This window comes from Rhinoderma darwinii, chromosome 5 (assembly GCF_050947455.1).
Source record: "Rhinoderma darwinii isolate aRhiDar2 chromosome 5, aRhiDar2.hap1, whole genome shotgun sequence".
In the NCBI taxonomy this organism is placed as follows: Eukaryota; Metazoa; Chordata; class Amphibia; order Anura; family Rhinodermatidae; genus Rhinoderma; species Rhinoderma darwinii.
This window is the reverse complement of record NC_134691.1, coordinates 138,463,780-138,535,868: the sequence shown is the minus strand read 5'-3', so window position 1 is coordinate 138,535,868 and position 72,089 is coordinate 138,463,780.

The following is a 72,089-nucleotide window of genomic DNA, read 5'->3' as shown; positions in this document are numbered from 1 at the left end:
TGCCACTGACCACAAAATTTTCCTCAAAAACGCCACAAACCAAAACACTTGGGTGTAGTGCATTTTATCATGCACTGTAGACTTTATTGTAACACTAAAACATCACAACCATAATTTAAAAAAAATGTGTAAATTAAAAACAAGCATTGAGTTTCGCATTGAATGTTAGAGAAATGGATTCTAAAAAGTTTTTTTTCTAAATGTTTCAAAAAATTATTAATAAAGGGTTAAATGTTATTTCTTTTTCTCTCTATGTTATTTCCATGAAGGAGCTATCTTTTTATATATGTGTGAAAAGTATTCTCTTTTCTAGAGAAGAATATCTCCGTAGACATAGGTTGTACGACTCCATACTAAAAGATCTGTGTACCTGAGCCCCTAGTCCGGTCACACATGCATACTTACAGATGTAGCCATCTTTATCTTGACTCTGATAACTTGCTGCAGCAATGATATCACACAACAAAAGCCATTGAAATGTCATTAAAAAAGTCAAGAGAAGAGATCTAGCCATTGTTTATTTAATGCATTAGAAGTCAAGGTAAAGACGGTTTGGTCTATATGTTTAAAGAGGCTCTGTCACCAGATTTTGCAGCCCCTATCTGCTATTGCAGCAGATAGGCGCTGCAATGTAGATTAGGGTATGTTCACACGGCGGGGGTCCGTAACGGCTGAAATTACGGGGATGTTTCAGCCTGAAAACATCCCCGTAATTTCAGCCGTACCGGCATGTGCAGGCGCTTGAACGCCGCGTCAATTACGGCCGTAATTAGCGCTGCTATTCATTGGAGTCAATGAATAGCGGCTCCAATTACGGCCAAAGAAGTGACAGGTCACTTCTTTGACGCGGGCGTCTATTTACGCGCCGTCATTTGACAGCGGCGCGTAAATATACGCCTCGTGTGAACAGACAAACGTCTGCCCATTGCTTTCAATGGGCAGATGTTTGTCAGCGCTATTGAGGCGCTATTTTCGGGCGTAATTCGGGGCAAAAACGCCCGATTTACGTCCGTAAATAGGCCGTGTGAACATACCCTTACAGTAACGTTTTTATTTTTAAAAAAATGAGCATTTTTGGCCAAGTTATGACCATTTTTGTATTTATGCAAATGAGGCTTGCAAAAGTACAACTGGGCGTGTTTAAAGTAAAAGTACAACTGGGCATGTATTATGTGCGTACATCGGGGCGTTTTTACTACTTTTACTAGCTGGGCGTTCTGACGAGAAGTATCATCCACTTCTCTTCAGAACGCCCAGCTTCTGGCAGTGCAGGCAAACAGCGTGTTCGAGAAATCACGCTGTGACGTCACTCACTGCCTGCCCCAGGTCCTGCATCGTGTCGGCCACAGTTGATTCTGCAGCAGCATCGGCGTTTGCAGGTAAGTCGATGTAGCTACTTACCTGCAAACGCTGATGCTGCTGCAGAATCAACTGTAGCCTCTGGTGCCGATGTGGCCGACACGATGCAGGACCTGTGAGTGACGTCACAGATCTGCACTGCCAGAAGCTGGGCGTTCTGAAGAGAAGTGGATGGTACTTCTCGTCAGAACGCCCACCTAGTAAAAGTAGTAAAAACGCCCCGATGTACGCACATAATACACGCCCACTTGGACTTTTACTTTAAACACGCCCAGTTGTACTTTTGCAAGCCTCATTTGCATAAATACAAAAATGGTCATAACTTGGCCAAAAATGCTCGTTTTTTAAAAATAAAAACGTTACTGTAATCTACATTGCAGCGCCTATCTGCTGCAATAGCAGATAGGGGTTGCAAAATCTGGTGACAGAGCCTCTTTAAGTTGAGGAATAATGGAATGACCATATTGGATGTGGATAGAGAGTGTGAGTGGTGTTTGCGGCATGTGTCCAGTAAGCTCAACGTAATGTAGGCGCAGACGTAATGAAGCGAGCGCATGACAAGGTGGTTTGGGTAATGCTATAAGTTGGAGGCTAAGTTTAAGGGGTTTGAGGGGTTAAGCAAAATCGGATTGGCCATAGGGGTGTATCCTTAAGTGGAGGGAGGAGTATGGTGTATGGGATAGAGGCAACCCTCTTTCCCGCTGGACGACAGAAGAAAGTTTACATCTACATGTAAAATCGACATTTTGCAATGGATTCACTGTGGCCAAATCCATAACGTAAAAATATGCCACGTGTGAATTTAAACTTAGGTTATGTTCACACATGGCAGATTTGTTGCAGAAATTTCTGCAACTGCTTTATTCACCAGTAGTTTGCAGAATCCCATGCACATTCTACAGAAACCATCTTATCCAGATGAACGGAACTATATACTGTATATATAATGCCTTGCAGTATTCACCCTTTTTGGTGTTTTACCTGTTTTGTTGCATTACAACCTTGAATTAAATTGGATTTTTGGGGGGTTTGTACCATTTATTTTATTTACACAACATGCCTACCACTTTAAAGGTGTAAAATATTTTTTACTGTGACACAAACCATGATTAAGATAAAAAACAGAGAACTCCAATGTGCATAAGTATTCACCCCTGATAGTGAATATTTCATGGTGCCACCTTTTCCTGTAATTACAGATGTAAGTCTCTTGGGTTATATCTCTATTAGCTTAGCGCATCTAGACACTGGGATGGAATGGGAAGTGTTGGGTTTGAGCCACACAGAGCGTTTCACATGATGTCCAAAAAGTAAAATTTGAATCTCAACTGACTAGACCACCTTCTTCCATGTGTTTGGGAAATTAAAACGTGTTTTCTTATCTTTTTCTTTAAGCCCCTTCCCTACATTTGTCATATGTATAAGTCATGGAAAGCCAGTACTTCCCACATATTGCCATATCCATACGACAAATGGATGGCACGGGCTCAGAAGCTGGGTCTGTTCCATCTTCCCCGGGTGTCAGCTGTATGTTACAGATGACACCCTGCTGTAATGGCGGGTACCGAAGTTAGCTCCGATCCTCGCCATTAACCACGTAAATACAGCGATCAAAATCGTTTGCTGCATTTAAGGTGTTTGTAGCCAATCGCCCCCCCCCCCAGCAACAAAATTGCCGGGGTGCCGAAGGCTACAATGGCAACCGGAGGCCTAACACTGCCTGGAGGTGGACTGAAGCATACAATTGTCCAAAATGTCTTGGTATGCTGAAACATTAAGAATTCCCTTCATTCGCTAAACCCAGACTCGTCCTTCAGACTGCCAGATAGAGAAGGGTGATTCATCACTCCACAGAACACGTTTCCACTTCTCCAGAGTCCAGTGGTGGTGTGCTTTATACCACTCTATCCGACACTTGGTATTGTGCTTAGTGAAGACCTGCACGCAGCAACCCTTGAGACGAAGCCCCCGGCACACAGTTTTTGTGAAGATGTTAATGCCAGAGGAGGTTTGTAACTCTGTAGTTATTGAGTCAGCAGAGCGTTTACGACTTTTATGCACCATGTGCCTCAGCACTCGGCGACCCCGCTCTGTAACGTTACGTGGTTTTCTACTTCGTGATTGAGTTGCTGTACTTCTCCTTTGCAATGATACAACTCATAGTTGATTGTGGAATATATAAGAGGGAAGAAATTTCACAAACTGACTTGTTGCAATGATGGCATCCTATTACAGTACCACGCTGGAATTCAGTGAGCTCTTTAGAACGACCTATTTTTTTTACAAATGTTTGTAAAGGCAGACTACATGGCTAGGTTTTATACACCTGTGGCAATGGTACAGAATGAAACACCTAAATTCAATGACTAAGAGGTGTGTCCTAATACTTTTATTCATATAGTGTATATCTATATCTATCTATATTTATCTATCTATCATCTATCTATCTATCTATCTATCTATCTATCTATCTATCTATCTATCTATCTATCTATCTATCTATCTATCTATCTCTATCTATCTATATATATATATATTACTCTTTATATATCTCGATAGATAATAGAGAGATAGATAGATAGATAGATAGATAGATAGATAGATAGATAGATAGATAGATAGATAGATAGATAGATATAGATATACACTATATGAACAAAAGTATATCTTGCACTATGTATAGTGTTGTGCTTATTTTATGTTGATTTAACTCACTTTCCTTACCTTGCGGGTCTGGCAAGGGATGTTTGACTTGCGGACTCTATATAAATAAAAGGCACCGAGGGATTCACAGCCCGGCCGCTGTTTTCAGACGAAACTTTGTGTTGGGGCGGATCTTAGTGTATAAAATAGCAAGGAGCCCGTCAAACAGTCTTCAGTGTGAGGACTAAGGCCCATGAAGTCTATGCAGGAGGAAGTGAAGAGCTGTGACAAGCTGCAGGTCCTAAAGAGCGAGTAGTGGGTGGGGTGACAACCATACTGTACAGAGAGCTAGTTAGGTAATTAGAGTGGAAAAGTAAAGGAAAAGTTGAAGCCAGTCAGAATGTGCCTGCAGTGGTCAGCAAAGGGCAAGAAGGCAAGCAAACACCATCTCAAGGGGCACTGGGCCCTAAGTGAAGCAGCCAGCAGCCGGCATTTTGCAGCCTACGAGGCCTGAATTGCCAGACCAACCCCTGTTCCAGAAAGGGGAGCCCATGGCCCTGTCTGCGACAAGTATGCAGTAAGCCATCATCTGCCTGCCTGAACCACGTGTTTAAAGAACTATGCCTCCCAGTGTCTACTGAGAAGAATTGTTGTAATTGTTTGCTGTGGCCGTGTGTATGATGTTTACAACAGTCTAAAAGTAAAAACATATTTTGCCATTACTCTTGTATTCGCATCATCTATTCTGCGAAATCTTACAGTTTTTGTACTTTTGGGTACAGTGAGGCGCTCTTTATACAGCTATAAAAGGGTAGCAGAGCCGCTGACTTAGGCGCTGCGCTAACATTAGAATGACAGGCAGGCGGGGCTCTGATGTGCCTGTGCCTCTGACAACACATGCAGGGATGCATGCTGGGATTTTTAGTGTCCCTTTTCTAATGTTCTGTCCACACAAGCCTGCAGGAGAGAGAACTACTATGGGAGCATGGGTGGAGAGGTTATATAAATGATCTAATTTACTTAGGTACTTAGGATCTATTATACTGATGGTGACCAACCACTTAAATGTTTGAGCTTCATAAGCCTTTTAAAAGGTAACTCCAGTTACAAACAAATTGTGTTTGACAACATAAACCTATTTATTAAGTGAATTTGTTAACAATATCAGTGGTTGTTTAGCTCTCAGGAGAGATCTTTAGGTGTATTGGTGCATGAGCGGACCTACGCATTTATTTTTCTTCTATCTACATCCACCTTACCCACTGGGGGAATAAGACTCCCTGTTTTATGTCATTTATCCAATAAAATTGGAACTAGATTCCATTTTAACATATCCGTGAACAACTCTTCATTTTTTCTGCGCTGGATCTCAACTACTTCTCTGCTACAACGGACCTAGAGATATCACCTGCTTAGGAGTGGTAACTCGGATGTTTCTTGTGTGTATAATATGCCCTGGGGAGTAGATGTTTATCTCTCTATCTAGCATGTAACATTCACCAGCCGCAAGAATCTGCATAACAGAGAATTGGCCCTCAATGATAGTTTGTTCTTTCTAAGGAAGAATGCCAGAAAATAAATGTCCTTCTAGAATAATCTTGAGTGCAAATTGTGCTTCTCTATGAGAACTATATCAGGAATTAAAGTGAGGGCCCTTCCCATGCCCATAGTCACATTTAGACGGTCCTCGGCAATGAGACGTTCCTCGGGTGTCTCCTTGCAGAAAGCGCCTGCTGTGCATTTAGGACCTGGGCACCACTTGTCATGACCTGCTCTGGAATCTTTATATGAAACACCTGCAGAGGAAATAATTTAGTTATCTCACAATTTTTTCCTGTAGAGGTTCAAAAATGGGTAAAGACAACCGCTGCCTGGTACCTGAGCGCATGCTGAAGGAGTGGCCTGCAAGAAGACATGGCAGGATCCCCTGATTAGTGGAGTTCATGTAAGTGAAACCATGGCGGTGTGTTAAGCACCAGGATTTTCCTCTTTTGCTCAGAATATAATTTTAAAGGAGTCTTGTTATCCTTACACAGTCATCTTAGCAATAAACTACTCAACTACTACTAATAATTAACTTCTCTTGTGAGGCAGCTCCTGGTAGGGACTGGACTCTTACTTGCCTCTAACTGTTAAATAGATATATAGGAAATCTGCTTGAATAATTTCCCTACAGACAACAATAGATGCACTGCAAATCAAGAACTTGAGATACATTATTAACTTACAGGTTTATAGAGGTATTAATATATAGTTTCCATTTGAGAAATTACCCAAATAGCAGAATTGATCACTGTAAAGTATCTAGTATGGGAGTAATTAAACTCACCCTCGAAGACTTTTCCTCAGACACTCTGTTCATATACAACAGTTCCCCTGTGTTCCCCCGGATGAAGCTCTTGGGCAAAACGTACGTTGGGGGTCTGGTGGGAGGCTGTGGTTGGGATATATATTTCTTATCTTGTTCTCATGCTATATTATCCTTAGTTCTGATATGTACTTGTGTTAGCTATGCAATTGTCATTCAGCTGTATATCGGTTATCAGTAGGGGTGTTGAGCATCTGAACCTATGGAAAAAAGTTATTTTCCGAAATACTTGTCTATGTTACTTATATATTACCTCAGTTCTACCACCTTCTCCTATGGTTTTTCCCTTCTCCATTTTTATTGAATTCACTATTTTCGTATACAGTCTTGTCCTGTGTATTTATTGGTTCTAGATATTATGTAATGATGGTAAAAATCGCTCCTTATATGCGCAATGTCATTAGCTTGGGCCTGCACGCCCTCTTTTCTCGGTCATCCATCTCATGCTACAGAATTTTATTTTCATCTACGGTATGTTTTTCTGTTTACTAAAAAGAGATTTGCAAAAAAAAATTACATTTCTGAAGGGCTATCCTGATTATTAAAATGTCTTGAAATTTACTTTAATTATCTTCATTTTTTATTCTATTTGTCAACTTGTAATATAACCATTGATCTTTGTGGATATGTTATTTAATTCTTGTAAGGAATTATGCATGGCTAGCTCATTTATTACACAGTTGCTTCTTTAAAATGTAACAGAGTATATCAAATAAATTTACTGTAGAGTTTAGGTAAAGTGATTTTTTATATAGTTTTTTTTAGTTCTTTTTATGTTTAAAGGGAGTCTGTCACCAGAATCTCCATATTAAACTAGTAACAGTGTATTGTAGAGGAGACTAACCTGTTTCTAGTATTTATTTTCATTTTCTTACTGCCTCCTTTGTAGAGAAATCAGTTTTTTTAGCTTTATGCTAATGAGCATTTAGGTGCAATGAGGGCGTTACCATTGCACCTAAATGCTCTTACGTCGCTCCCCAGTTCAACCCCCTTACCTCCCTTCTTACATTGATTGACAGGGGCCAGGCAGCATAATCGTCACGTTCATGCCTGGCCTCGTACTATCTGTAACGCGCGCGTCCCTGCTCTTTACTAGGCGCATGCGCAGTATGATCTATCTGCTCGATGTTCTAATCGGCACTACTGCGCATGTGCAGCATCCCTGTTCTTTATTTGGCGCATGTGCAGTAGTGCCGATTAGAACGTTAAGCAGAAAGATCGTACTGCGCATGCGCCGAGTAAAGAGAAGAGACACGCTCGCCCATTGTGAACTATGGGTAATGATTGGTGGTTCATATATTTATCAAGATCATTTTGCATCATCTTGTTCTATTGTATACTGCATTGCCAGTTGTGGGAAATTATATCTTGATATGAAGTGCAAATACTATCATGGTTGGCTACTTTAAAATGATAAAAGTCCCTTTGATTTGTGTGGGAAATTTCTGCGACTTTAAAAGTTGCCCATGTATGTTAGAATGCTGTAAGCAAGTTTCACAATGAAAGAGCACACCTTAGGGTATTGTTCTACTTTCAGCAAATGAAGCATTACCTTTTTTTTCTAAATGAATGACCGAAAGGGCAAATTTCAGCCCAATAATTGCAGTAATTCTTTGAGTTTCAATATTTAGAGCAGAAAAACATTGATCTTGAGCTTAAAATTACCATTTGTTTTATGTTTTTCTCACGAACTGTAGAAGACAGAGGTTCCATGCTAATACTCTAATATTTCTAGGATGTACTGTACTAAAGCACATTTCTAACTTTTGATCTTCTGAGAAAAAGCTAAAGCTTTTTTTTCAAACTATGTACAGTATATTTTTCCTTTTTATTTTATACAAATAGATCAAACCTACATTTTAACTTCTAAGGGGTTTTTCCACTAAGCACATTTATCAGCCATGTTCTTAGTGGGAAACCACTGTAATAAAGCAGTAAAATTCAGGCATTAATATCTACAAAAAGGTCAATGGACTTTCCTTCTTTTGAACCTCAAAAATAATATTAATTTGAAAACAGCAAGAGGCTGATCCAGTATTGAAATCTATGGGGACGAAGCTGCCCTAAGCTGAAGAGGAGCTGGAAGCGAGAAGAAGTGAGTATTACCAGCCATTATCTATTGGATAACAATGACCTGTTTAGGAAAAAAATGCGCTGGTGTATGACTGCCCATATCGGCCCCCCTCCCCCTAAATTCGCTATTATTCCCTTGCAAAAGAGGTTTGAGTAGGTCTTTGTTGTCGGACAGTATCCCAAACCACAATGAAATGGTTTTGACATTGTATAGATACGTCTGGTGAAGAAAAATATGCCATCCATATAGGAAATACCTTATTAGTTACATTTTATTTCTAATTTTTATACTGTAAAAAGGTTATAAACATGTGCAAAAAGTATGATGATTTGGATTTACATGGTTAGCATAGGGTTTTCCAGAAAAGTTAAATACACACTTTGTAGTTGTCAATCTGTTTTCTGCTAACCCTGTAACTCAGCTACATATATAGAACATATTATACAAATATGTGTGAATCATACAGGAACTGGTTTTCTGATCACCCTGTAATTTCCCCCAAGGAGATCTATACCTCATTCCGTCTAAGGTTACTAATTAGACATCATGGTACTTTTATATGTCAGGGCATTGGTGTATTTAACCTAATAAGGTTAACATCTTTCATTTGAATAAATTGCATACACAGATGAATTACCATTATTTGGGATAAATTAGACCTCTAATGCTTGACTAATTGACAATACTTGAGTGACCTGCATTAGAACTATATAATTATATTGTTCTCCTTGTAAGGGTTGTGCCAAATGACAAGTGGCAGCACATAGCTAGATGAACACCCACATTGACATAAAAAATCATAATAATTAGAATATTTAAAATATTCAAGGGTTTGTTCACACAGGGACTCTTTCTTTGTTGTACTCTGAATCCCTGTGTAATGCCCTGCCCCTTCAGACCCTGTACTAGGCAAAACACAGTGTATAGTTTTTGCCTGGAATGTTGCATTACTGCCAATATAGACTATATGGCCAAAAATATTTGGACACACCTAATTATTGAGCTCAAGTCTTTCAGCCACACCCATTGCAAACAGTTGCATAAAATCAAGTACACAGCCATGCAATCCCCATAGGAAAACATCGGTAGCAGTATGGGTTGTACAGAAGAGCTCAGCGACTTTAAATGTGACACTGTCCTAGGATGTCATCTTTGCCAGAAGGCAGTTCATAACATCTCTGAGCTAGATTTGTCCAGGTCAACTGTAAGTACTATCATTGTGAAGTGAGAAGCATCTAGGAGTAACCACAAAGGGGAAAAGCATGCAAACTTATAGAACAAGGCCATCAAGTGCTGAAGCAAGTGGCGTATAAACATCACCTATCCTGTCCTATATTGCATCCGTCACTACAGAGTTCCAAATTGCCTCTGGAAGTGACATCAGTATGTAAGGAGGTTGAGCTAGGTACCCCCACCCCCAGGAGTGGGAATGAGTTGGCAAATGAGTGGTGCTGTGCTCAAACCCTGGAAAAGTTTGTAGTGAGGCCTAGTAGGGGAATAGAGAGACGAACGCTACAGCAAGGACTGGTTGCTCTGTAGGCCTGAGATAAGGCCTAGTAATAGTAGTCCTGGGAGAGACTGGCCTACTAAAGCAGTCATTAGGAAGGGTAGCAGTGGGTAACCCATGGGAGTTAGCGTCCTAGTGGAAAGGCTACCTTAATCCTGTGTTTACTGGAAGTATAGGAGGAGATCTGGGGTAGTGTCTGGAAGTGCCTGTCGGGCATTAATGGGATAGAACATTGGACGGCGGTGTCCTAGAGATATTTAAAGATGATCTGTCACTAGTTTATTAATGACCTACCTCCTAACTAATCTAATAAGCGCTATGATGCTGATAACTTCAGTGTAAATTGTGTTTCACAAAGTTTATTATTTTTATAGTTATGTGCTTTTTTCTAAATATGTTAATTTGGCTATACTTGCCAAATAGGAGGTGACTCTTTCTTTTCTCTCTGGGCGGTGTAATATTTTCTGTATGATACTGTCCAATCAGCGTCATACAGTTCTCCTCTTCCCAGCCAAGCAACACTGCGTGATCTCAGCTTTAATTGCGAGATCACGCTGTGTTGTTGAGCTGGGAATATGAGAACTGTATGACACTGATTGGACAGCGTCATACAGAAAATATTACACCACCCAGAGAGAAAAGAAAGAGTCCCCTCCCATTTGGCAAGTATAGCCAAATGAGCATATTTTGTAAAAAGCACATAACGTTGCAAATAATAAACGTTTTGAAACACAATTTACACTGTAGTTATCAGCATCATAGCGCCCATTAGATTAGTTAGGAGATAGGGCATCAATAAACTAGTGACAGATCCTCTTTAATTCTTTAGAGGCAGGAAGCCCTGACTAACCTTGTAAACAAAGGGTTAGTGCCATTGGGAGACACAGGGCCTTAGAAGTTAGAGCCGGAAGGTTAAGACAGAGCACCTAGAGGATACAAGGGGGAATAGAGACAAAATATCTGACGAAAATGCGGGAAGTCTTTGAAGGAGACTGTGCAACTTTTATTTTTGTAACCATTAAGCTTGCTGTGTCTTATAAAGAAAAGGCAACCATATGATTGTGTGCCACTTTTATTACAGTTATGCTTAGTTAATACAACTTGTTCGAAATGGATTTGGTCTGTGATTGTGTTTTATTAAAGGAGAACTACTCAATCCCAATTGTATAAAAAGGGAAAAGATGGAGGATTGGCAATGCCTAATTTTAAAGTGTAGCTAAACGCTTGACAAACTTCTGACATGTCATAGTGACATGTCAGAAGTTTGGATTGGTGGGGGTCCGAGCACTGAGACTCCCACTAATGGCTAGAATGAAGCGCTTGTGTGGGTGCTAAGCCACTTCTTGTCTGTTCGGCATAATGATCACATTATGTAGAAGATAGGCCGCTTATAATGTGGTGACAGAGCCTCTTTAAACTTTATACTATATAAGTTCCCAAATGCAATTCCTAATTAGGGTTCATGATTGTCCGTTTTGGAGAAGCAGTTTGGGAAATTATAAGGGCTACTTTGAGGATATATGCGAACTAGTAGAGGCAATAGAAGGGTGTATGGACTCCACCATTCTAGATATGGTTGTAAAATGTTGGAAATGGGTTGAAAAAAAATTATGGGAAATAAATGGGCCAGTGTAGTGCAGGTGTATTTGGCAAAATCATCAAGATAGGGAAGTTATAAACGGGTGACAGAGCCTCTTTACGAGGGTATATCAATTATTTAGAGAGGGAGTTTTACTCTCCTTTCAAAATTTGCAGAAGGAATTGGGCTTACCAAACTCAATGTGGCTAGAATATACACAATTAAATAATGCTGTAAAAAAGATAGGGGAAGGTAACTCCTTTTCTCTTTCACAAGATAAAGGATAAAAGTGGGTGTGAAGATAAATGAAGCACATAGGAATTAGTACACTGCAACAGTTCACAAAGTATCACTTAGTAGTAATCATAGAAAGGCACACTGTTTAATTCTTACAGGTTATACTTCACAAAGATGGTTAAATAGAATAAACTGAATAAAAAAAAATCCAGGTGTATGAAATGTAATTTAGAAGGTGCTGGATTGTTACACATGCATTGGAATGTCCTAGGGTAGCTGAAATTTGCGAGTTAATCTTGAAATCAATAGAAATTAGATATGCTTGTAAACTACACCTTATCTGACTGAATTCTGTATTGGGGGGTTTAGAGGGCTCTGTTGGATTGCATAAACATATGAAAATAAGAATTAAGTTGTTACTTGTGGCCCGGTTGACCGTAGTAAAGAACTGGCTTTCCCAAAAAATTTCTCGGAAAAACAGTGGCAGAACACTGTGTCACAATTTTTTCTGCATGAGAAATGGTATTACATCCAACTACAAAAACCTCAGCTATGGGAAGTACGGCAGCCTTGGAATAATTGGATCAATGGGGAAGGATGAGGTGATGATTATGATAATAATATTTATTCTTGTGTGTGTGTTTTTTTCTTCCCCTTGCTTGTTTTTTATCCTCCTGGTCTGGTAGGGGAGGGAGGCAGAGTTGGGGGATATTTCTGTGTTTATAAAATAAAAATACTAATAAAAAAAGGGAACAAATCCCGTAACGCCACATTACATGTACAAGAACTGTGCATTGAGAACTTTATGTAGTTGGATTCCATGGTCGAGCAGCTGCACACACTCCTAAGACCACCATGCGTATAGCCAAGCATCAGCTGGGGTATTGTAAGTACACCTGAAGCAGTGGAAATGTGTCGTTTTAAGGGATAAATCACACTTCACTATTTTGCAGTCTGATGAATGTATCTGGGTTTAGTGGATGGTGAAAGAACTCTACCTACCGGGCAGTGCCTACTATAAAAATTTGGGATAATGGTCTGGAACTGGTTTTTAGGGTTTGAAGAGTAATGTTAATACTATAGCATAATACTACGGCATACAAAGACATTTTAGACAATTGTATTCCTCTAACTTTGTGTAAATATTTTGGGGAAGGCCCTTTCCTTTTCCAGCATGACTCTGCACTTGTGTACAAAGCTAGATATATCCATAAAAACATGGTTTGACGAGTTTGGAGAAACTCAAATGGCCCAAACAGAGCCCTGACCTCAACCCCTTCGAACAGCTTTGGAATGTACTAGAAAGCTAATTGTGAGCCAGACCTTCTCATCCAACATCAGCGTCTGACCTCACAAATGCTCTTTTGGCTGATGTCTAATGGTCAGGTGTCTCCATACTTTTGGCCATATAGTGTGGAATTTAATAACGTTTTTACATATTTTTATTTCCATTACACATGTATGCTTGTTCTTTGATACTGTATTGAGTCTACTTGATGTTACGTAGCAGCTTGACATTATTTTGTTCAATGACTCCTGGTCTGACACACAGTGAAATGCTTAATTTATCCATTTTGTCCACAGCTGACATGTTGCTCTAACAGCCAGGAACAGTGATCACGCTGTTCCTGGTTGTTTAACCAGTTAAATGCCACAGTAGTGACAGCGGCATTTAAACCTTTAGGTGGGGGGCGTCCCGCTTCAATAGCCCAATGCCCCACCCCCCGCAACGCGATCGAGGTTTGTCATGGCAGCCTGGAGGCCACACATGTCTGTCTTCTGCCTGCCTTTGCTAAGCCATGCTTAAGACAGGGCTGAGCAAAAGCCTGTAAAAATGACAATATTTTGTCAATACAAGTGTATTGTACCAGCGATCAAACGATCGCTGGTTCAAGTCCTATAGGGGAGCTAATAGAATGTCTAAGAAAAAGTTAAATATACATTTCAGGAGTCTAAAAATATATATATATATATATATATATATATATATATATGTATATATATTTATATATATATATATATATATATATATATATATATATATATATATATATATATATATATACACAGTGAAGAAAATAAGTATTTGATCCCTTGCTGATTTTGTAAGTTTGCCCACTGTCAAAGACATGAACAGTCTAGAATTTTTAGGCTAGGTTAATTTTACCAGTGAGAGATAGATTATATTTAAAAAAAAAAAAGAAAATCACATTGTCAAAATTATATATATTTATTTGCATTGTGCACAGAGAAATAAGTATTTGATCCCTTTGGCAAACAAGACTTAATACTTGGTGGCAAAACCCTTGTTGGCAAGCACAGCAGTCAGACGTTTTTTGTAGTTGATGATGAGGTTTGCACACATGTTAGATGGAATTTTGGCCCACTCCTCTTTGCAGATCATCTGTAAATCATTAAGATTTCGAGGCTGTCGCTGGGCAACTCGGATCTTCAGCTCCCTCCATAAGTTTTCGATGGGATTAAGGTCTGGAGACTGGCTAGGCCACTCCATGACCTTAATGTGCTTCTTTTTGAGGCACTCCTTTGTTGCCTTGGCTGTATGTTTTCGGGTCATTGTCGTGCTGGAAGACCCAGCCACGAGCCATTTTTAATGTCCTGGTGGAGGGAAGGAGGTTGTCACTCAGGATTTGACGGTACATTGCTCCATCCATTCTCCCATTGATGCGGTGAAGTAGTCCTGTACCCTTAGCAGAGAAACACCCCCAAACCATAATGTTTCCACCTCCATGCTTGACAGTGGGGACGATGTTCTTTGGATCATAGGCAGCATTTCTCTTCCTCCAAACACGGCGAGTAGAGTTAATGCCAAAGAGCTCAATTTTAGTCTCATCTGACCACAGCACCTTCTCCCAATCACTCTCAGAATCATCCAGATGTTCATTTGCAAACTTCAGATGGGCCTGTACATGTGCCTTCTTGAGCAGGGGGACCTTGCGGGCACTGCAGGATTTTAATCCATTACGGCGTAATGTGTTACCAATGGTTTTCTTGGTGACTGTGGTCCCAGCTGCCTTGAGATCATTAACAAGTTCCCCCCGTGTAGTTTTCGGCTGAGCTCTCACCTTCCTCAGGATCAAAGATACCCCACGAGGTGAGATTTAGCATGGAGCCCCAGATCGATGTCGATTGACAGTCATTTTGTATGTCTTCCATTTTCTTACTATTGCACCAACAGTTGTCTCCTTCTCATCCAGCGTCTTACTTATGGTTTTGTAGCCCATTCCAGCCTTGTGCAGGTCTATGATCTTGTCCCTGACATCCTTAGAAAGCTCTTTGGTCTTGCCCATGTTGTAGAGGTTAGAGTCAGACTGATGAATTGAGTCTGTGGACAGGAGTCTTTTATACAGGTGACCATATAAGACAGCTGTCTTTAATGCAGGCACCAAGTTGATTTGGAGCGTGTAACTGGTCTGGAGGAGGCTGAACTCTTAATGGTTGGTAGGGGATCAAATACTTATTTCTCTGTGCACAATGCAAATAAATATATATAATTTTGACTATGTGATTTTCTTTTTTTTTTTAATATAATCTATCTCTCACTGGTAAAATTAATCTAGCCTAAAAATTCTATACAGTTCATGATTTTGACAGTGGGCAAACTTACAAAATCAGCCAGGGATCAAATACTTATTTCCTTAACTGTATATATATATATATATATATTAAAAATTAAAAGAAAACATTTTTCCCCAAGCACAATGTAAAAAAAAAAAATTGGTATTGCCGTAGTGATCAAAAAAATCGTGTGTACCAAAAAAATGGTAACAATAAAAATTACAGCTCGTCTCGCAAAAAATAACGCAGTTCAAGCTACCAAAAAATAAAAAAGTTATGGCTCTCAGAATGTTGTGAAACAGAACAATTATTTTTAACAAATTGTTTTTACTTTGTAAAAGTAGGAAAATATAAAAAAAACTATATAAATTTTTGTATCACTGTAATCGTATCGAGCCGCAGAATAAAGTTAAATTGTAATTTTTACCGCACGGTAAAAACTTTAAAAACGAAACCCAAAAAACTATGGAGGAATGGAGGTTTTTTCCAATTGCACCCCACAATGAATGTTTTTTCCAGTTTCCCAGTACATTATATGGTACTATAAATGGTGCCAATAGAAACTACAACTCCCCCAGCAAAAAAACAAGCCCTAACACCACTCTATTGACGTAAGAAATAAAAAAGTTATGTTTAAACTAAAACGTAACAATGAAAATTGTCTGGGTCTTTAAAGGGTTAAGGTAATTTATTCAATCAATAATATTTACACCAACAATTAATCCTTTAATTCTCCTGTGCATAGTGTCAAATGTCAAATAAGCACAGGCCGGACTAACCCTGACACAGTGGAGGGTAGGCCAGACATGACGGGGATAGGAGGGAGGATCATAGGCACAGCGTGAAGGGGAGGGTTAGCAGGGGGGGGTGGGTCCAGAAGAAGGGAGGGATCCGGGGGAGGTTATTAGGCGTGCTGCTTATTTCCCAATATTTTGGACGGGAGCAGCACACTGTAAGGACATCCCTGCCCGCCGCCTTTTTTGTTATTGGAGCATTTGGTCATGGAATTAGGAGGATCTGTGTGATGGATCACTTGGGGTGTTTTTTTGCTTTTTTTTTTGTCATGGCAGCTTGCTGGGAAGTCCTTGGAGTTAGACAAATAATTATGGGGAGTGGATGCATCGTGGGTATGGATCCCCCCGGGTTTTAAAGATGAAAGGACACTGTCTGGCGGTTGGATAGTGTGGATTCCTTTGGGTGTTATCCCTTGGGAGAAGTGGCAGTTAACTTACGGCATCTGCCAGGAATATTGGTGCCTCTGAGCCGGGTTTTTACGGCTGAGGGTAAAATGGTGGGGCAGATAGCCGGTAACATAAAAAATTTAATGATAGCTCCAAGGACTTCTCCTAGTCTGTGTGTCAATGTTTGTTTGTCAGTGGTGTCTGACGTGTTTGGGTTATAATTTATTGTTCGTGTGAATCGTGTATTATTGATTTATTATTATTTTTGTTAATAAATAATTTGAGTATTATTTATTTATGGTTAATTGAGTTAACTAACTTTTTTCCATTTATTTCTTAATAAAATGGCTGCTGTGACCACTTTATCCAAACCTTCGGTGTCGAGTCTTCTTGAGAGAAAGGTGTGGGTTATGACTGGGTAACAGATAGTAGGTAAGTGTAATTTGCATACACATACATCACTCGACTTACCCCAAGTCATGTGTAGGTACATAGTGTAGCGTATAACGTCGCTATAGCGTTGAGAACAAAGACCCTATTTTAGTTTAACATGCATTTCCCTTCCTTAGGCTTAGACGCAGCATCCGCACATGTGGGATAGTTATCCAGGTGCAGAACTGTTTTCTTCAAGGTAAAGAGCATATAGGGCCAGATACAGCCAAAAAATGGTGGTCGGGGATAATTATTGTATGTTTGGTGTAACATTTTGTGTGACATGAACCCATTAATACCTTAGCACTTGATGCCCATGCAATATACGTGTCATGTCCGTGGCTGCGGGCCGTCAGGTTCACTCTCCCCCTGACGGCCGCAGCCATGGGTCTGCGAGCACTGGCCCCAGTCTCCTCCTCAGGAGATGCCGGTGCTCACTTCCACTCACCTCGGCCGGGTCCCAGCTCTTAAAGGGGCAGCGCGCGAACCGGACTTTAATGTTTTAATCAGCCCATGAGTGTCCTGGACTATAAGAGGGGTCCAGCCCTTTGCTTCGATGCCTGAGCATTGCTTGTCATATCCTAGTTTGTCTAAGCAAATGGTCACCTAGTGTTTTCCAGTTCCAGTGTTCCCTGTTCCTGTATCCCATATCCTGTATCCCGTGCTATCCTGTTCTAGTGCCGTGCTGTACTGTAGTCATGCTGTGCTGTATCTACGCCTTTCCTGCTGCTCAACGCCTGACGTCAACCCGCTGCCTAGTCCCAGCCGAGCCTGCCTTGCTACTGTCCGAGCTGCCACAGGTACCTTATACGAACTCTGGACTGTGACCTGCGCCCTGTTGGCCAGCTGCCATATCGCCAAGGCGGTACGGCCCAGTGGGCCCACGAACCCATCATGACAATACGTTTGTGTCACAGAGGATGTCTAATAATAGTGTGCATGTTCGGAGAGATGTGCACTATTATTTATTGCTTTTTTTACTTTTATTTATTTATTTTTTTGACATATTACTATATTTAGCCTAAACACTTACTTTTCTTAAAGTCCCTTCAGAATGGAATTCAGGTACCTTTTTTTTTTTTTTTTTTTTTTTAGCTCGATACAACATTGTTTTGTTTAACCGATTATAACTTTTTACTTTTCTTCAAAGTTTTATCACATGAACCATTTGGAGCATAAATCATAAACCAAATTTTCCCTCTGGAGATCATTTAATATTAAAACCTGTATTATTGAAGATGAGTTATGTTTAATTTCCTTTCATGAATTTTCAGCAGGTTTTCATAACTAACTTTTTCTTTGTATGGGACTTTTTTTTATGTTTTTTAGCGGTATGACTTCTCTAGGCCTTTTTTTACACTTGTACTAGAAAGTATATTATCCGATGCAATAATATTTTGCATATTCCAATATGGTAACAGTTTTCAGTATGTTATGAAAATGTAGATAATCTTAATTTTATGGAGTAGATCTCCCCAGGCAGTTCTTTCTAATATTCCTTCATATTTTACTTGTACTGGGGTAAAGAAGCTGAAATAGGGCATTTTAATAGACTGAAGTTGTTCTACAAGAACAGTAAGATGAACACTCAGCAGTCAAATACAAAGTCCACCGCAATCATGGAATTGCTCCATGAGATGGCACTTTGTGTAACCCGGTAAGGTATTTTACCTGCTCCTCACACACATATGAATTCTAGAGCATTGAGGCATGATAAACTGTATTGCCTAATCATTTGCACCTGAACTGGTGTACCTGATTCCAATTTTATGTCTTTAGGGTAATGGTAAATGTAGGGGTGTATATACTTTTTCCACAAAATGTATGTTTAACCCCTAACCAACATTTGACGTAAATGACGTTGGTTGGGGGATTACAGAGTATTACAGCTGACACCCGGTATCAGTGATAAATTTGATACCAGCTGTTTAAACACTTAGATGGCTTTTTCAATAACGACCGAAGCATCTAAGCCGTTAACCAGGGGGCGCGGTACCCTCTGTCACCCCATCGCCCTTACCCTTTTTTTTAGTGACCTTACCTCCCCCCAAAAAATTGAATAAAAAGTGATCAAACATCAGCCAGCGCTTTGCTCGGGACTCCAGCTCTGCTCCTGAAATTTGGTCAGTGACTTCAGGGGTTACCTATCGCTGGAGTTCCTGAGCAGAGCATCAGCTGATGCTCTGCCGGGGGACTCCAGCACTGCTGCCAACGTCACTGTCCATATATGAACAGAGACGTTGGCAGCAGTACTGAAGTCCCCGAGCAGAGCATCAGCTGATGCTCTGTCTGGGGACTCCAGTACTGCTGCCGATGTCACTGCTGCCGATGTCACTGCTGCCGATGTCACTTTTCATATATGGACAGTGACGTTGGCAGCAGTGCTGGAGTCCCCAGGCAGAGCATCAGTGATGCTCTGCTGGGGACTTCAACGATTGGAAACCCCTGAAGTCACTGACCATATATGAAAAGTGATATCAGCAGCAGCACTGGAGTCCCAGAGCAGAGCTTCAGCTGATGCTCTGCCTGGGGACTCCAGTACTGCTGCCGATGTCACTGTTCATATATGGACAGTGACAGTGATGATGGCAGCAGTGCTGGAGTCCCTGGGCAGAGCATCAGTTGATGCTCTGCTCCAGAACTCCAGCGATAGAAAACCCCTGAAGTCACTCACTAATTGTCGGGAGCAGTGCTGGAGTCCCGCGCAAAGTGCTAGCTGATGCTCTGCTCGGGGACTCCAGCAATAGACAATGTGACAGCCCCATGCGGTCATGCCATTGATAACACGCTGACACGAACAGCACGGAAAGCAAGCCCTCAGTCACGTGGGGCCGTGTCGGCGCGTCATCAATATTAGAAAATCTACAGGACTTCCGGGAAAAATTCACCAGGTTTGAACTGCACCATTTAGTACCGAATTTTAAATTAAAGTACATTAATAAATTACTTCTTTTTACATAAAAATATTAATGCAATGCAATTTTTGGTCCCCGGATAATCCCTTTAAGCTCTTGAACACCTATAATTTCCTCACTTTTCTCATACATTTTGCAACGTATTTGAAGGTTCAAAACAGAAGAAACTTTACCTGTCTAGGATAAAAGCCGATTGACTCTCATTATTTGTCTTTAGTCTGTATTTATAAAGAGATTTTATCTTATTGTAACCTTGATCACCATTAGTTATTGGGAGGACAACTCAAGAGCTACATTTGCAAAATTTTTCCCTTTATTGATTTTCCTGTCTATCTAAAAATGTTTCATAAAAACAAATTATACATAAAACCCCATTTGCACTGTACAGATATTAAATAAACCTTGTTGAAAACAAAACCATTTCATTCTATAACAATTACCAAACAGTTACTGTAACTAGACTGTACAGAGTAGAAAATATAACATTGAATTATGGAATATAGAAAATAAATGACATCATAATAAATATATATAGACTATATAGACTGGACTGACATTACTTGCCTATTCCACACATGAAAAAGCACAATTCAAATGGAAGTTTATGAACTGAAGAGATATAAAATGTGAGTAATGTCACAATTTTGCCACATTTTAAGAACAAATCAAAATATATAATGCAATTTAATCCAAGCTTATTGGTTTACCTTTATTGCCCAGCAGGCTATTTATTAGCTTGCAGAGAACATTGACAGTTTAAATAGTAAGATTTCTTAAGACAAGGAAATAACCACTCCTAAGGCGTTGCATAGCATGAAGGAAATATTAGCTTTTATAAGGTGCAAAAGAGAATGAATCATATATTTCTGTTTAAAACCTATAGTATATCCACAAATTGGTGTTTTTCTTCTCTTAAATATTAAGAATTTGGTTTAAAAAGTTAGCAGCCAGTTTTTCTTTTAATATTCTGTTATTGGTTCTTTTGCAATTAAACAAAAAGTACTATATTGTATAGGTTCAGTCCCTTTTTTTCCCCCAGAACAAAGATAGCAGCAATAGGGCCTTTAGAAATATTTTAATGTATTTGTGATCAAACAATCAATTTTGTTTTAGCATCAGTCAATAGTTTTATTAATTTTCAGCCTGTGAAAATGGAAGGACTATGTAAAAAATTACTGTAATTCCGAAATAGTTAATGCAATATTTTTGTTAAACCACTTGCATTAAAGCTGAAGTCTACACTTCAATTACATCTTGTGTTACTTTGTTTCATATCATATATATATATATTTGGCAAAGACGTGGTGTCCGAGGCACAGTTAGCTCCGCCCACATCCCAACCTGCAAGAAGCCTGTGAGGAAGGAGATGTGAGTGCTCAGTCTGTCTGTTGTTTTTTGCCTCTATTTGTCTGTGTGTCTCTGTGTTTGTGTGTGTATAAGTTCCAGTAGGTGTGTCTTTGTGTGTGTGTATTTGTGTGTCTAAGTCATATATATGTATCTGTATGTGTATATATTTCCGAGTGTGCATCTACTACATTATCTGTAATCATAAAGTTATCACTGTGTTATCTGTGGTGTTACATAGGACTGCAGGTAACTTCTACTACATTATAGGGTAACAAACGAAGGAGGTCCACGACCTTTACCCCGGGTGAATAATCTATTATTAAGCAAACGCTTCCGCATTTTTCTTAGGTTTAAAATTTTGATAATCAGGTTTTAAAATACACTTATATTTTTTGATAATATTTTTTACAAATACTTATCATAATCTCTTTTGCTAGCAAACCCGTGTAACTGGTTTTCTATACTAGTCTAGTATAGTGGTGTACAGAGTCTAAATTTTGAAAATTGTGCCACCGTCAATATTTCTTCACTCAAATGTAGTTTGAAGCTACTCAGCCCTAGTATAAAATCTGTTTCAGGACTTACACCCTAATTATATACACTATTGAATTCCGGTGTTTTATTCAGCCCCCATTGCCACAGATGAATAAAATCAATCACCTAGCCATGCAGTCGGCCTTTACAAATATTTGTGAAATGATGGGTCTTTCTAAAGAGCTCACTGAATTCCAGAGTGGTATTGTAATAAGATGCCACCTTTGCAACAATTTCTTCCCTCAACTGTGAGTGGTATTATTGCAAAGTTGAAGCGTTTAGGAACCACAGCAACTCGTAAAGTTACAGAGTGCTTATGTGCATAGTGCATAAAAGTCACCAACACACTGCTGACTCGATAGCTACAGAGTTCCAAACCTCCTTTGTCATTAACATCTGCACAAAAATTGTTCATGGCATGGGTTTTCATCGTCGCGCAGCTGCATGAAAACCTTACATCACCAAGCACAATGCCATTCGTCAGATGAAGGGGTGTAAAGCATGCCGCCATTGAACTCTGGAGCAGTAGAAACGTGTTCTGTGGAGTGTTGAATCACGCTTCTCTTTCTGGCAGTCTGATGGAGGAGTCTTGTTTTGGCAATTGTCAGGAGAATGTTACCTGCCTGACTGCATTATGCCAATGTAAAGTTTGATGCAGAAGGGATAATGCCATGGGGTTGTTTTTCAGGGGTTGGCCTAGGCCCCTTAGTTTCAGTGAAGGCAAATCTTAAGACTTCAGCATACCAAGACATTTTGGACAATTGTATTCTTCCAACGTTGTGCGAACAGTTTGGGGAAGAACCATTTCTGTGGCAGCATAGCTGGGCCCCAGTGTACAAAGCCAGGTTCATAGAGGCATGGTTTGGTTTGGAAAAACTTGACTGACCCGCACAGATCCCTGACCACAACTCTATCGTGCACCTTTGGGATGCACTAGAATGGCGATGGCAAGCCAGGCCCTCTCATCGATCATCAGTGTCTGACCTCACAAATGTTCTTCTGGATGAATGGGCAACAATTCCCACATACACAATCATGTAGAAAACATTCCCAGAAGAGTGGAAGCTGTTCTCCCTGCAAAAGGGGGGTTCAGCTCCATATTAATGCCTATGGATTTAGAATGGAGTGTCATAAAATGTCCTATAGGGGTAATGTGTAGGTGTCCAAATATTTTGTCCATATAGTGTAGCTCTGACTAAAAATGTGAAATGATGGTGTGTGAGCACTATTAACTAGTCAGCTGTGAAAAGGGGGCTCAAGGGGATATATAGCCCATACACTTCTAAAAGTAGTAAAGAGGCTCTGTCACCAGATTTTGCAACCCCTATCTGCTATTGCAGCAGATAGGCGCTGCAATGTAGATTACAGTAACGTTTTTATTTTTAAAAAACGAGCATTTTTGGCCAAGTTATGACCATTTTTGTAGTTATGCAAATGAGGCTTGCAAAAGTCCAAGTGGGTGTGTTTAAAAGTAAAAGTCCAAGTGGGCGTGTATTAGGTGCGTACATCAGGGCGTTTTTAATACTTTTACTAGCTGGGTGCTCTGATGAGAAGTATCATCCACTTCTCTTCAGAACGCCCAGCTTCTGGCAGTGCAGACACAGCCGTGTTCTCGAGAGATCACGCTGTGTCGTCACTCACAGGTCCTGCATCGTGTCAGACGAGCGAGGACACCGGCACCAGAGGCTACAGTTGATTCTGCAGCAGCATCAGCGTTTGCAGGTAAGTAGCTACATCGACTTACCTGCAAACGCTGATGCTGCTGCAGAATCAACTGTAGCCTCTGGTGCCGGTGTCCTCGCTCGTCTGACACGATGCAGGACCTGTGAGTGACGACACAGCGTGATCTCTCGAGAACACGGCTGTGTCTGCACTGCCAGAAGCTGGGCGTTCTGAAGAGAAGTGGATGATACATCTCGTCAGAACGCCCAGCTAGTAAAAGTATTAAAAACGCCCCGATGTACGCACATAATACACGCCCACTTGGACTTTTACTTTTAAACACACCCACTTGGACTTTTGCTAGCCTCATTTGCATAACTACAAAAATGGTCATAACTTGGCCAAAAATGCTTGTTTTTTAAAAATAAAAACGTTACTGTAATCTACATTGCAGCGCCTATCTGCTGCAATAGCAGATAGGGGTTGCAAAATCTGGTGACAGAGCTTCTTAAGTTCCAATGATTGTAAAGTATAGATATCTGTCATCTCTGTTTTAGTTTTTTTTTGTCTTACAATATAATTTCCATGCAATTTTGACACTCAAATGATTGGAAAATAGGAAAGAACATGCATTTAGGTCCACTACATTTCTCGACTTTAGAAATAATATAAATTATGGTAATGCCTTTTATACTTGACTTGAGGGTTAAGAAAAAGCAGAAGGGAACGATAACAACAACATGACCTAAAACATTGTTACATTCCATGAACATAATGCTCATAATAAGGTTTATTGCAGTAATATGTATTGCTCTAGGCTAAAGTAACAAGGCATGATCATCTTTACATTACCTACTATAAATGAAATGCTTAAACATAAGAAATAATCATTACGTTCCCAGATGTGTAAGTGGCACAATAAGATCATTTACAGTATTTGACAAAGCTACATTTTCCAGATGAGTAACTAAATGTGTTCACATTGCTAACAAAGCACAAAAATCAGATAGACGTAGATTAGAAAAAAGAGATTGAATTCTTTATCAGTAAATGTCTCAAGTATTGCCATGTATGAGTAAATCTACATATTATTTATCCGAATAACAGTGAAATAGTTTTTTCCTCACTGTTAAACATTTGTTAATTGCTCATCAGGGGAGATGAAAACAGTTCAGCCATAGTACATCATTGTCCCATTTACTCTCTCATCAATATATTGTTGTCATGTTTTAACAAAGATTTATCGCATAGTTGTTGATTGAAGCCCGAGGGCGGGAGAAATACTAGGGGAGCCAATGCTACCAATAGAAATGTAGCATTGCATTATGTTAATTGCTATTACATGCATTAGAAATGCGAGGGTTTCTAAATTACATATCTGCTTTAATTATTCCTGAGAACTGGGCATTATTAATGTACAAATAAGGTAAGTCTAATGGGAAAATGGGTGACAGTTATAAATGTCTAACATCTCAATTGTTTCAAGCATATTCTTTTTGTTCTCCATTAAGAAAGATGTATTATCCAGCGTTTCAGACTTTGTTTACCTATGTTTAGTTTTTGTTCTTTCACTGATAACGATCGTTTATAGGGAAGGTGTCATTTTACCTTATGGCTTAATATCGGAACATTGGTTGGTTGGATGGGGGAGGAAGAAAACTCCACTGCACATCACATTCAGACTAATGAAACACAGCTATATATATGGCTGACATTTTTCTATATATGTTATTTTGCTAAAAAAATAAATATGATACAAACACTATTAAAACAGATCTTCTGAGATCTATTCTTGTCTTTGGCAAATCTATTTGGAGAGAACACAGACCACAGGCAAATAAAAAAGTCCATACATAGATACACAACTTTTAGAGATCCTAAAGATACCAAAGTGCCCCCAAAACAAAGGAGAAAACAGAGAAGCTTTGCTGTTCTTTATAGTTGGGTAGAGCATTCAGTGTACAGAAACTCTCATGCCCAGTGGCAGATTAAGTGTCACGGACACTGGGTTTGTGGACCCACTAGGCCGCTCCGCCGTAGCGGGGAGGCAGCTGACCAGGTCACAGTCTATGTGAAAGTAAGATAGCAGACAGTAATGCTTAGGTACCTGAAATAGTCCGGACGGTGACTGTGGTTTCAGCACAGATGGATGCAGGTTCGGAAAGTGGCGCCAGACGTGGCGGGCAGTATCCGATGAGCAGATGGCACTTGACGTGGCAGATGGCACTTGACGTGGCAGATGACACTTGACGTGGCAGATGGCACTTGACGTGGCAGATGGCACTTGACGTGGCAGATGACACTTGACGTGGCAGGTGGCACTTGAAGTGGCAGATGACACTAGACGTGGCAGATGGCACTTGACGTGGCAGATGGCACTTGAACACAGGAAGGCACAGGAACAATGCGGAATACAGGAACGGTAACAGGGCACGGGTAACAGCTTTAACGGGAGACACTAAGGGACCATTTGCGAGACAGACAGGGAAAGACTAACAACGCTCAGGCAAGGATCAGAAGGGCTGGGGCATTCTTATAGGGCAGGAAATCATGTGGGTTAATGAACATTGTTTTCATGTGCGCGCGGTGGCCCTACGGGACCCGGCCGGACGGAGCGGAAGTGAGCGCTGGCATCTCCTAGGAGGGAGACGGAGGCCAGCGCTCACAGATCCATGGCTGCGGGCGTCGGGAGGTGAGTGAACCCGACGGCCCGCGGCCATGGGCGCTACATTAAGTAGACCATAGACCCTAGGCTGTAACCCAAACTTGGGCCCCCCTTCTCCACCGCCACCCTGCCACGCCATAACTATTGTTAACCCTACCTTTTTGTGACAGCAAATGGGTGTTACGATTCTCCTTGTCAAAGGGCTGTGTCCCTACATACTGACAGTCTCCAACCATCGCTGACAGTATCACACTGTGCAGAACACATCCTCCTGACAAGGGGAATTGTCTATCAGTCCTGGACTGCACAAAGACTTGTGAAATACAAGGATTTCCTATAATAAACATGTCAGGAGAGGTGACAGATTCTCTCTAAATCTAGTGACTCACAGGTGACGACTTCTCCAATTCTAGTAGTTTTTTTTCCCTCTGGTCCAGAGTTCATGATGACTTTTCCCAGCCATGACCCATTTCTGAAGAATTTGCCACTCAGATGTCTTCGGCGCCTCAGTTTTCCAATATTTCCACACCTCTAAACGAAGGTAAAATTATCATGGTGCCACACACAGTTCCCCTAAAAATAATAGCACCATACACTGCGCCCCTGAATAAAATAGTACCAAACACTGTGCCCCTGAATATAATAATACCTTACACTGTATCCCTCAATATAATTATGTCCCTGTAAAGTAATGCACCACATACACAGTGCCCCCCTGTACATAGTGCCACACACAGCCCCTGTAGATATCACACATCCCCCTATAGCTAGCACCAAACCCCCATAGAGAGCATCACACACAGCTCCCTATAGATAGTGCCACACAGCCCCCCTGTAGAAAGCGCCAAAAAAAGCCCCGTATAGATAGCACCACACAGCCCCCCCAGTAGATAGCGCCACACCCACACTCCTGTGGATAGCGCCACACACAGCCCCCTGTAGATAGAACCACACAGCCCTTCCTCTCTTGTAAATAGTGCCACACAGCCCCCCTTTGAATATAGTGCCATACAGCCCCCTCTTGATTATAGTGCCACACTGCCCCTGTTGAATATAGTGCCACACAGCCCCCCTTGAATATAGTGCCACGCAGCCCCCCCTTGAATATAGTGCCACACAGCCCCCCTTGAATATAGTGCCACACAGCCCCCTCTTTTATATAGTACCACACAGCCCCCCTTGTATATAGTGCCACACAGCCCCCCTCCCTTGTATATAGTGCCACACAGACCCCCTCCCCTGTATATAGTGCTACACAGCCCCCCTCCCTTTGCCGCTTGTATATAGCGCCACAGTGCTCCCCCCTTGTACATAGTGCCACACAGCGCTCCCCCTTGTATATAGTGCTACACAGCACTCTTTCCCCTTTGTATATAGGGTGACATAGTCCTCCCCCTCTTGTATAAAGTGCTGCACAGCTCTCCCGCCTTGTATATAGGGCCACACAGCGCTCCTCCCCTTGTATATAGGGCCACACAGAGCTCCCCCTTGTATATAGGGCCACACAGTGCTCCCCCCTTGTATATTGCTCCCAGCACTAACGTATATACGGCCACACAGCGCTGCCCCCTTGTATATAGGGCCACACAGCGCTCCCCCTTGTATATAGGGACACACAGTGCTCCCCCTTGTATTTAGGACCCCCCTAAAATACTTATATATATTGTACTTACCTTGCCCCGTTCCCTCTCCAGACGGACGCATGCGCAGGCCGGCGTGATGCAGTACGTCATCACGCCGGACTGCGCAGGGAGTCTTCCTAGCGCCTTATAGGCTGCAGGCCTAACGTGGCCTGCAGCATATAGTATTAATTTATATCTGAGTCCTTAGAAATCAGATACAACTGAATGTGGCTGTCGCTAGCACCAGGGCCCCCACCGGGTATGAGGGGGCCCATGCGATTCGGGCAGCCATGGGAACCCTGGGAGCCTTGGGCCCCGGGTGGCCACCCGAACCGCCCTAATGAGGATCCGCACTGCTCATGTCTGATCATTATACTGGGGATCTGCATCATACAAATATGGCTTTCCCTGCGGTTGGCATATCAAACATAAGGGCTGTATGCGTCACTGTGCGATACCTGATACTCCCCATAAAAAATGTATATATAAAATTGATCAGGTAAGTGCATTTAACATGTTCTTTGGAAGCCATTTTTTTTCCACATGTTCCTTTAACTGTCCAACGCCCCTGTACAATGACAGCCATTCTGCAGATTACAAGCGTTGTACAAGCAGCTGTCAAAATCATGCCCCCTATGGCCAATTCTTCTATCTATGACTAATGTAAGGCCTTATTCACACGACAGTGATAAACGGCCATACGACGGCCGTTCTTTTTAACGGCCGTCACACGGCCATTTTCAGAACAATGATGTTCTATGGGTGTATTCACACGGCCGTTTTTTTAATGGCTCGTGAATAATGGCCATAAAAAAATAGGACATGTCCTATTTTTGGCAGTTTTAACGGCCTGATGGCCCCTATAGAAGTCAATGGATCAGTTTTTAACAGCTGTCAATACATATAACAACTGTTAAAAACGGATCTGTGACATGGGGATTTGCAAGGGAACTACTAGTTGCAGGCTATCGGCGGCACAATGACACACACTCACCGATTCACCAATGCAGCGCCAACTTCTCCTGGTCTGGTCGCTAGTCTCGTGGGTTCTGCGAAGGTGGTGCGATGACGTCATCGCCTTTGCAGACCCCGTGAGACTAGCGACCAGACCAGGAGAAGTCGGCGCTGCATCGGTGAGTATGTATCATCGCGTCGCCACGGATCCCGTGAAGACGAGATGCATTACCTGAACCTATGTCGGGCTGTGTGGCATCATATACATCGGAGCTGTGTGGCATCATATACAGGGGGTCTGTGTGGCATATACAGGGAGGCTGTGTGGCATCATATACAGGGAGGTGTGTGGCATCATACACAGTGGGTCTGTGTGGCATATACAGGGAGGCTGTGTGGTATATACAGGGAGGTGTGTGGCAGCATATACAAGGAGGTGTGTGGTATCATATACAGGGAGGCTGTGTGGCATCATCTACAGGGAGGTGTGTGGCATGTACATAGAGGTGTGTGGCATTATATACAGAGAGGCTGTGTGGCATAATATACAGGGAGGCTGTTTGGCATCATATACAGGGAGGTGTGTGGCATCATATACAGGGAGGTGTGTGGCATCATATACAGGGAGCTGTGTGGCATCATATACAAGGAGGTGTGTGGCATCATATACAGGGAGGTGTGTAGCATCATATACAGGAAGTGTGTGACATCATATACAGGAGGTGTGTGGCATCAAATACAGGGAGGTGTGTGGCATCATATACAGGGAGGTGTGTGGCATCATATACAGGGAGGTGTGTGGCCTCATATACAGGGAGGCTGTGTGGCATCATCTACAGGGAGGTGTGTGGCATCATCTACAGGGAGGTGTGTGGCATCATATACAGGGAGGTGTGTGTCATCATATTCAGGGAGGCTGTGTGGCATCATCTACAGGGAGGTGTGTGGCATCATCTACAGGGAGGTGTGTGGCATCATATACAGGGAGGTGTGTGGCATCATATACAGGGAGGTGTGTGTCATCATATACAGGGAGGCTTTGTGGCATCATCTACAGGGAGGCTGTAAATAGTGTCTAGGTGAACATGTGACCTTCCTTTGGGTGTTTTCAGGGGGTTGGGACAAAAAAAGCCTGACCAATGAAATTCAGAATGAATATTGGTGCTATAATTTGAGGTCCACCACCTGGACAAGGATAATTATAACTTCGTTCTCCGTAATATTAGAAAAGAAAAAAATATAGATTCGGAGTATATATAAAATATAACTTTTATTAGGTTTCTTTTAAAACATTTGTAATAAAGTGACATATGTACATGAGGATTTCATGTACCAATACTGCATGCAACTTTTCAGATATTCTTTATGATATGCATTTTTGTCATGTTTTTAAGACAGCAAAAAGTCCACCTTTATAAGGTTTCTAAATCTGTATTTTTTATTGTTACTCTTTCCTCGAGGTTTCACCACATTTGTTTATTTTCTTTAGTTTGCATGAAATACATATGAATACAATGAAATTCATCAGTTTTTTTAACGGCCATGAAAAACTGATGCAAAACGGATGTCAAACAGCCATTAAAAACAGACAGACGGACTGGAAATGGGTGAAAATGTAGACACACTGATGCAAAACGGCCATGAAAAACTGACAGTTGATCAGTTTTTAATGGACATTTTTTTCCCCATGTCGTGTGACTATAGCCTAAGGCTTTGTTCTTAGGGCCTGTTCACATTCCAGCAGGTTTCCGGTATTCCGATGGAATCAATAGCGGAGTGGAGCGTAACAAAATGTGAACAGCGCCACATCAGTCCGTCAAATTTTGAAGAGGCATCATTATCATCCTTATAAAATACGTCTAGTTCAGGAGCTATCCGAAGATGATTATGACAGAAGAGTGGAATTTTGCGATACAATGATGACACGATTTGATGATAATTATCAGATTTTCAACTGGACCTGTTTTTCGGATGAAGCTACGTTTGAACTAAACGGTTCTGTAAATCGACAGAACATGAGGTACTGGGCAGTTGAAAATCCACATTGGATGAGAGAAAGTCATACCCAGTTTCCTCAGAAGGTTAACGTTTGGGCTGGAATATTGCTCAATCATATTGTAGGACCGTTTTTCATTGAAGGAAACATAAATGCAGAAAATTACTGCAATTTGCTAAGAAACCAAGTGATACCGGCTATTCAAAATATTGCTGGAGAAGCTTTCCGCAATGTTTGGTATCAGCAGGATGGAGCTCCGGCTCATTTTTCTCTGCGAGCTCGAAATCTTCTGAATGATAATTTTCCTGATCAATGGATTGGTAGAAGAGGCCCGATAGAATGGCCACCGAGATCACCAGATCTGACCCCATTAGACTTTTTTTATTGGGGGTATTTTAAAAGTAAAGTCTATGAGACTAGGATCGCAAACTTAGACGAGCTGCGGGAAAGAATAGTGAACATTTCTAATTCAATCACACCAGATATTATAAATAACGTTATCGACACGTTTTACGTTTGCTTAGGACACTGTCAAGTTGTTGAAGGACATCAGTTCGAACATTTGATTTAATACAGTAATTGTTATGTTTGTACTAATACACATAATACATGTCCTCGGTGCTGCGCAGAGTGGGTTTGGAGTCGATAAATACCGGGGGAATGACCAACCCCGGGGTCCTTATCTCGTGGCTGTGTAAACATGCACACGGGCACACACACACACAAAAGTGAGAGGCAAGTGGACTCACATTAATTTAGCACCCCGATGAGATGTTAATCCGACCGTGCGACTTCCGCGCGGTACATTTTGGGTAATGCTAACACCGGCGGTAGCCGATAATGAAGATAATAACTTTAACGCTAAATATCTCAGCAAAAAAATATCCTATCTCAAAATCGTTTGCAGCATTTCAAATGAGCCCCCACTCGACCCCCCCCCCCCGTGCTATTTAAAGAGGCTCTGTCACCAGATTTTGCAGCCCCTATCTGCTATTGCAGCAGATAGGCGCTGCAATGTAGATTACAGTAACGTTTTTATTTTTAAAAAACGAGCATTTTTGGCCAAGTTATGACCATTTTTGTAGTTATGCAAATGAGGCTTGCAAAAGTCCAAGTGGGTGTGTTCAAAAGTAAAAGTCCAAGTGGGCGTGTATTATGTGCGTACATCGGGGCGTTTTTAATACTTTTACTAGCTGGGCGCTCTGACGAGAAGTATCATCCACTTCTCTTCAGAACGCCCAGCTTCTGGCAGTGCAGATCTGTGACGTCACTCACAGGTCCTGCATCGTGTCGGACACATCGGCACCAGAGGCTTCAGTTGATTCTGCAGCAGCATCGGCGTTAGCAGGTAAGTCGATGTAGCTACTTACCTGCAAACGCCGATGCTGCTGCAGAATCATCTGTAGCCTCTGGTGCCGATGTGTCCCCGCTCGTCTGACACGATGCAGGACCTGTGAGTGACGACACAGCGTGATCTCTCGAGAACACGCTGTGTCTGCACTGCCAGAAGCTGGGCGTTCTGAAGAGAAGTGGATGATACTTCTCATCAGAACGGCCAGCTAGTAAAAGTATTAAAAACGCCCCGATGTACACACACAATACACGCCCACTTGGACTTTTACTTTTAAACACACCCACTTGGACTTTTGCAAGCCTCATTTGCATAACTACAAAAATGGTCATAACTTGGCCAAAAATGCTCGTTTTTTAAAAATAAAAACGTTACTGTAATCTACATTGCAGCGCCTATCTGCTGCAATAGCATATAGGGGCTGCAAAATCTGGTGACAGAGCCTCTTTAAGATTTTGCTGCCCCCGCCCACCTCACCGCCCCCAATTTGCATTAACTGGTAGATTTTATGACCCCAATAAATCCCACCAAATTTTAACCCTCTACCTCGAGCCGTTCAAAAGTTATGAGGGTGTTCAGGAACTTTTGGTGGGCACTGTATAGGAGACAGCATATCTATAGCACTACGACCCTATAGCTATGGATAGGATTACATACAATGGCTTAGAAGACAGTATCACACATGATGGGATTAGATACAGGGCTCAGCTCGCTGACATTCAGCGCTGGACCCAGGAAAGGTAAGAATAATAATTGTTTTGCTTTTTTATGTGTTACTAATTATTTTTGTGTGTTTGTGTTTTTTTTGAATTTCCGTTGTTGGTCTACTTCGGATTTGAGGACTACTTCAATAACAGCGTTTTTTTTATTCTCAATAAAATCGTTAATGAGGGTTGTGTGGGGGATGTTTATTTCAATAAAATATTTTTTCTATGTCTTTGTATTTTTCTAAACTTTATTACTACCGCCTTAGTAATGGCTGCTGGCTGATTGACAACGTCCATTACTAAGGCGGGGCTTAGTGTTAGCAGATGCAGAGGCTGTCACTTACCCCCATTATTACCCCGGTACCCACCGTCACCAGGGGTACCGGGAAGAGCCGGGTACGATCCAGTACCCGACCATCTGTAGTGATGGCCGGGCACTGGCACGTCCGCATGATGGTATTATTAGGCTGGGAAAGCCCAAAAACAGTGGCTCTTCCCACCCCGGTAATGCTAGCCTGCTTGCTGCTATGTTGTATTTGGCTGGTTATAAAAATGGGGGAACCCCACATCGTTCTTTCCAATTATTTATTTTTTTATTTTTTTATTTTTTCACTGACATGGGGTCCCCCCCATTTTTCATAACCAGCCAAATACAACATAGCAGCAGCAGTTCAAATTAAATAACAAATATGTATATGTAAGGGCCTGTTCACATCAGCGTTGCCCTTCCGTTGATTTCTCCTCCTTTCCTTGTAGAGGATGGCCGTGGCATAGTAAACGCGCCTGACGGCGCAAGCAGGTTAGCGGCCGGTCCAGCCACCTCTCTCCAGCTGTATTCAAAATAGTGGTCTGCTCCGGGGCATGCGCACTTGCCCTGGAGCCTGCTATCATAATAGCAGACCGCATTATGCTGCTTATTTCTTATCAGCGCGCTTGCTCTAATGCCGCTGTTATCTCCATTTAGAGATAACATTGTTTACTTCAGAACAAGTGCAGATTTCTACCAGACATCATGTACGTTTTCTCTCTCCCTATATATCTTGTTATTTTCTCTCTCCCTACATACTTTGATCGTTGGGTGCCCAGAATTAGAACAGAAAAGACACAGTAGCTGATTTCACAACCTTTGAAAAGGGACACTTAGACAATGAACAGAAAGGAAGTATTTAGATGATTAAACCCTTTAAGCCCAATTCCGAAGGCTGCTGCTTTCCTCAAGTGGCAATATAGGGGAAGCCCACTTCATTCACTTACACTGCACTGACATCTAGTTACAGGCGTCAGCAGACTCTAAGTGAATAAAGTGGATGGGGACATCACTCACCAGCATCTACCTGTCTGATCCATGATCCGCCAAGATATATGCAAACATTTTATTTTTTTATTATTTTAAATTGCATTACTACCATATTAACTATACTTTAAAGATTAGGTTTTAGCGCATTTTGATTAAATTGTGTGGGCCCACCTACCATGACAAGATGACCTTATTGAGATGGGTCCCTACAGTAAACATCCTACATCTGTGCAACAGGAGACTCACATCGCTCTTGGGCCTACTGTAGGTTTACAAAATATACTTAGGGAAGGTTCTCTGCTAACTAAAAACAGCCTTGTACAGATGGAAGGAGTGCGCTGCAAAAATGGAGGCTGTAACCACCCCCAAACGTACAATGCAAAAATAAAATAAGTTCTTCAGCACCTCTTAACAAAGGGAAATATATGGACTAGCTCCCTTCTGATGGGCCGGAACAGGAGCAACTGGGAAAACAGAGTCTAAGTGAGTATTTTTTTTAAAAGACATTCACTAATAATTGAATAATTTGCAGGGCTGGTGCATTGGACAGTTGCTCCAAAAGAATAGATAAATAGATAATGTGGACCCAAAAGTAGCCTAGTTTGGAGTAGATAAGTGGCTCTATAAAGATTATAAATCCATACTAAAACATTATATTTGAATTTATTTAACTTTTTAAGTTATTTTTTTTTTCATAACCAAAGTGAAATGTTTTAAAAAAATATATATTGCCAGTACCAAATGTTTATGATGTTAGCCATGCTTTTTCATGATAGCTTACATATTATAGTGTCAATACTTACTTTTAACATATAATGACATTTATGAAATTGTAGTAATAAAGTAAGAATAAAATTCACAAATAATATCCAATTGCAATCCAGATTTTTTAAATTCATTTTCATCAGTGCCCCCTATACCGATTTTTAAAAAAATAACATTGTAAAAAGGTGTCCTTTGTTTCCCGAGCAAGGGCATTGTTTATAGAGTGACAACTTTATTTTCATAGGTGACAGTTTTTGAAGTAACCAACATTATGAGCTTTTCAGATGTGGTGTAACCATCACTTGATTTCTGCTCCCCATCTGACAAGAATTCCCTTGTACCTTGTAAAGCTTAGGAAATAATGTGGCATAAGAGATACATTATACCCAGTGAAAAAAATGTATTCAGTCACTTAGATAATAGACAATAAATTTATGACACGATGAGATGCAAAAGAAAATAAATTCAAGGGCAAGCAATGACACAGCTTATAATGCCTCAGCAATCCTCTTCTTTTAATATACAATGTGCACACAATCAAACATACAGGTGAAGAATTACAATGATTTGTGGTCCTGTTTAAAGTATTAAAAACTGTTGATGGGTTAAATTTGATGTTAGATTGATGTCTTATATTCTGTGGTGTCCACACTTTGTAAAATATAAAAAGTTAATAAAGTGGTAATAAATAATAGTAAAACAAAACAAGAATAATATGATGACAATTTTCTATTCATATAAAAATTATAAAAATAATTGTGCTATGCTCTATCAATTGCTCTCTTATGGAGCTATTCTCCTCTAGAAGCATTAAGAATATCTCTGTAATATGGTACCAAAGGCACTATACAGAAGCCTACGGTGTACCTTTGGCACTATGCTGGAGGATCCGCAGGGACTCCATATACTGCTGTAGAGCCCAGAGGCATAACTTGAAGCGCTAAGGCTCCAAAGCAAAACTTGTAAATGGGCCCCCAACCACCCTCGGCCATTTAAAATACTGATGTCTACTTAAGTGGAAGAGGGCTCTTTGGGCCTGTCAGGCACTTGGGAACGGGTGAAACTGCTACCCCTGCAACCACTGTAGCTTAGCCCTTATTACAAGCATTATGAACATGATACCTTGGTGGTAGTCTAGTTATCTTAATCAACAAAACAGTTTAGGATGCAGTTATATATTCTGTGACTTTTCTGTCATGGGTACTACTATTTTTTATTATTATTATTATTATTATAATTATGAATATTACTATAAAAATTATTATTATTATTATTATTAATATTGTTATTATTATTATTATTATTATTAGTAGTAGTATAGTAGTAGTAGTAGTAGTAGTAGTAGTAATCTGGCTTTTTACATTAGAATACTAACTTCCCTAACTTTCCTACCCGGGGTACATATTCAAGGGTTTCTATGACCTAGAAACCCCATTTCTTTATCTTACAGCTTCATTTAGAGAGGCAGCTATACAGGCATAGCATTTAGGGTATGTTCACACGCCCTATTTACGGACGTAATTCAGGCGTTTTACGCCTGGAATTACGCCCGAAAAAACGGCACCAAACCGTCTGCAAACATCTGCCCATTGAATTAAATGGCTCTTACGGTGTTCAGTGCAGATGGGCTTTGGGTAAAAAGACGCCCGCCTCAAAGAACTGCATGTCACTTCTTGGGACGTAATTGGAGCCGTTTTTCATTGACTACATTGAAAAACAGCTCCAATTACGTCCGTAATGGATGCCGCGAAAAACGCGTGCACTTGTCAAAACGTCTGAAATTCAGGAGCTGTTTTCACCTGAAAATAGCTCCATAATTTCAGACGTATTTGGCGTTGCCGTGTGAACATACCCTGAATGGTAAAAAAAAAATCCGAACTTTAGCTGCCACTAGGAGGACTATAAAGTAGAGGCTTCCAGCTCAAAGCACATTGAATTCTACTATAAACCATCACATGTAAAAATATGTGGTGTAGTACATTTATAGTTTAATGGAGTTCCATCCCTGAGCACTAAACCATGGAGAAGCACACATGATATGCTTGCCTTGTGAATTATTCTTATGGTAAGGGAAGTTAGTTTGAATAATAAGTCAGAGCTAAAGTAAATTAACACTACAGTGGATTATCTGTAAAAGTATAGTGGTTCTGCTGAAAAAGGGACCAATTTACAAGTGCCTTGATGTACGTAGTCACTCCTTAGGCTAGGTTCACATCTGCATTAGTTTTTTCAGTTGTTCTGCTCCATCATAGAACAATGACAAAAACGGAAGGGCTGGAACCATCTCGTGACGGACACCAGCAGCACCCGACTTTGACTTTTTTGGGTTCTGTCAGGTTCTGCGCTGTTTTGTCCAGCATTTTTTTATTGGATTTGCGATGCTGATGTTAACCTAACCATGGTTTTTGCTGTCAGCCCTTAGTCCACCAGGTTCAGATATAAAAAACACAGAAGCAAAAAAACAAAAAAAAAACGGTTACTTTTCATTATGGCAAGTGTTTTCTCTAAGCTCCAAAGGACAGGGTTAAAACAAGTTTCTAATGGTCAACTAACACAATAATAGGGTACACCTATTTGCCAGGTTTAGAACTTAAAGGGAATGTGTCGCTAGAATTTTTTTTTTTCTTTTTAGTTAAACAGTTAGTATATAAATGATTACAGATTGTTCTAATTTTTTTTATTTTTTCACAAGTCAGGAAATATTATAAATTACATTCTAATTTATAACATTTCCATGTGCTGGTCACTAGAGGGAGCAATTCCCAAAATTGCAGCATTGGCATGTGGTAAAGCAACCTGATTGCTTTATGCTGCAAAATTGGAGAAGACACACTCGCTCTAGTGTCCTCAAACAATCCCCCCTCCTTTATCTTGGCTAGTGCCAGGAGAAAGGAGGGGGTTGAATGTTCAAACCTCCTACACTGTGTGCTGCCATTTTTTGAGCGAATGCACAGTATAGGAGGATTAGATACAGTGGTAATCACACAGTATAACACGAACACATACACACATCACATACACAAACATAACTAACCTGCTCCTGCCGCCGCTGCTGCCTCCGCTCCTAGTCCTTGCGTCTGAACATATGGCCGGAAGCCGCGAAAGGAAGTAGTCGTCTTACTGTCCGGCCGTGGCTTCCGGTCCACATGTAAATGGCGCCGGATGTTGCTATGCCGATGACCTTCCTTTTGGTCTGTGTGGGAGCGGCGTATGCTATAGTGAATGGAACGGCTCCCGTTCGCATTCTCTATGGGGATGTATGTGCCGTATTCCATCTCTATATGTGTCGTTAATCGACACATACAGAGATGAAAAAAATGGCAGCCCCCATAGAGAAGTAAAAGAAATAAAAAAGTACAACACAAAAACACAAATAAATAAAATTTCTTTTAATGACATACTAAAAGCAATAACATATAAAACATGACACCTTCCCTTTAACTCTGTTCCACAGTGCATAGTCTAAAGGGAACAGTGTTTATGACAGCCAGTAGTTTGCAGATGTACTATAACTAGAAACTTCATTAAAAGATTCAACACAACCAACATAATAAGCATATAAATGGCCCTCTATGTTTGTGACATGGAGTAATTTTATATATTCAACAAGGACATGTTGTTTCTTTGGGGGGTAGTGACATTGTCTTACTATTTATTGGCCTTACCATACAATAGTCAAGTGGGTATACTTAAATGTCCTCCCTACCAATCACAGAATATCTGTATAAATGTACTAGATTGTACAGACTCTACAAATAAATTACAAATGCATACAAATTCCACAAGTAAAACAGGATTGGTAAAACAAAATGAAACTGAAATGTTCAGAGTACATCTTATCCTACTATTTTAGTAATTGAAAGAACATTATTCCCCCAAGGAATACAGAGTAAGCACAAAAAGGTTTCTTTTGATTGATTGTGTTCCATTAGTCTGACATTCAATTTTTTGTGATTTCATGCTTATGCATTTTACACAAAATATTGCCAAGAAATAGTTTCATATTGTTTAATAGATATGTTTCCATGCAGTAAGGATATTGCAATAGTATATTTTAACATTTTAGAAACATTTTATCATCGCTAAAAAGCTTAAATGGGTTTTCTGGGAGTAGAAAAAAACTTTTAGCACTCCCCAAAATGTAAAATAAAAAGCCTTATAGTATCATCACCTTTAAAATTACTCACCAGTCCCTTGCTTGTTTTTTATCCCCAGAAAAAAACTCTTTAACATAATGGAAGAGTTGGTACTTATACTGTGACGTAGTGGCATTTGTTCTTTTTATGGTCATAACATAAACATATACACGTTTAAGGACTCAAAGGAGAATGGAAATACTTGGTTTAAAAAAGAACACAAAGCTCAGCTTTTCCCTAGGGAACCAGAAAAAAAGAACACTCAACCTTGAATAGAAATAGCAGGCCGGATATCAAAATATACACAGAAACGGATGCTGGACTCCAATACCTACAGTCACTGCTTATTTATGTGTTGGTTGATCAATTACATATGATGTATCTAATGACAACTCATTTTACAATGCTTCAAATATGGATTTACTCCTATGGGCCCATAGTGAAGTTTAAAAACAAATCTCTAAGATACCCACACTGACAAATACTAACTACTCTCCCTGTTAGATCTTAGAGCAAACCCACCACAAAGAATTTACAAACTTAAAGGGGTTGTCCAGGCAGGGGGTGGTTTTTCATACTGATGACTTTTCCACAGGATAGGTCATCAGTATATGCCGAACCCTGCAACGATCAACTGTTCCAGGTGCCTCCGGGAACCGGAAGTTACGCAGTGTTCGGTGCCACAAGCAGAATGCTCCGCACACTGTATAGCAGCTGTTCTGGGTTACTGCAACTCTGCTCCTATTCACTTGAATTAACGTTTAAAATAAATGTATTATATAAGTATTAAAAGCTAGGCACTTATGCCCACATAAATCTGATAACAGGCATTAGCAGTCTGACCCAGCAGACTGATACAAAGTGTCTAGAGCGTTTGCTCAATGTTGCTGTTGTATTATTTGATATGGACACCTGTATCAGTAGTAGCAAATTTCAACTGGTCTGTTTGCTACTGACATTTTCTACGCATTTCTGCACCCCAATTATTCTGGGGAGCGTCCTCCGGGGTAACACAGATAATGGTTATTTTAGCCGGTCAGCACAGTTGTGCTGTCAGTTTCTCCCGGCGCGTATACGACACTGGTGTCTGTTTGTACACACACCGCGAGAACGCTGAGACTATAAGGGCTTAGTCCCACCTCCTTGATCGCGTCAACAGGATGGCCGACCAATCAGCGTGTTAGGCGTCAGAGTGACGTCCGCTGGTGCGGTTAGCCCCCTTGTGACAGCGCGGCCACTCAGGTAAATATGCTGCAGCATTATATGTAACTAGGGGAGCTTAAAGCTGCCCAAATGTGGGGTAATAAACTCAGAAAGCAAACTCCTATGCCTCATATGGAGAGCCACCCAGATATCGTACATTCCGGACTATGCTAGATCTTACGACAAATTCTTGCAATAGTGGGAATCTTGCGACAATTATATCGGAATTCTAAAGTCCACTAATGTGACATTCCCAGACCAATTGTCTGGGGTGAATATTCCACCTATGGATTTAATCTATAGGTAGCAGGCATATGAGATATGTTCATCGAGACCCAGTGGTTTGATGGTTTGCATCCTGAGAATCCACTGAGCCTCTTTTTGCAATATTCTCCTATCCCAATCCCCCTCCCCTAATTGACGGTCTCACATGTTCCATGCCTTGAAATTTGATAACCGTCGAGTCTCCTTGGTGATGTTCCCAGACATGTCTAGAAATCGGGGTATCCTCCTTCTTACCAATGTCACAAATATTATCTCTGATCCTTCTCCTAAATTCTCTTTTCGTCTTTCCCACATATTGCATCTTGCACTGACAGGTAATGAGATATACTACTCCCATGGTCTTACAGTTAATAAAGGATCTTATATCAAATGTATCGCCAGTGGTATTACTTCTGAAATCCTTGCCCTTAAGGACAGAACTGCAAGCTCTACAGCCACCACATTGGAGGTACCCTTCAAAGTGGTTGTTAACCAAGTTGTTCTTTCTCTGGAGTCTAAATGACTATGGACAATTCTGTCCTTAATGTTACATCCCTTGCGAAATGTAATTGCGGGGTTGTCCCCCACTAGATCCCCTATATCAGGGTCTGCCTTCAGGATCCCCCAATAGGTCTTAAGAATTCTTCTAACCTCCTCATGACCCGCATCATATGTCCCAATTACCCTAATTTTTTCCTCCTTCTGTGGTTGTTCTAAACGGTTTAGAAAGAATTTTACCCTCTGCATGCACTATCTCTAATTCTTCGTTTTCCCTGAGCTAGAGGGTGAAGTCTAACTGCCATAATGTCTGGCATACACAGCACACAAAGAGGAGAAACCTGCTTTCCTATCTCTATCTATCACATATAATGTAACTGTAGCAGCATGGAGGAGATTACACAGCAGTAATGTTAGGAAACGTCTGTTTCTTTAAGGTTGTCATGACTTCTAGTCTAGCCTCTGGGCGGTTTTGGTTTGAGTTGCAGAGCTAATCCCATTTCTCTGTTTTCAGCCTATCAGATTCTAGGGGGCAAGTATTTAAGTCTGATCAGCAGGGCCGGCCTTAGGCTACAAGGTGTCCTGTGCCGAATTTCCCTTTGGTGCCCCCCACTCCATTTATCATTGTTATGTATTGTCGGCATTTGGTGCTTTTGCTTGTGCATTTGTCACGTCTTAAAAACGCGTAAAAAATGCTTGGTTTAAGCGTCCCATTGACATCAATGATATAGCGCGCCGTTAGTGCATATGACGCGTTTTGTTTAAAAATGTGTCGCGTATGTAATGACAGGGGGGTAGGGAAACAGACAGTGAGCCCTAATCTACCCACAACTAGTCCCTGCCTACTTGCAATGACCCGCCCTAGGCGACGGGGTACAACTGGGCGACGGTCCCTACGCTCAGTAGGTGCACGACAGACAAACAGACAAGGGGACACAAGCAAGGGAAATGGGGCAGTTGTCCACGGCAACACTGTGAGCAACAAGAGAGGTGAACGAGCCGAGTCAAACCAGGAGTGTACGAGGTACCAAACGCGGAGCAGGAGAGTAGTCAGTAAGCCAGGGTCAGTATGAAGCAAGGTCAAATAGCTAGAAGCTGCAGCAAGGCCAGGAAACCACACGAGAAGAATCACAAGCAAAGGAGGAACAGGAAAGGCAGGGATAAATAGACAGAGGGCGGGAGCTAGCTCCGTCTGGCCATGCTGCGATAGGCTCTCCCACTCCTAAGCCTGCCATTCTGAGTGGTGGAAGATGGAGTCAGTCTCAGAGACGTAGAACCAGGTGCAGACTGATTACCCATGGGCGTATACACAGAAGTTGTGCCTGGCAGATCCTTTACAGTACCCCCCCTTTTATGAGGGGCCACCGGACCCTTTCTAGGTGGACCTGGTTTATTGGGGAAACGAAGGTGGAACTTCCTGACCAATACCCCAGCGTGAACATCCCGGGCGGGTACCCAAGTCCTCTCCTCAGGCCCGTATCCTCTCCAATGGACCAGGTACTGGAGGGAGCCTTGGACCATCTTGCTGTCCACAATCTTGGCCACCTCGAATTCCACCCCCTCAGGGGTGAGAACGGGAACAGGAGGTTTCCTCGAGGGAGCCAAGGACGGGGAGCAGCGTTTAAGGAGGGAGGCATGAAACACGTCGTGTATACGAAAAGATGGGGGCAACTCCAGTCGGAAGGAGACAGGATTGAGGACTTCAATGACCTTATACGGCCCTATAAACCGGGGAGCAAACTTCTTGGACGGGACCTTAAGGCGCAAGTTCTTAGACGATAACCACACCAGATCCCCGAACATAAACAAGGGGTTAGCAGAACGTCTTTTATCAGCCTGAGTCTTTTGTATGCTCTGGGACGCCTCTAGGTTCTTCTGAACCTGGGCCCAGACTGTGCACAATTCCCGATGAACGACCTCTACCTCGGGATTGTTGGAACTACCAGGTGAAACGGAGCAGAACCGTGGATTAAACCCAAAATTACAGAAAAAGGGGGAGACCCCTGACGAGTTACTGACCCGGTTATTAAGGGAAAATTCGGCGAGGAAAATGAATGAGACCCAATCATATTGACAGTCAGAGATAAAACACCTTAAATATTGTTCTAGAGACTGATTAGTCCTCTCGGTTTGGCCATTAGTTTCAGGATGGAAGGCAGAGGAGAAGGACAGATCAATCTCCAACTTTTTACAGAAGGCTCTCCAAAACAATGAAACAAATTGTACCCCTCTGTCCGAAACAATATTGACAGGGACCCCATGGAGACGCAGGATGTGTTTGACAAACAAGGTAGCTAACGTCTTAGCATTGGGTAGTTTCTTGAGGGGCACAAAGTGGCACATCTTACTGAAGCGGTCTACTACAACCCACACCACCGACTTGCCTTGAGATGGAGTCAAATCGGTGATAAAATCCATGGAGATATGGGTCCAAGGTCTCTGGGGAATGGGCAAAGAACGTAGTAAGCTCACTGGTCTGGACCTGGGAGTCTTGGACCTAGCACAAACCTCACAAGCGGCGACGTAGGCCTTAACGTCTTTAGGCAACCCAGGCCACCAATAGTTTCTGGCAATGAGGTGTTTGGTACCCAGGATGCCTGGATGACCAGATAGTGCGGAGTCATGATTTTCCCTAAGTACCCTTAGCCGGAATTACAGGGGAACAAACAGCTTGTTCTCAGGAAGGTTCCCGGGAGCTGAACCTTGATCAGCCGCAATTTCAGAGACTAAATCAGAATCAATAGAAGAAACGACTATACCAAGAGGCAAAATTCAAGCAGGATCTTCCTCCGAAGGAGGGCTGGCCATGAAGCTACGCGACAGTGCATCGGCCTTAATATTTTTAGACCCAGCCCTATAGGTAACCAAAAAGTTGAATCTGGTAAAAAATAGCGCCCATCGAGCTTGTCTCGGGTTTAGCCTCCGGGCAGATTCTAGGAAAACCAGATTCTTGTGGTCGGTAAGGACCGTTACCTGGTGCTTAGCCCCCTCCAGGAAGTGGAGCCACTCTTCAAATGCCCATTTAATGGCTAAGAGTTCGCGGTTGCCAATATCATAGTTACTCTCAGTGGGCGAAAACTTCCTGGAGAAGTAGGCACAGGGACGGAGATGGGTGAGGGACCTGGTACCCTGGGACAAGACAGCCCCCACTCCCACCTCGGATGCGTCAACCTCCACGATAAATGGCTCCATTTGGTTGGGCTGGACCAGAACCGGGGCCGAGATAAAGCACTTCTTAAGGACCTCAAAAACCTGGACAGCCTCAGGAGGCCAGTGGAGGAGATCAGCACCTTTGCGAGTGAGGTCCATAAGAGGCTTAGCGATGACCGAGAAGTTAGCAATAAATCTCCTGTAATAATTAGCGAACCCCAAGAAACACTGTAACGCCTTCAGGGAGGCAGGTTGGACCCATACCGCCACAGCCTGGACCTTGGCGGGGTCCATGCGGAATTCATGAGGAGTGAGGATTTGACCCAAAAATGGTATCTCTTGCACCCCAAACACACATTTTTCGGTCTTAGCAAACAGTTTGTTTCCCCGAAGGACCTGGAGCACCTTCTCGACATGCTCAATGTGGGAGGACAAGTCCTTGGAAAACACAAGTATGTCATCAAGGTACACTACAAGAAATACCCCCAGGTAATCTCTTAAAATCTAATTTATGAAATTCTGGAAGACCGCGGGGGCATTACACAACCCAAAGGGCATGACGAGGTATTCGAAATGACCTTCGGGCGTGTTAAACGCAGTCTTCCACTCATCCCCCTCTTTGATGTGGATAAGGTTATAAGCCCCCCGTAGATCAAACTTAGAGAACCATTGGGCCCCCTGAACCTGATTGAAGAGATCAGGAATCAAAGGAAGGGGATACTGGTTCCTTACAGTGACCTTATTCAAGTTACGGTAGTCAATGCATGGCCTAAGACCACCATCCTTCTTCCCTACGAAGAAGAAGCCAGCACCTACCGGAGAAGTAGTGGGGCGAATGTAACCCTTGGCCTGGCATTCCTGGATATACTCTCTCATGGCTTCACGTTCGGGACAAGAAAGATTAAATATCCTACCCTTAGGGAGCTTAGCTCCTGGTACCAAATCGATAGCGCAATCGTATTCTCTATGAGGAGGTAACACTTTGGTGGCCTCCTTAGAGAAAATATCAGCGAAGTCCTGAACAAACTCAGGTAGCGTGTTCACCTCCTTAGGGGGAGAAATAGAATTAACAGAAAAACATGACGTCAAGCATTCATTACCCCATTTGGTAATCTCCCCAGTATTCCAGTCAAACGTGGGATTATGCAACTGCAACCAGGGAAGGCCTAAAACCAAATCGGACGATAATCCCTGCATCAACAGTACAGAGCACTGCTCCAAATGCATGGAGCCAACAAGGAGTTCAAAAACAGTGGTATGCTGAGTAAAATAACCATTAGCAAGAGGAGTGGAGTCGATACCCACTACCGGGACAGGTTTAAGCAAATCAATCAAAGGCATAGCAAGAGACATAGTAAATTCCACAGACATGATATTAGCAGAAGACCCTGAATCCACGAAGGCACTGCCGGTAGCAGACCTACCATCAAAAGAGACCTGAAAGGGAAGCAAGATTTTATTACGTTTCATATTTACGGGAAATACCTGTGCGCCCAAGTGACCTCCCCGATGATCACTTAGGCGCGGAATTTTTCCGGCTGCTTATTCTTATGCCTAGGACAGGTGTTCACTTGATGCTTGTCATCCCCACAATAGAAGCAGAGACCATTCTTCCTGCGGAACTCTCTACGTTGTCGGGGGGACACGGAGGCCTCCGAGTCTTCCGTGGAAGAGCGAAGCACCGGGACCTCGGGAGGCATCATGGGGGAGTCAGAGGGGAAAACACAAAAACGTTCAAGTTGTCGTTCCCTGAGACGTCGGTCAAGTCGTACCGCTAAAGCCATAACCTGGTCTAAGGAGTCAGAACAGGGATAGCTAACTAGCAGGTCTTTCAGGGCGTTCGACAGACCCAACCTAAACTGGCACCTTAAGGCAGGGTCATTCCACCGAGAAGCTACGCACCACTTCCTAAAGTCAGAACAATACTCCTCCACAGGTCTCTTTCCCTGACGTAAGGTCACCAGCTGACTCTCGGCAAAGGCAGTGCAGTCAGTCTCGTCATAAATGAGTCCGAGAGCAGAAAAGAAAAGATCAACGGAGGAAAGTTCAGGGGCGTCAGTAGCCAAGGAGAAGGCCCATTCTTGGGGCCCTTCCTGGAGCCGGGACATAATTATACCCACCCGCTGGCTCTCAGAACCTGAGGAGTGGGGCTTTAAGCGAAAGTAGAGCTTACAACTCTCCCGAAAGGAGAGAAAAGTCCTCCGGTCCCCTGAGAACCGGTCAGGCAACTTGAGGTGGGGTTCAAGAGGTGAGGTGAGGGGCACTACCATGGTAGCGTCAGGCTGGTTGACCCTCTGAGCCAGGGCCTGGACCTGTAGGGAGAGACCCTGCATTTGCTGAGCCAGGGTCTCAAGGGGGTCCATAGTAGTGTGAGGGACCAGGGTAGCCTAGGTATATGGGCTTGTGATTATGTAATGACAGGGGGGTAGGGAAACAGACAGTGAGCCCTAATCTACCCACCACTCAGTCCCTGCCTACTTGCAACGACCCGCTCTAGGCAACGGGGTACAACTGGGAGACGGTCCCTACGCTCAGTAGGTGCACGACAGACAAACAGACAAGGGGACACAAGCAAGGGAAATGGGGCAGTTGCCCACGGCAACTCCGTGAGCAACAAGAGAGGTGAACGAGCCGAGTCAAACCAGGAGTGTACGAGGTACCAAACGCAGAGCAGGAGAGTAGTCAGTAAGCCAGGGTCAGTATGAAGCAAGGTCAAATAGCTAGAAGCTGCAGCAAGTCCAGGAAACCACACGAGAAGAATCACAAGCAAAGGAGGAACAGGAAAGGCAGGGATAAATAAACAGAGGGCGGGAGCTAGCTCCGTCTGGCCAGGCTGCGATAGGCTCTCCCACTCCTAAGCCTGCCATCCTGAGTGGTGGAAGATGGAGTCAGTCTCAGAGACATAGAACCAGGTGCAGACTGATTACCCATGGGCGTATACACAGAAGTTGTGCCTGGCAGATCCTTTACAGCGTAAAAAAAGAAGCGTCGGGTCAATTCTTTTGCACGTAAAATACGCCGAAAATGCGCCAAAATTGCACCTAATTTCTATAGTCAATTGGAGTTCTGATTGAGCTGCAAAAAAGCACGACGAAGGCGTGCAAAAAACATGATGAATACGCGTTAAAAGCGCCTGTATTTTCAAAAGAACTTTACAAAAACGCTAGTGTTTTTAACCCCTTCCCGCTCCTTGACGTACTATTACGTCATGGCAGCTGTATCGTTCGCGCTCCATGACGTAATAGTACGTCACGGGAGTAACGGCCGTTTCGGCCGTCCTCCCGACACATACAGGAGCTGTGACACTGCTGTCTTGTTCAGCAGCTGTCACAGCTCCTACAGCGGGGACCGATCGCTGTGTCCCCGCTGATTAACCCCTTAAAAGCCGCGTTCTATAGAGATCGCGGCTTTTTAGGGGTTAAGCTGCCATCGCCGGCCTGCTACGCGATAGCGGCCGGCGATGGTGACTATGGCAACCGGACACCAAACAATGGCGTCCGGCTATGCCATAGACGGAAGCCTAGTGGGTCCTGACAACGTCAGGACCCACTATGCTTGCTGTCAGTGAGTAGCTGACAGTTCTAATACACTGCACTACGCATGTAGTGCAGTGTATTAGAATAGCGATCAGGGCCTCCTGCCCTCATGTCCCCTAGTGGGACAAAGTAATAAAGTTAAAAAAAAGTTAAAAAAAGATGTGTAAAAATAAGAAAATAAAAGTTTTAAAAGTAATAAAAGTAAAAGTCCCACTTTTTCCCTTATCAGTCCTTTATTATTAATAAAAATATATAAACAAACAAATAAACTATACATAATTGGTATCGCCGCGTCCGTAACGGCCTGAGCTACAAAATTATTTTGTTATTTATCCCGCACGGTGAACGCCGTAAAAAAAAATATTAATAAACCGTACCACAATCACAATTGTTTGGTCACTTCACCTCCCAAAAAATGGAATAAAAAGAGATCAAAAAGTCGCATGTACCTAAAAATGGTACTGATGGAAAATACAGTTCGTTACGCAAAAAATAAGTCCTCGCACGCCTTTATTGATTGAAAAATAAAAACGTTCTGGCTCTTAGAATAAGGTAACACAAAAAGTGAATGATTGTTTACCAAACGTATTTTATTGTGCAAACGCCATAAGACATAAAAAAAAAATATAAACATCTGGTATCGCCGTGATCGTATCGCCCCGCAGAATAAAGTGAATATGTCATTTATAGCGCACGGTGAACGCTGTAAAAAAAAAAGTATACAAAAACAATAGTAGAATTGCTGTTTATTAGTCACCACGCCACCTAAAAATGGAATAAAAACTGATCAAAAAGCCGCTTGCACCCCAAGAAAACTACAATGGATTCCTCAAGGGGTCTAGTTTCCAAATTGGGGTCACTTTTGGGGGGTTTCCAATGTTTTGGCACCACAAGACCTCTTCAAACCGGACATGGTGCCTAATAAAAAAGAGGGCTCAAAATCCGCTAGGTGCTCCTTTGCTTCGGAGGCCGGTGCTTCAGTCCATTACCGCCCGAGGGCCACATGTGGGATATTTCTCTTATCTGCAGAATCTGGGCAATAAGTATTGAGTTGCGTTTCTCTGATAAATCCTTTTGTGTTATAAAAAAAAAGGTATAAAAAGAGTAAATTTCACCTCTACTTTGCTCTAAATTTCTGTGAAACACCTAAAGGGTTCATAAACTTTCTAAATGCTGTTGTGAATACTTTGAGGGGTCTAGTTTCTAAAATGGGGTGTTTGATAGGGGTTTCTAATATATGGGCCCCTCAAAGCAACTTCAGAAATGAACTGGAACCTAAAAAAATAAATAAATGAGGCAATACTTCGCTTCTTACATTATACTGATAATGAGCCGTGCCCACTCCGAGATGACCCCAGTTTTGACCGTTTGTATAAACGGAGACCCCTATTAGACCGTTCCAGTGCCCGGTTTTCCCAAGCATACACCCCCGAGAAGTGTTTTTCTATTGATGAGTCCCTGGTACATTTTAAAGGGAGGGTTCAATTCCGCCAGTACCTGCCAGGTAAGAGGGCAAGGTATGGCGTGAAGATGTATAAGCTGTGCGAGAGTGCATCAGGGTATACCTACAGGTTTAGGATATATGAAGGAAAGGTCACCCCCAAACCAGACTGCATCCTGGACTACAATAGGTACATGGGAGGGATGGACTTGTCAAATCAAGTCCTGAAGCCCTACAGCGCCATGCGGTGTGGTATAAGAAGCTGGCCGGGCACATCATACAGATGGCTTTGTACAATGCGTATGTGCTACGTCGATGTGCAGGCCAGAGGGGAACTTTCCTGGAATTTCAAGATCTAATCTTTAGGGACCAGGAAGGGGGGGCACCCAGTACTTCTGGAAGCGAGGCCACACGCATCGTACCAGGGCAACACTTTCCAGGAGAAGGTCCCCAAACCGGTGGAAAGGGAAAGAGTCAAAAGAGGTGCAGAGTCTGCTATAAGAGGGGGATAAGGAAGAACACAATATACCAATGTGACACGTGTCCCGAAAAACCAGGGCTCTGTATAAAAGATTGTTTTAAAATGTATCATACATCCCTTGATTTTTAATTTACCCTGATGCACTCCGCACAGCTTACCCCCCTCATCTTTCCCTTCTGAGCCCTGCCGTATGCCCAGGCAGCTGATAACAGCCACATGTAGGGTATTGTCGTACCCAGGAGAACCCACATTACAATTTAAGGGGTGTATATCTCCGGTGGCGCATGCTGGGCACACTATATTGGACACTGAAATGGCATATACATATATAAAATTGCAAATCTCACACTGCACCATCTGCTGCGCATTATCTTTTACACAGTACCTGTGGGGTCAAAATGCTCACTACACCTCTAGATGAATGTCTTAAGGGGTGTAGTTTTTAAAATGGGGTCACTTCTCGGGGGTTTCAACTGTACTGGTACCTCAGGGGCTTCTGCACACATGACTTAGCACCAGAAAAGCTCCAGTAGGCCAAATGGTGGTCCTTTCCTTCTGAGCCCTCCCATGGGCCCAAAGGGCAGTTTATCACCACAAGTGGGGTATTGCCGCACTAAGGACAAATTGGGCAACAAAATGGGGTATGTTGTTCCTTGTGAAAATAAGAAATTTTGATCAAAAATGACATCTTATTGGAAAAAATATCATTTTTTTCATTTCACAGCCCAATTCAAATAGGTGCTGTGAAAAAACTGTGCGGTCAAAATGATAACAAAAACCATAAATGAATTCCTTGAGGGGTGTAGTTTCCAAAATGGGGTCACTTCTGGTGGGTTTCCATTGCTTTGATACCTCTGGGGCTCTGCAAATGCGACATGGCACCCGAAAACCAATCCAGCAAAATCTGGACTCCAACAAACACATAGCGCTCCTTTCCTTCTGAGCCCTCCCATGGGCCCAAACGGCAGTTTATCACCACAAATGGGGTATTGCCGCACTAAGGACAAATTGGGCAACAAAATGGGGTATGTTGTTCCTTGTGAAAATAAGAAATTTTGATCAAAAATGACATCTTATTGGGAAAAATATAATTTTTTTCATTTCACAGCCCAATTCAAATAGGTGCTGTGAAAAACCTGTGCGGTCAAAATGATAACAAAAACCATAAATGAATTCCTTGAGGGGTGTAGTTTCCAAAATGGGGTCACTTCTGGTGGGTTTCCATTGCTTTGATACCTCTGGGGCTCTGCAAATGCGACATGGCACCCGAAAACCAATCCAGCAAAATCTGGACTCCAACAAACACATAGCGCTCCTTTCCTTCTGAGCCCTCCCATGGGCCCAAACGGCAGTTTATCACCACAAATGGGGTATTGCCGCACTAAGGACAAATTGGGCAACAAAATGGGGTATGTTGTTCCCTGTGAAAATAAGAAAATTTGATCAAAAATGACATTTTATTGGAAAAAATATCATTTTTTTCATTTCACAGCCCAATTCAAATAGGTGCTGTGAAAAAACTGTGCGGTCAAAATGATAACAAAAACCATAAATGAATTCCTTGAGGGGTGTAATTTCCAAAATGGGGTCACTTCTGGTGGGTTTCCATTGTTTTGATACCTCAACGCCTCTTCAAACCTGGCATGCTGCCTAAAATATATTCTAATAAAAAAGAGGCCTCAAAATGCACTAGGTGCTTTTTTTGCTTCTAGGGATTGTGTTTTAGTCCACGAGCGCAGTAGGGCCACATGTGGGACATTTCTAAAAACTGCAGAATCTGGACAATACATATTTAGTAGTGTTTCTCTGGTAAAACCTTCTCTGTTACTAAAAAAAAATTGAATAAAATTGAAATTCAGCAGAAAAAATGAAATTTGCAAATTTCATTTCCACTTTGCTTTAATTCCTGTGAAATGCCTGAAGGGTTAAAAAACTTTCTATATGCTGTTTTGAATACTTTGAGGGGTCTAGTTTTTAAAATGGGGTGTTTTATGGGGGTTTCTAATACATAGGCCCCTCAAATCCACTTCAGAACTGAACTGGCACCTTCAAAAAAAGGCTTTTGAAATTTTCTTAAGAATATGAGAAATTGCTGTTTATGTTCTAAACCTTGTAACGTCCAAGAAAAATAAAATAATGTTCAAAAAACTATGCCAATCTAAAGTAGACATATGGGAAATGTGAACTAGTAACTATTTTGGGTGGTATAACCGTCTGTTTTTCAAGCAGATGCATTTAAATTCTAAAAAATGCTATTTTTTGTAAATTTTCTCTAAATTTTGCAATTTTTCACAAATAAAGACTGAATATATCGACCAAATTTTACCACGAACATGAAGCCCAAAGTGTCACGAGAAAACAATCTCAGAATCGCTTGGATAGGTTTAAGCATTCCGACGTTATTACCACATAAAGTGAAATATGTCAGATTTGAAAAATGGGCTCTGAGCCTTAAGGCCCAAACTAGGCTGCGTCCTTAAGGGGTTAAGGGGTGTCGTTTTTAAAACGGGGTCACTTCTCGGGGTTTCAACTGTACTGATACCTCAGGGGCTTCTGCACACACGACTTAGCACCAGAAAATTCCCAGTAGGCCACATGGTGGTCCTTTCCTTCTGAGCCCTCCCATGGGCCCAAACGGCAGTTTATCACCACAAATAGGGTATTGCCGCACTCAGGACAAATTGGGCAACAAAATGCGGTATTTTATTCCTTGTGAAAATAAGAAATTTTGAGCCAAAACTACCTCTTATTGGAAAAAATATTTTTTTTTTTAATTCACAGCCCAATTCAAATAAATTCTGTGAAAAAACTGTGGGGTCTAAATGGTCACAACACCCATAAATAAATTCTTTGAGGGGTGTAGTTTCGAAAATGGGGTGACTTCTGGTGGTTTTCCATTGATTTGATACCTTTGGGGCTCTGCAAATGCGACATGGCACCCGAAAACCAATCCAGCAAAATCTGGGCTCCAAAGAACACATAGCGCTCCTTTCCTTCTGAGGCCTCCCATGGGCCCAAACGGCAGTTTATCACCACAAATGGGGTATTGCCGCACTCAGGACAAATTGGGCAACAAATTGGGGTATTTTATTCCTTGTGAAAATAAGAAATTTTGAGCCAAAACTACCTCTTATTGGAAAAAATTTCATTTTTTTGAATTCACAGCCCAATTCAAATAAATTCTGTGAAAAAACTGTGGAGTCTAAATGGTCACAACACCCATAAATGAATTCCTTGAGGGGTGTAGTTTCCAAAATGGGGTCACTTCTGGTGGGTTTCCATTGCTTTGATACCTTTGGGGCTCTGCAAATGCGACATGGCTCCCGAAAACCAATCCAGCAAAATCTCTGCTCCAAAGAACACATAGCGCTCCTTTCCTTCTAATACCTCCCATGGGCCCAAACGGCAGTTTATGGCCACAAATAGGGTATTGCCGCACTCAGGACAAATTTGGCAACAAAATGGGGTATTTTATTCGTTGTGAAAATAAGACATTTTGAGCCAAAACTACATCTTATTGGAAAAAAGTTTTTCTTTTTAAATTCACAGCCCAATTCAAATAAGTTCTGTGAAAAAACTGTGGGGTCTAAATGGTCACAACACCCATAAATAAATTCCTTGAGGGGTTTTGTTTCCAAAATGGGGTCACTTTTGGTGGGTTTCCATTGCTTTGATACCTCTGAGGCTCTGCAAATGCGACATGGCACCCGAAAACCAATACAGCAAAATCTGGACTCCAACAAACACATAGCGCTCCTTTCCTTCTGAGCCCTCCCATGGGCCCAAACGGCAGTTTATCACCACAAATGGGGTATTGCCGCACTCAGGACAAATTGGGCAACAAAATGGGGCATTTTGTTCCCTGTGAAAATAAGAAATTCTGATCAAAAATGACATCTTATTGGAAAAATTGTCATTCTTTTAATTTCACAGCCCAATTCAAATACGCGCTGTGAAAAAACTACGGGGTCAAAATGGTAACAACAACCATAAATTAATTCCTTGAGGGGTGCAGTTTCCAAAATGGGGTCAGTTTTGGGGGATTCCTACTGTTTTGGCACCTCAACACCTCTCCAAACCTGGCATGCTGCCTAAAATATATGCTAATAAAAAAGCACCACCAAAATGCACTAGGTGCTTCTTTGCTTCTGGGGCTTGTGTTTTATTCCACGAGCGCAGTAGGGCCACATGTGGGACATTTCTAAAAACTGCAGAATCTGGACAATACATATTTAGTAGTGTTTCTCTGGTAAAACCTTCTTTGTTACAGAAAAAAAATAGAATAAAATTGAAATTCAGAAATAAAAACGAAATTTGCAAATTTCACCTCCACTTTGCTTCAATTCCTGTGAAATGCCTGAAGGGTTAAAAAACTTTCTAAATGCTGTTTTGAATACTTTGAGGGGTCTAGTTTTTAAAATGGGGTGCTTTATGGGGGTTTCTAATACATAGGCCCCTCAAAGCCACTTCAGAACTGAACAGGTACCTTAAAAAAAAGGCTTTTGAAATTTTCTTAAAAATATGAGAAATTGCTGTTTATGTTCTAAGCCTTGTAACGTCCAAGAAAAATAAAATAATGTTCTAAAAACGATGCCAATCTAAAGTAGACATATGGGAAATGTGAACTAGTAACTATTTTGGGTGGTATGACCGTCTGTTTTTCAAGCAGATGCATTTAAATTCTGAAAAATGCTATTTTTTCTAAATTTTCTCTAAATTTTGCAATTTTTCTCAAATAAAGACTGAATATATCGACCAAATTTTACCACGAACATGAAGCCCAAAGTGTCACGAGAAAACAATCTCGGAATCGCTTGCATAGGTTTAAGCATTCCGACGTTATTACCACATAAAGTGAAATATGTCAGATTTGAAAAATGGGCTCTGAGCCTTAAGGCCCAAACTAGGCTGCGTCCTTAAGGGGTTAAGGGTATGTGCACGCACAAAATAAAAAACGTATCAAAATAAGAAGCTGTTTTCAAGGGAAAACAACTCCTGATTTTCAGCTGTTTTTTATTCAAAGTCGCGTCTTTCACTGCGTTTTTAACAGCCGTTTTTGGAGCTGTTTTTCTATAGAGTCTATGAAAAACGGCCCCAAAAACGGCTGAAGAAGTGACATGCAATTCTTTTTCGTGGCCATATTTTTCTGTTTTTCAAAACGGCCGCGTAAAAATGCCCCGTCGGAACAGAACGCCTTTTTCCCAATGGGCAGATGTTTGGAGGCGTTCTGCTTCCGATTTTTCCGCCGTTTTTAGCACAGTGTGAACACGGCCTATGTTTTGGTAAGGCTGTTTTCACATTACGTCCTGCCTGTCGATTTATCATTTGCGGCGGAAAAGCTCCTGATGCATACATTAAATGGATAAAAAAAACATGCAGTATAATTTTTTTTTACTGTACACCACTACATGAAATATCGCAGTCCCATCCAAACTGAGGCTTTTTTAACCTTCATCAGGTGTATGGGACTGTTTACCATACGTTCTGGGAGCTTTCCCGGTGCATATATTACACGGATGGGCAGGATGTAATGTGAAATTACCTTTTGGCCTTATTTACACGAGCGTGTTAAACGTCCATGTGACGGCCGTTGAAACATCGGCCGTCCCACGGACCTTTGTAATTCAATGTGGCCATTCACACTGCAGTTGTTTCAATGGACCGTGTGAAGGGTCTGTGAGAAAATAGGACATGTCCTATTTTTTCACGCTTCATGCATCTCTCCATAGACTCATCTATGGGGGATGCGAGACATCCTGGATGACGTTTCATCCATGTGACCGCTGCTACAGCCTGTGATTGGCTGCAGCAGAGGTCACATGAGATGAAGCGTCATCCCAGGAGGATAAAACACAGATTCCTAGGTAAGTATAATATATTGTTTGTTTTCTTAGTGGCGTTTTTTTCCGCAGGATCAATGTGAACCCGCTGCAAAAAACGCAACACCTGCTATTTGTTGCGGAATTTACCTCTCCATTGAATACAATGAGGAAAACCTGCAACAAATAAGGCGCGTTTACGCAAATACAATTGACATGCTGCAGAATAAAACTCTGCACCGCAGGCAGTTTTCTACGCTCAGTATTTACGCAGCGTGTGGATGAGATTTGTTTTATCTCATCCACTTTGCTGCTACTGTATTTGCTGCTGATTTTCTGCAACAAATTCTGTTGCGGAAAATCCACAGTATTTACGCAACGTGTGAACTGGCCCTTAATCCGTTTACTCAAAGGCTATCTTTTGTATAACAGGAAATACTATTAAAACGGCTGTCCACGTGGGCAATGTTGGTACTTTTTATTACTTCTTATTTAACTCACACTGTAAAGGGCGTAAAAAAAAAGTTAATAGCCAAAATTGCTTTTTTCGTTCACATTAGCTCTAAAAAAAATGTAATAAAAAATTATCAAAAAGTTGCATGTACCAAAATATTGTACCAATAAAAGCTACAGCTCGTCCCGCAAAAAAATAAGCCCTCACACCGCTTCGACAAAAAAATAAAAAAGAGTTCTGTCTCTCAGAATGCGGTGAAACATTATTATTTTTTTTTTAACAAATAGTTTTCTTTGTAAAAGTAGTAAAGTATATAAAAAAAACCTATATACATTTTGTATCACCGTAATCGTATTGAGCCGCAGAATAAAGTTAAGTTGTCGTATTTACCGCACGATGAAAGCCGTAAAATCGAAACCCCAAAAACTATGGAGGAATCAGTTTTTTTCTAATTTCAGCCCACAAATAATTTTTTTCAGTTTCCCAGTACATTATATGGTACTTTAAAAGGGGCCAATAGAAACTACAACTCATACAGCAAAAAATAACCACCACCCTATTGACGGAAAAATAAAAAAAAGTTATGGCTCTTGGTAGGCGGGTAGTGAAAAACGTAAATGAAAAAGCAAAAAATGTCTCATCCCTGAAAGGGTTTAAAATAAGAAAGCAGCCCATACGTACCTCTCTCTTCCCAGACGTTCCTGCGTTGGGGGCTCCCGTCACATTTGTTCTCGGTTTGTATACAGAGTGGCTGCAGTGGTGACATCACGTCGACAGTACATCACCGCTGCAGCTGCTCTGTATACAAACAGTGAATAGAGGTGTCGGGAGCCCCAACGCAGGGATGTTTGAGAGGAGAAAGGTAAGTATAAGTTATTTTTTTATTTTAACTTCTCCTCTACTGCTTCAACAGAATTTCTTTTTAACCCCTTTAACGTAATGTGCACATGGTCTAAAAAGGCAACAAATGGTAAGGGTATGTGCACACGTAGTGACCAAAAACGTCTGAAAATACAGAGCTGTTTTCAAGGGAAAACAGCCCCTGATTTTCAAACGTTTTTTGAGCAACTAGCGTTTTTCGCGCCGTTTTCGCGCCATTTTTTATGTCCGTTTTTGGAGCTGTTTTCATTGGAGTCTATGAGAAAACAGATCCAAAAACGTCCAAAGAAGTGTCCTGCACTTCTTTTGATGAGGCTGTATTTTTACGCGTCGTTTGACAGCTGTCAAACGACGACGCGTAAATGACAGGTCGTCTGCACAGTACGTCGGCAAACCCATTCAAATGAATGGGCAGATGTTTGCCAACGTATTGTAGCCCTATTTTCAGACGTAAAACGAGGCATAATACGCCTCGTTTACGTCTGAAAATAGGTCGTGTGAACCCAGCCTAAATGTGCACTATGGAGCAACTGAACAATGTGCCCTTCTGCCATTTATTAACAGTGTCGTTCAGTGCCACCTTGGTGCCCATTTTCCACTTATTTCCCCTTTAGTATCCTTATGTTCAGTTCCTCCTTGATGCATATTTGCCATTTACTGCCCCTTTAGCACCCTCTGTCACAGAAGAACAATAAATGGGCAATAAATGGAAAATGGGCATTGAAGGGGCACTGAACAGGACACTAAAGGGGCAATAAGTGGCAAATGGGCACCAAGGTGGCACTGAATCCTCGGCCTATTTGCCGTTTTTAGACCCCCATCTGTGCCCGCATACAACCAAAGCCCACAGTCTGACTGACCTGCTGGGCTTCTTACAGTGCACTGTGCCCGCTGATGCTGCTGGAGCGGTGGCCTGGGGAAATAGCGGTTCATGCCAGACAAGGAACGCATGGTAAGATAGTCTCCTCCCTGTCTTGCGTCCTGAGTGATGTCATCACGCCTGATCATCACTCAGGACGTAAGACGAGGGGGAGCGGTAGTCACGGCGCGGGGAAGTCAGTAGTGAGGTCAGTGAGTGACACCTGACCCGTTGGCGCCGCGAGCAGTAACCGCAGAGCGTGAGAAATTCATCCGCTGGCGTCCTCCTTACAGCATGGCGGCCGGCGCCCTGTGCGACCGCACATTTTGCACGTAGGTATGGTCGGCCATGCTGATCAGATCCTTCATTTGAGCTTGTGAATTTCTTGGTGTATGCAAGTATCAGATCATGCTCCTAATTATACCCTGTAGTAACGGAGTATTTGGATACTTGGAACTGGACCTCGGCTTTGTTTTTGGATTAACCCTTTGTTCACTGATTTGGACATTCTGCTCTCAGCTGGTTTTGACCTCTGCAACTCCTGGTAATCTTCTGTTTTGTGTTTTGGACTTAGTCTCCCCTGCTTGTGAACTCTGTTTGCTGATTATCCCTTTGGCTTGTCTAGTTTTCTGTTCTGGTGTTGCCTGCATTGCACCTCCTGTCCAACACCGTATTCTGTTAATGCAACCTGGGTTCTATGCAGCCAAATCCAACCTGCCGTGCGGTGGGCTCTGGTGAAGACCATCGAGCCTTAGACTCTGCTGACCAGAGTGGTGATGGATTTGAGGTAGCGTATTTATTGCACGCTTAATCAAGACAGTCTTCAGCTGTCTTTGGGGAATCGATTACAGGGCAATTCCATAAACGTGCACTCTGTGAATTGCTCAACTAGTGATTCCATTACAAGTAATGAGCAGTGTAGCTGTGAATCCAGCACTGGGGTATGATATAACACTTAGGGTATGTTCACACGCTAAAGGAAAAACAGCTGTAATATACGGAGCTGTTTTCAAGGGAACAGCCTCTGATTTTCAGCGTTTTTTTTAAACCACAAACGTTATTTGAGGTGTTTTTTGCGGCCATTTTTGGAGCTGTTTTTCTATTGACACATTGAAAAAACGGCTCTAGTAGTGACATGCACTATTTCAAACGGCTGCGTAAAAAACAGCCCGTCGGAACGAAACAACATTTTCCCCATTTAAATCAATGGGCAGATGTTTGGAGATGTTCAGCTTCCGTTTTTTCAGCAGTTTTTCGGGGCGTTTACATACCCTTGGGGCGTGAACATACCCTTACTAGTAAGCATCTTCAGTGTCTAAGTGACTCTCTCTCTGCATCTCACTTACTCTGCTTCTGCTCTCCTCCTCTCCCCTCTCATCTCCATAGAATTCTATGGGCAACTGTAACCTAATTTCTCAGTGAGCTGATGGACCATCTCCTTTAGAGAAGATGGAAAAAGCATTAAATTCAGAGTGAGGGAACACTTGGGGGCTGATAAGTCTGAAGAGCAATTCCATTCATCAGCACAGTGATCAGCATGATCGTGGCGCTGAATGACTTCAATCTCAGCTATTCCTATCCTGGCCGTAAGTGCTGAAGGGAAGCTTTCAATCACAACTACCTGCCTCATAGAAGCTGTGCCGTGCCTGCACGATCACCATCACGTACATGTACCTTGGGATTCTTGGGACCCTTCCCAAAACGTACATATACAGTCTGAGTTGATATGGATTAAGAAACCAAAATATTTTACAATTAATTCTAATATGAACTAAGTTGATATGTTTTCTATTTTTTTTTCCGTATTAAACAATTCAGTAAGAGTTGGGAAGATTTGTATAATTATGTGATCAAGGTTTCATTTAAAAAAATTGTGAGTGCAACAAATATTTGCAAATCAATGCCTTTTGAATCTACAATTCTGGTTGTTAAGTTTCTTGGTAATTTTGCAGGGGAATCAATGGGTCCTATTCCAATTAATATTGATCTAGCATACAAATATTGTGTTTCATACAGGTATACATGGAAAAATCATGGCTTTATCAGTGCCGTATTATTGATATTTCAAAAGACATAAACTAACACTAAAAAACTAGCACTCATACTATCATGTGGTCCAAAATTCAGCTTGGTGAGAAATGTAAGCTCAAATATACAGGTAATAATGAATATATTGTGATTTGACAGGTGCTGTCAGTGTACATGTCCAATAGTGGAGTAACAGGTGACCTGAACTTTCTTTTTCTGCATGATTAGAGGTGCCATATGTGCTGAGTTTCACAAAATTTTCTTTACAGGTCCATGGATAAAAAAAATAACTACTTGCTTATAGACAGTCAAAAAAGCATCACTGTATTCAAACTTCTGAAATACTTTTGTTTCGAATAACTCCTTGAAACTTTTTAATATGTACTCTTAAAACTCTATTGAACTATATTAAAATATATTAGGCTGGGTTCACACGACCTATTTTCAGGCGTAAACGAGGCGTATTATGCCTCGTTTTACGCCTGAAAATAGGGCTACAATACGTCGGCAAACATCTGCCCATTCATTTGAATGGGTTTGCCGACGTATTGTGCAGACGACCTGTAATTTGATAATTTTGATAGCTGTCAAACGACGACGCGTAAATGGACTGCCTCGGCAAAGAAGTGCAGGGCACTTCTTTGCCACGTAATTTGAGCTGTTCTTCATTGAACTCAATGAAGCACAGCTCAAGATTTACGAGCGTCTCAGAGCGTCTCAGACGCCTCGTAAATTACGAGGAGGACCATTTACGTGTGAAACGAGGCAGCTGTAAACAGTCTGTCTTTTCACACGTAAATGCCTCTCATCGTGTGAACATACCCTTAATATTCAAGGATATGTATATGCCTATACATTTCTGATAGGTGGGGCTCCCAGAGGCAAGAAAATGATCTCCTGATGACTAGATCTAATGACAATTATTCTTTATTGATTCTTCTGGTTATCTATGCAGCGTTTGACACTGTAAACCACCAACTCTACTGGTCTCAAGGACACTCTCTTGGGCTTTTTCCTATATCTGAGACCACTTATCAGTATGTAATTTGCTAGTTCTACTTCTTCTAGGTCCTCTGCCTTTTTTTCTGTTTACACAGCAACTATTGGACAAACTAACAGCAGATTTGGCTTTCATTTGCCATCTCCACTTTGCTGACAACCGATTATAAACTGTACCTTTTTCCCATGTAATCACTGTTATGCCCGGTTCGCTGACCGCCGACACGTCCCACTTACCGGCAGCTGCGACCGCAGGACTGTATCTTCATGTCAGCGTCTCCCTCCTCAGAGACACAGACACACACGACTGCAGTTCTCTCCTGTGTCCAGTAGACACTGTGTCACTCTCTGCCTTAAAAGACCAATGCGCGCACCTGTCTAAAGTTACCTAATCAACCCAGTGACACCCTGGACTTTTAAAAGGGCTCTGCCCTTCTTCTCCTCGTCTGAGCTTTGTTAGTCTTCCTGTCTTCGGCTATGCAAATGGTCCCTTAATTGTATCCTGCTCCCAGTCTTCCCGTTTCCTGCTTCCTGTATCCTGTATCATGTTGCTGTGTTTCGTTCCTGTTCCTAGCCTATTGTTGGAATTGTGTGTGCCTCATCTGCCACGTTGGCGATCCTCTGCCACGTCTGGCATCACCTGTGCCACGTGTCTGTTACTCCGAGCATATGCCTGAACATCCACCCAGATACTCCTGTCCAAGAGACTGTTATTGACTTTTGTTTGGCCAGCTGCTCCTCCGCTAGGGTGGAGCAGTCTAGTGGGTCCATATACGCCACAGTCATGACAATCACACCTGCTCTTTTCAAAACAGCAGTGATTGTCTGTCCGCTGTTGCTAATTATGTCATCTCTATCTGTAGATGAATCTTTCAAACGGAGCTACTTGTGTTTCCAGCATCTACTAACCTACCTAAACTTGATGTCTCAATTTCAGTGTGTGTGTTACCATAACTCCTAGGCAGCACGCCCTCTATCTTGGGGTTTTCTAAGATCTTTCCTTTACTACTTATATTCAATCACTTGCACACTGTTGTCACCTGCAGCTCAAGAACATCTCCAGAATCCACCCTTTCCTTACTGTGGAAATAGTCAAAAGTCTTATTGTTGCTCTGTTTCATTCTTGCCTTGACTAAAGTAACTCATTACTAATCGGTCTTCTCCTCACCAAACCTTCCCCTCACTAATCTATCCTGAATGCAGCAGTCAGGCTCATCTTTCTGATCAACCGCTACACCAATGCCTTTACCCTTACCTCACTGGTTGTCCATTCACTTCAGAATACAATTTAAACGTATTACTCTCACCCACAAAGTTCTCCACAATGCTGCACCTCCTTACATCTCCTCACTCATCTCTGTCTACTACCCTACCTGCATCCTACGTTCTGGCACTTACGTAACACTAATATCCTTCATAATTCAAACCTGTTATCGTGCATCACTAGTACTTTGAAATGTGCTATCCCGAACAATCAGATTAATTCCTAACATATCGTTTTAACCGTGCCCTGAAAACACATCTTTTTAGACAGGCCTATAACATATTCTAATCTGATTTCTTTCCTTTGCCCCGCTTCCTGTTACATTAGTCATCAGAATCTTACCCCTTCATTCAGCCGTATCCCCCACACTACTGCACTTCATATTGGTGCATACATAGATACTGGCTGGGGACTAGTTCATGTAACTTTACGTGTACTACTCTATGTTTATAAAAGATGGCTGGACCATTGAACTTAACAAGCACTTTTTACATTTTGTGTCACCCCTTTTTCCTAATAGATTTCAAGCTCTTATGAGCAGGGTCCTCACTCCTCTTGTATGAATTGTTAATTAGATTTGTCACTATGTCATGTCTGATTTTGTCTGTACATGTTCCCTCTGAATTGTAAAGTGTTGTGGAATATGTTGCCACTATATAAATAAGGATTCTTATTACTATTATTTAAGGCAGTTTCTTAAAGAGGCTCTGTCACCAGATTTTGCAACCCCTATCTGCTATTGCAGCAGATAGGCGCTGCAATGTAGATTACAGTAACGTTTTTATTTTAAAAAAACGAGCATTTTTGGCCAAGTTATGACCATTTTTGTAGTTATGCAAATGAGGCTTGCAAAAGTCCAAGTGGGTGTGTTTAAAAGTAAAAGTCCAAGTGGGCGTGTATTATGTGCGTACATCGGGGCGTTTTTAATACTTTTACTAGCTGGGCGCTCTGACGAGAAGTGTCATCCACTTCTCTTCAGAACGCCCAGCTTCTGCTAGATCACGCTGTGACGTCACTCACAGGTCCTGTCCTGTAGTGTCAGACGAGCGAGGACACATCGGCACCAGAGGCTTCAGTTGATTCTGCAGCAGCAACGGCGTTAGCAGGTAAGTTGATGTAGCTACTTACCTGCAAACGCTGATGCTGCTGCAGAATCAACTGAAGCCTCTGGTGCCGATGTGTCCTCGCTCGTCTGACACGATGCAGGACCTGTGAGTGACGTCACAGCGTGATCTGGCAGAAGCTGGGCGTTCTGAAGAGAAGTGGATGATACTTCTCATCAGAACGCCCAGCTAGTAAAAGTATTAAAAACGCCCCGATGTACGCACATAATACACGCCCACTTGGACTTTTACTTTTAAACACACCCACTTGGACTTTTGCAAGCCTCATTTGCATAACTACAAAAATGGTCATAACTTGGCCAAAAATGCTCGTTTTAAAAAAATAAAAACGTTACTGTAATCTACATTGCAGCGCCTATCTGCTGCAATAGCAGATAGGGGTTGCAAAATCTGGTGACAGAGCCTCTTTAAAGATGGAGGCTCAATGGAGCGGTAACACCTTTGTTCACCTGATAGGGAAAGGGAGAAAAACTGCAAATATCCTTTAAGAATACATCTAAGTTTATAAAGGTTTATAAAGGCACATTCACACTAGGACTTTGCAATAATTTGTCCTATAGAAATTAACAGAATTAGTTGACTCATCCTTTATGATTAGTGGTTTTCACAAAAGCAGTTGGTAAAAAAAAAACAGCAGTGCAGACAAGCGACTAATATTGGCTAGGGTGTAAGTTTAACTTATTGTTGACTAACGCTCTGTTCACTCCATGTTTCAGTTATACAATTAATATTCAAAAACACATAAAAATGTATATTATAATTTTCCCATAAGTTTTAAAAAGTTGCATACTTTTTTCTCTTAAATGTTGTCATTAGTTATGAGCTTTATCTTGGAATTATAAAAAATAACTTGGAACTTTAAATTAGAGACATGTATTCTGGGGAAACTTGATATCTCCAACCCCTTTCTTAAAATTGTATTCTCTAGAATTTTTTTGCCTTAAGGAAATCGTTGAATAGGAATTTGAAGAACAGTTCTACTCCCTCCTCTGCAGCCTGGAAAAAAAAGAACTATACTTGATTGCTTAGCTTAATTTAAAAAATTTACAAATATCCATAGGGGTAAACTAGAACATTTTTGGGCTGGCGTCAGTCGGTTAGCCTACTTTAAAATAAATCACCAGGCAGTGAATAGTTGTGTCTCATCTCCACTTTTAAAACACTGCTCCCATCTTCCATGAACGTGGGACCCCGTTCACCTCTCCCGCATCTTCGGGTAAAGCTAAGGGGAAGTCAATGTGACGGCTCCGGTCCTCCCTGAGTTCCCCAGCTGACCGTTCGTCGTGATACAGGAATCCTCGGCTGCTCATAGTGTGCGTTCCACGGTGGAATGCACGTGTACATCACTTCCGTAGTGACTTACTTCCGGTGTAGATGCCGGAAGTGTCATTGCGGTGCCCTGTTACCGGCGTCTGCATGGAATGGGCTGCAGTTGCCGAGCTTCCAATAGCAAGCAACCGATTGGTAGTCATCATGACAAGGTCAGTAAAAATCTCTCTCCTATGGTGGTTAAGGACCAACAATCTAAAAAGAGGAATCCATTGGCACCAGTATCCTGTGAAAACTATAACTATGGACGCAAGCAAAAGAGGTTGGGGAGCAACACTAGAGCAAGGATCTTTGCAGGGTGTTTGGCCAAATCAAATAAGTCATCACTCGTCAAATTTCAGAGAATTAAAAGCAGTTCTGGAATCCCTGAAGGTAACAGAACATCTAATCCAAAATTCTCATGTGAGGATTTAGTCGGACAATGTGACGACAATTGCATACCTGAGACATCAGGGAGGCACCAGACAGAAAAATCTATAGATCCTAGCAGGCAAAAAAAACTTCTTGGGGAGAGCCCAGGATACTATCCCTCTCAGCTCTCCACCTCAATGTTTCCTCAAACATCCAGGCAGATTTCTTAAGTCGAAAGGACTTAGATCCAACTGAGTGGTGCTTCCCGGAAGTGGAACTATTCGCAAATCGAAAAAACTCAAACTCCTATTTTTTCCCCTAAATCTAAGGGAAAAGAGTTTAGGGGTAGATACATTGGTTCACAATTGGAGATGCCAATTGACTTACGCTTTTCCTCCGATTCCCTTAATATCAAAGACCTTACAAAAGATCAGGTTAGGGAAAAAAAAGGTCATATTAATTGCCCCCCCTTGCCAAAAAGGGCCTGGTTTGGACTATTAAACTATTAAACAGCAGAACCATGGATCCTACCAATATGTGAGGATCTCCTACATCAGGGACCAATACAGACCCTCAAAAGCTTCAATTAGCAGCTTGGCTTATGAAGCCTCCATCCTAAAATCAAAAGGATTGACTGAAGGAGTAATAAATACGCTACAAAGGAGTAGAAAAGAAGTGACCAATGCAATCTATTACAAGGTTTGGAAAAAAAATTATTACCTGGTGTGGGGATGAGAAATCAAATATTCTTCATCTCAACATAGCAAACATTCTGGACTTCCTTCAAGCAGGTTTTGAGAATGGTTTAAAACCAAGTACGTTAAAAGTACAGATATCTGCACTAAGCTCAAATTTCGATCAGGATTTCGCTTCCCACATATGGATAAAAAGGTTTTTCGTAGGAGCCTACAGGCTATCACTGAAAAAGAAGGTTCTAGTCCCCACCTGGGACCAAAATATTGTATTAAATGGACTGATTTTACCCCCATGTGAACCTCCTGCTGAAATTAGGAGACTATCTTGGAAAGCAGCTCTGCTAGTGGCCATTACTACGGCAAACAGAGTAGGAGAAATTCAAAGCCTCTCCATGAGAAAACCATATCTGAAGATTAAGGAAGACAGAATCATTTTTCATCCAGACACCCACCATTCTACCAAATCTCTTTGTCCAGTTCTGGGGGTCAAATAAAGTCAAAAAAGCTTCCAAAACTACCATCGCAAATTGGATTAAGAAAGCAATCATAGAAATTTATCAGATCCAAAATCTTAATCCCCCTGAAAATCTAAAAGCTCACTCCACCAGAGAGATGTCTGTATCTTGGGCGGAAAGAGGTGATGCTACCTTGGACCAGATCTGCAAAGCAGCTACTTGGTCTTCCGTCCATACATTCATTAACCACTACAGACTTAATTTGGCTTCCGTTGAAGATCTTTCCTTTGGCAGGAAGGTTCTTCACGCCATAATCCCCCCCCCCCCTAATAAGTTTTCAGTTGTTAACTCTCCTGTGGTGCTGTCATGGAGGGTAAGTGATAAAATAGAATTAGACTTACCGGTAATTTGGTTTCTATGAAACCCTCCATGACAGCAACCTGAGTTACCCTCGCCCCCCCCCCATATTATTATTTATAAGTGATCAATCTGATTATGAAGGCATAAGTATGTTGAATCACTATGCCATATGGTAATTTGAAATACACTGAGGAGGGAGGCGTAATTACCTAATTACCGGTAAGTCTAATTTCAATTTTTTTCATGCCTAGTAATGCTGTTCGATGGTAAGGTCTGTTGACTTGCACGAATGCAATTAGGATACGCTCAGCAAGCAATATAAATGCAACTAATTTAAACTCTATATTATCTTATCCCCTCCTAAAAGGCAAACTGAGGGGAGTTTGTGAAAGGGAATATGAAGGATATCTACTATAAGAAAACATAAAGAGGTCTAAAGAAAGCATACCACTGTTCAAGATCACCTTGAATGGTACATAAAGTCTAGTAATCCAGAACCATGAAAGCATAAGGAGACAACTGGCAGATATGCAGCATGTAGTCTGACAGGTATCAAATATGTCCTTTGAAGGATCTTTAGTGAGGTTTCCACTACTGTAACCTGCTAGCTTCCTCTACTGATAAACTAACAGCAGTGGCGCCATCTTTGAATTGACATCTGGCATACTGTGTCCTCCTCCCACTTTCACATAAACAGAAGTTTGTTCCCCTTAGGGGTAGTGCACACTTGAGTTTTTTTGTAGGCAGAAAAAAATGTACTTCAAGATTCCTTCAGAAATTTTGAGGCAGATTTTGAATTGTCAGCATTATTTTAATGTTTTTTGGGGGGGCTTTTTGCATTTTTCGCTGTGTTTTTTACCACAGCCGTTTTTCTGAAATCAATGAAGTTTTTTCTGAAATTAATGGGAGGTCAGAGGCGGAAACCGTGGCAAGAAAGAACATGGCGCTTTTTTTTTCCCCCACGAGCAGGCCAAAAGCTTCCGGGGATAAAAAACCGCCTCTGTCTCCCATTGAAATCAATAGGGGGGGGGGGTGATTTTGGAAAGTTTTCTACACCGTTTCTGTGTTAAAATATGCGCCTAAAACTCAGTGTGAACTGACATTTGGGGTGATTATTGAGTTCCCTGTATATAAAATCAGACCACCCTTTTGCAAAGAAATGAGTGCCAATCTCTCCAGAGCTGTATATGTAATGGTGTTAACTGCTTATGTCACAGAGCGCAAATAGGAAAAAACGTAGGAGAGCTTGAATTCTTCAGAGGGGTAAGCAAAAATGTATTCTAAAGTTCATTAATTCATTAATTTATTATGAAGGAAATCATGCAGTTGGGTATTCCTTTGTGTTATCCATTATGTAAAAGATGAAGGTTCTAGGCCTGGTGGGATTAGAGATTAGAGAAATGGGAACTCACTGGAGAGACAGCTGACTGGAGTCTAAATTGAAACCTGGTTGCATTCATACCATAAGAGAGTAACAGTTAAGTATGGAACGCTTTATAATTTGGCAGCCCTATAATATTTAATAAGGTTGGGCAAAGAGAAACTAACGCTTCTTTCGTGTAACATTTAATACTGGGCAGTTTTACTGCCCAAATAAAATAAGTTAGATCTCGCTTAGTTCTCAGGAGTCAATCAGAGGAACTGAGATGGGCAGAGTCGTAAACAAATAAAGTAAGCTGGGAAGGACAACTATTTTGATGGTATTCATCCAACCAAACCATGACAGATGTGGGACATCCCATAGTTTCAGATCTGCTCTGATAGATTTAAACAACAAGGGGTAATATGCCACATAAAGGCCATCTATATGTGGTCAGGGCTATTCCTAGATAGAGTAGATAAGGTTGGCATATTTTGTACCTGAAGTTTAGTCCGATTAGTTTGTGAGGGTGCTGTGGGACATTGCAAAACAAAACTCCTGATTTAGTGCTGTTCACATGTTCTCCCTAAGCCTTGGAGAAATTTTCAAGCAGTCTGACTAAATTAGGTAGACTGGGAAGAGGCTTAGTTCATGTGAGGAAAAGAACATCAGCAAATAAACTCACTTTATGTTATGAGGACCAAATGTGAACCCCAGAAATGTCAGGGCTAGAACATATAAGCGTGGTCAGAGGTTTCATGGCCTGCACATAAAGCTCCAGTGATAGGAGGCAGCTCTGTCTAGTCCCACGTCCGATGTTAATAGGGGGGAGTTTTAACAACTGTGAATTTTAAGCAAGCAGTTGGTTGGCAATGTAATCTGTACAATACCATGACAAAGGGGCCTTGTATACCAACCTTAGCAAGCAAAGCAAAAAAGTAATCCCAAAAATTTATAATGTTGGGATAAGATGGCCAGATAATTTTTTATAGTATTCTGTCAAAAGGCCATTTTAGTTTTAGTTGTTTTATAACTTGTTCCACTACCTCATCTCTTATATCCCTATTCAGGCAGTGAAGAACATATAGGGTAAGTTGGGAAAATTAGGTATAATTAAGAAAAGAGTAAAAAGCCTCTGGTGGATGAGAGGGTGTACCTGCCAGTATTAAAATACATACTGTATGTTTTACATATCTTTGCATACTTATATTTTTTTGAATTTACGTAAAAGAAAAGCATGCTATGCTATTCATTACATAAAAAAAACATGTAAACATTTTTTTTTTACTATAGATAAATGACTTATACTATATGTTTATAGGTTTCAGAAAAGTTACTTCCTGTTTTAAAAATTGTATCCAAGGCTCCAAGTCAAATGAGTTTAAATGAATGTGACATCTATAGTTTTTGGGCTGTTTACTTTTAGCGGTTCCAACAAAATTATAAATATAAAAACTCCAAAAAAACCTTAGATGTGAAACCTATAATAAAACATGAGAGATTAACATATGATGTAGTCCCTAAGTATGATAACAAAAAAAGCTATGGTTTTCATATCCTGCACTAATGAGGACTAACAAGACTACAACAGTTGTAAATTGGAATGAATGACTCCAGTGGTTCTAAAAAATGTACATATTATATTTTTGGAGATGTTATCTATTTTAAAAGGGCATTGTTTATAACCCTAATACAGATCACAAATTGTAATGTCTGTACAAATAAGTTACTTTTTCTGATATTGTTCCATTGTGATGTTCTTTATAGTAAGCAATCTGCTTAAATATATAATTAACAAGGATAAGATGATTCTAAACATTAGCATATTCCCCACTGAGTAGCAAAACACATTCTACCACGAGATGACAGAAAATGATGATACAATAACAGTACAGACTGGCCTAACAACAAGATCAGCAAAATATACTTTTTTGTTTCATATTTTTATGTGTGTTCATTATCAAGGGGATTAATTAAATGCAAAACTGCTTATACTGATTGTATATTTATAGAGTAATTTTTGAAATAAATGGGATTGTTTCATTTATTTTCCCACAGATGTATAAAAATTTTGAGTCACAAAGATTCATATTTAATTGGGTTGATATTTACAGTGAAGGAAATAAGTATTTGATCCCTTGCTGATTTTGTAAGTTTGCCCACTGTCAAAGACATGAACAGTCTAGAATTTTTAGGCATGGTTAATTTTACTAGTGAGAGATAGATTATATTAAAAAAAAAACAGAAAATCACATTGTGAAAATTATATATATTTATTTGCATTGTGCACAGAGAAATAAGTATTTGATCCCTTTGGCAAACAAGACTTAATACTTGGTGGCAAAACCCTTGTTGGCAAGCACAGCAGTCAGACGTTTTTTGTAGTTGATGATGAGGTTTGCACACATGTTAGATGGAATTTTGGCCCACTCCCCTTTGCAGATCATCTGTAAATCATTAAGATTTCGAGGCTGTCGCTTGGCAACTCGGATCTTCAGCTCCCTCCATAAGTTTTCGATGGGATTAAGGTCTGGAGACTGGCTAGGCCACTCCATGACCTTAATGTGCTTTTTTTTTGAGCCACTCCTTTGTTGCCTTGGCTGTATGTTTTGGGTCATTGTCGTGCTGGAAGACCCAGCCACGAGCTATTTTTAATGTCCTGGTGGAGGGAAGGAGGTTGTCACTCAGGATTTGACGGTACATGGCTCCATCCATTCTCCCATTGATGCGGTGAAGTAGTCCTGTGCCCTTAGCAGAGAAACACCCCCTAAACATAATGTTTCCACCTCCATGCTTGACAGTGGGGACGGTGTTCTTTGGGTCATAGGCAGCATTTCTCTTCCTCCAAACACGGCGAGTTGAGTTAATGCAAAAGAGCTAAATTTTAGTCTCATCTGACCACAGCACCTTCTCCCAATCACTCTCAGAATCATCCAGATGTTCATTTGCAAACTCCAGACTGGCCTGTACATGTGCCTTCTTGAGCAGGTGGACCTTGCGGGCACTGCAGGATTTTAATCCATTACGGCGTAATGTGTTACCAATGGTTTTCTTGGTGACTGTGGTCCCAGCTGCCTTGAGATCATTAACAAGTTCCCCCCGTGTAGTTTTCGGCTGAGCTCTCACCTTCCTCAGGATCAAGGATACCCCACGAGGTGAGATTTTGCATGGAGCCCCAGATCGATGTCGATTGACAGTCATTTTGTATGTCTTCCATTTTCTTACTATTGCACCAAAAGTTGTCTCCTTCTCACCCAGCGTCTTACTTATGGTTTTGTAGCCCATTCCAGCCTTGTGCAGGTCTATGATCTTGTCCCTGACATCCTTAGAAAGCTCTTTGGTCTTGCCCATGTTGTAGAGGTTAGAGTCAGACTGATTAATTGAGTCTGTGGACAGGAGTCTTTTATACAGGTGACCATTTAAGACAGCTGTCTTTAATGCAAGCACCAAGTTGATTTGGAGCGTGTAACTGGTCTGGAGAAGGCTGAACTCTTAATGGTTGGTAGGGGATCAAATACTTATTTCTCTGTGCACAATGCAAATAAATATATATAATTTTGACTATGTGATTTTTTATTTTTTTTTATATATATAATCTATCTCTCACTGGTAAAATTAACCTAGCCTAAAAATTCTAGACTGTTCATAACTTTGACAGTGGGCAAACTTCCAAAATCAGCAAGGGATCAAATACTTATTTCCTTCACTGTATGTGTCAAATTCGATACATTGATTGCTGATAATTTAATAGATTTTACATTACGTTTCCCAAGATTGCACTCTCTATAGGTACATAGTTACATTGTCGGTGGGTTGAAAAAAGACCTAAAGGTCCTTTTACCCGACCGACATGGGCCGTGAAAACGAGCGCGGATCAACTTGTTGATCGGCGCTCATTTGCTCCTTTCACAAGAAACACTGACCAGTTACTATGATGATTCGTCTCCATACATTTCCATCATGTCAGCAGCACATGATGCGAGGAAGAGATGTGCTGCCAACTAGCCACCATTTATTGGCTGCATAAACAAGCTGTACAGATGAATCGGCAATGATCAGAGATGAGTGTTCATATGAATGCTCATCTGCCCGATCATTGGCCCGATCATTGGCCCGAGTAATAGGGTCTTCAGTCCATCAAGTTTAACCTTTTATACTTACAAACCTCATTTGATCCAGAGGAAGGAAAAAAAAAACACTGAATGGCAAAGACCAAATTTGCCATGAAGTGGAAAAAAATCCTTCCTGATGCCTACTGGCAATCGAATAGATCTCTAGATCAATATTCTACAATATTATCAGTATCCTTGTACAGATGTAGCCGTCTGTTCCTTGACTTTCAATGCATTAAATACACCGTTGCAAGATCCTTTATCTTGAGTTTTTCAATGCCTTTTTCCTCTTTTTTTGTATTTAATGTATTTATGCCACAAGAAATAAAATCAATTTATGCTATTCAAAGGTGGCATGTTTATTTCAATGGGGGAGAGGGCATAAGCCACTGCTAGATACTTCTCAAATAGAAAATGCCATCAGGGGACAGTCGAGAGGCTACTATGCACATTAGATCCACAGCATCAGCCGACTTTTATCTCTTGTGTATGGCTAGTCTTAGAAGAAGAACATCTTTAAA